General features: G+C 39.9%; 4 protein-coding genes across 5 annotated transcripts; all 4 read left to right on the forward strand.

Moving 5' to 3' along the window:
* The first annotated feature begins 3,045 nt into the window (after nt 1–3,045).
* LOC116310552 (sialic acid synthase-like) lies at nt 3,046–8,489 on the forward strand. 2 transcript variants are annotated; one of them, XM_039612991.1, is made up of 7 exons: nt 3,046–4,014; nt 4,100–4,219; nt 4,342–4,557; nt 5,076–5,175; nt 6,491–6,645; nt 7,266–7,532; nt 7,710–8,489. In XM_039612991.1, exons 2-7 carry the CDS (start codon nt 4,121–4,123, stop codon nt 7,893–7,895), a joined length of 1,023 nt encoding a protein of 340 aa, XP_039468925.1. In that variant the 5' UTR covers nt 3,046–4,014; nt 4,100–4,120; the 3' UTR covers nt 7,896–8,489. The 2 variants fall into 2 exon arrangements, with proteins under 2 accessions (XP_039468925.1, XP_031583252.1); XM_031727392.2 differs by lacking the exon at nt 3,046–4,014 and having other exon boundaries at nt 4,022–4,219.
* A 9,693-nt stretch (nt 8,490–18,182) lies between these two features.
* Nucleotides 18,183–33,870, forward strand: LOC116310572 (sialic acid synthase-like). Its single transcript, XM_031727417.2, has 3 exons — nt 18,183–18,403; nt 30,363–30,575; nt 33,127–33,870. The coding sequence occupies exons 1-3, from the start codon at nt 18,335–18,337 to the stop codon at nt 33,310–33,312; spliced, it is 468 nt and encodes a 155-aa protein (XP_031583277.2). The 5' UTR covers nt 18,183–18,334; the 3' UTR covers nt 33,313–33,870.
* A 4,471-nt stretch (nt 33,871–38,341) lies between these two features.
* On the forward strand, nt 38,342–46,391 carry LOC116310553 (sialic acid synthase-like). The gene is made up of 6 exons (XM_031727393.2): nt 38,342–38,727; nt 38,808–39,023; nt 39,679–39,778; nt 40,199–40,353; nt 43,145–43,411; nt 45,565–46,391. The coding sequence occupies exons 1-6, from the start codon at nt 38,596–38,598 to the stop codon at nt 45,748–45,750; spliced, it is 1,056 nt and encodes a 351-aa protein (XP_031583253.2). The 5' UTR covers nt 38,342–38,595; the 3' UTR covers nt 45,751–46,391.
* Nucleotides 46,392–56,102: 9,711 nt separating this feature from the next.
* LOC116310587 (sialic acid synthase-like) lies at nt 56,103–60,695 on the forward strand. Its single transcript, XM_031727434.2, has 6 exons — nt 56,103–56,358; nt 56,993–57,208; nt 57,287–57,386; nt 58,267–58,421; nt 59,261–59,527; nt 59,652–60,695. The coding sequence occupies exons 1-6, from the start codon at nt 56,227–56,229 to the stop codon at nt 59,859–59,861; spliced, it is 1,080 nt and encodes a 359-aa protein (XP_031583294.1). The 5' UTR covers nt 56,103–56,226; the 3' UTR covers nt 59,862–60,695.
* The last annotated feature ends 6,805 nt before the right edge of the window (nt 60,696–67,500 follow it).

Below are 67,500 nucleotides of genomic sequence, written 5' to 3' on the forward strand. Positions count from 1 at the left end.
TACTAGAGCAGGGGAGCATGTGGGTCCCAGGGCCCGCTGGAGGTCAAGGTCCAAGGTGGATACGCGGTGCTATGTAACCGCAAGAGAAGAAGCTACTGGGGTACTAGAGCAGGGGAGCATGTGGGTCCCAAGGTGGATACGGGGCCCGCTGGAGGTCAAGGTCCAAGGTCCAAGGTGGATACGCGGTGCTATGTAACCGCAAGAGAAGAAGCTACTGGGGTACTAGAGCAGGGGAGCATGTGGGTCCCCGGGGCCTGCTGGAGGGCAAGGTCCATACTGGATATGCGGCGGAGGGTAACTGCAAGAGAAGAAGCTAGTGGGGGACTAGAGCAGGGGAGCCAGTGGGTCCCCGGGGCCCGCTGGAGGTCAAGGACCATGCTGGATATGAGTAGCAGCAGGGCCAGTGCAGCAGCAGCAGCACATCTTTTTCGACCGTAAAGGAGACAGGAGGCCGACTCACTGCCTCGGCCAAATGGAGAGAGAATATCAGCAGGGCCAGTGCAACAGCAGCACATCTTTTTCGACCGTAAAGGAGACAGGAGGCCGACTCACTGCCTCGGCCAAATGGAGAGAGAGTAGCAGCAAGGCCAGTGCACAAAATGGATCTTTTCCAGCCGCAAGGGAGACAGGAGCAAGGTGTGATGTGGGTCCCCGGGGCCCGCTGGAAGTGGGGGAGATCAGCAATTAGCAGGCGAGGAGGGTGCGTACAGCGGACGTGGCAAAGTGTTTCTGGTCCGTGTACCAGGGGCATGTGGAAAAGCTGTAATACCATATGCACGGGGAGTACTTAGCAAAGTGCTGCTGAGCAGTGTACCAGGGGCATGGATAAATGTTGTCGTACCATAGGCACGAGGAGTGTATGTGTGTGTGTGTGTGTGGCAAAGTGTTTCTGCCCAGTGTACCAGGGGCATGTGGAAACGTTGTCGTACCATATGCACGAGGGGAGCATGTTTCAGGGAGATATCGGGGCAGTGTACCAGGGGCATGTAGAAAAGTTGTCGTACCATATGCACGAGGAGCGTGTGTGGCAAAGTGTTTCTGCACAGTGTACCAGGGGCACGTTTGAATTCACTTTATGGAGTACCAGGGGCATGAGGATTTTGCCAGTGGTGTTTTGCTTTGTTAGTGGGAGGGGGCTTAAGTGTGGGTCCCCGGGGCCCGCTGGAGGTCAAGGTCCAAGGTGGATACGCAGTGCTATGTAACCGCAAGAGAAGAAGCTACTGGGGTACTAGAGCAGGGGAGCATGTGGGTCCCCGGGGCCCGCTGGAGGTCAAGGTCCAAGGTGGATACGCGGTGCTATGTAACCGCAAGAGAAGAAGCTACTGGGGTACTAGAGCAGGGGAGCATGTGGGTCCCGGGGCCCGCTGGAGGTCAAGGTCCAAGGTGGATACGCGGTGCTATGTAACCGCAAGAGAAGAAGCTACTGGGGTACTAGAGCAGGGGAGCATGTGGGTCCCAGGGGCCCGCTGGAGGTCAAGGTCCAAGGTGGATACGCGGTGCTATGTAACCGCAAGAGAAGAAAGCTACTGGGGTACTAGAGCAGGGGAGCATGTGGGTCCCCTCGGCCCGCTGGAGGTCAAGGTCCAAGGTGGATACGCGGTGCTATGTAACCGCAAGAGAAGAAGCTACTGGGGTACTAGAGCAGGGGAGCATGTGGGTCCCAGGGGCCCGCTGGAGGTCAAGGTCCAAGGTGGATACGCGGTGCTATGTAACCGCAAGAGAAGAAGCTACTGGGGTACTAGAGCAGGGGAGCATGTGGGTCCCAGGGGCCCGCTGGAGGTCAAGGTCCAAGGTGGATACGCGGTGCTATGTAACCGCAAGAGAAGAAGCTACTGGGGTACTAGAGCAGGGGAGCATGTGGGTCCCCGGGGCCCGCTGGAGGTCAAGGTCCAAGGTGGATACGCGGTGCTATGTAACCGCAAGAGAAGAAGCTACTGGGGTACTAGAGCAGGGGAGCATGTGGGTCCCCGGGGCCCGCTGGAGGGCAAGGTCCATGCTGGATACGCAGTGGAGGGTAACTGCAAGAGAAGAAGCTAGTGGTGGACTAGAGCAGGGGAGCATGTGGGTCCCCCGGGGCCTGCGGGAGTGCAAGGTCCAAGGTGGATATGCAGTGGAGGGTAACTGCAGAAAAAGAAGCTACTGGGGGACTACAGCAGGGGAGCATGTGGGTCCCCGGGGCCTGCTGGAGGTCAAGGTCCATGCTGGATATGAGTAGCAGCAGCCAGCCAGCACAGCAGCAGCACATCTTTTTCGACCGTAAAGGAGACAGGAGGCCGACTCACTGCCTCGGCCAAATGGAGAGAGAATATCAGCAGGGCCAGTGCAGCAGCAGCAGCAGCAGCAGCAGCACATCTTTTTCGACCGTAAAGGAGACAGGAGGCCGACTCACTGCCTCGGCCAAATGGAGAGAGAATATCAGCAGGGCCAGTGCAGCAGCAGCAGCAGCACATCTTTTTCGACCGTAAAGGAGACAGGAGGCCGACTCACTGCCTCGGCCAAATGGAGAGAGAGTATCAGCAGGGCCAGTGCAGCAGCAGCAGCAGCAGCAGCAGCAGCAGCAGCACATCTTTTTCGACCGTAAAGGAGACAGGAGGCCGACTCACTGCCTCGGCCAAATGGAGAGAGAGTAGCAGCAGGGCCAGTGCACAAAAATGGATCTTTTCCAGCCGCAAGGGAGACAGGAGCAAGGTGTGATGTGGGTCCCCGGGGCCCGCTGGAGGTCAGGGAGATCAGCAATTAGCTAGAGGTGGTGAGAGTAGCAGCAGGGCCGGTGCAGCAGCAGCAGCACATCTTTTTCAACCGTGAAGGAGAGAGGAGGCCGACCCACCCCCTCGGCTAAATGGAGACAGGACATCAGCAGGGCCAGTGCAGCAGCAGCACATCTTTTTCAGCCGTAAGGGAGACAGGAGGCCGTCTCACCACCTCGGCCAGGGCCGTTTTTTCTCCCCTCACCGGTTGAGCAGTCTAAGGGTAAGGCCTAGCAAAGGTGCCCTCCGTCATTTATGGGAGACGGGTGTCTGGCGAGGCGCAAGTCAGCAGACACCCCGGGGAGCGCTGGGACGGCGCTGGGACGGCCCGGGAGAGCGAGAGGCTGCCACAGCAGCCTCCTCTTCCAGCCTACCTGCCTGCCAGCCTTCCCCTCCCACCCCGATCGACTGGCAAACGTGGCCTGCCATCGGAGGGCCACCGCCGGGCCCGGCACCTTCGCCGGCGCCTTCGGGCGGTCCGTTCCTCCGGCCCGCAGGCTCGCCTCTAGCGCCGGTCGGGGGGGGTCTAGCGCGACGGTCGGAAGGGGGTGGTGGTTCCCGGACCCCGCCCCCATCCTCCCCGCGCTTCCCCCCAACCAGGCGCGATCGCTCGGTAGCGAGACCGAGACGCCCGGTCCGTCCCGGTGGTCATACCACGGCGGGCCTCGTCACAGAGGTGGTAGGCAAACCCAGAGTTTGCCCACCCCGCAAAGGCGACGGGGCCCTGTCCGGCAAGCACGGTTTCTCGAACCCTCACCCCGGTCCACATCTGCGTCCGGAAAGCCTCGCCCTGGTCCACAGGGCTCAGTAGCCCCGAGCGAGCGAGCGCGCGCTCACACAGCGCCGCCGCCTGCCTGAGGGGCTACCTGGTTGATCCTGCCAGTAGCATATGCTTGTCTCAAAGATTAAGCCATGCAGGTCTAAGTACACGCGGCCGGTACAGTGAAACTGCGAATGGCTCATTAAAATGTAAAAAATAGTTTGCACATAATTCACCAATCTTCCACAAAATCACAAAATCTATTGTAAATAAAATATTAATCCATGTCTGTGCAGTGTTATACTTTTAGAGCTGGCAAGGTTTACAGCATTGAAGTGGTGGGACTGGTTGCACTCGTTGTTCTATTGAATAAAACAAAAAACCAGTACGTGTATAATTGAAACCTGAGTAACATTGCAAATCTAGGTGTTGCAGAGGCGGGTCTTCCCAGGGTTATAAAGAGCAACGCATCCAACAGCATCTTCCTCTTACTTTCAACCTAGAAGGGTTCGTCATTTGAGATTCACCTGTGAATTTGACTCCACTCAGAATTTTAGCCTGTTAACTTTCTGTCGCCACTATGCCTCTTCAGTTCGAACTGTGTCCTGGCAGAATGATTGGGGGCTCCCATCCATGTTTCATTATTGCTGAAATTGGACAAAACCACCAGGGAGACATTGAGATTGCCAAGAAAATGATCAAGATGGCAAAGGTAAATTCAGGCGGTGGTAGTCTGCCTATGAATGATGATGAAAAAATATTTGAGCTGTAAAATCACTATTTTGTCTTGCCTAGTCTTGCCTTGCTATCTCTTCTCATCTCTTCTCTCATCAGGACTGTGGTGCTGACTGTGCCAAATTCCAGAAAAGTGAATTAGAGTACAAATTCAGCAAGCGAGCCTTGGAGCGCCCCTACAATTCAAAGCACTCCTGGGGGAAAACGTACGGTGACCACAAGCGTCACTTGGAGTTCAGTCATGATCAATACAGAGAACTAAAAAAGTATGCAGAGGACATTGGTATCTTTCTCACTGCCTCTGGTATGGATGAGGTATGAGCTGCAAATAATCATGATTGTCTGGAAATTTCACTTTAAATGCCATTACTTTTAATACGTTACTGTATTTCTTAACCTGAAAAACAAAACCTGGAATAAAACTTACAAAAATGTAGTTGAACCTACAAACAGCATTTTTATCCCTCTAAAATCCTGGTGTAGTGGTGTCTTATATGATGATAATGATTTCACCGTGCATAGACCATCAGAGATTAATCAAAGTTTTGATGAAAATGAAGTGAATTAAATTTAATGACCTTCGAAGTTACCAAATAATGTAATTAATCTGTTCCTTAAATAATAAATAATTATTTTCCTTAAATAATCACATACTGTAACATATTGTGCCATTACTCATATCAGGTTGTGTTTCAAACACAATTTTTTTAGGACTAATAGAGGGTTTAGATGCTTTTTTACATAATTGTAGCTGAATAACTAATACATAGAGCAGTAAATATGTCAGAGATCACTGATGATACTCTGTGCTATAATTACCTTGATATTCATAGATGGCTGTGGAGTTTCTTCATGAGCTGGATGTGCCCTTCTTCAAAGTTGCGTCCTGTGATGCAAACAACTTCCCATATCTGGAAAAAACAGCCAGAAAAGGTACAGGTCTTTGTTGTATTACACCTCAAAAGCACTCTTGCCTCAATTTTAAGGAAACATGAAACTGAGGGTGTGCCGTGAATTAAGCACTGTGTAACAAGGCGGGTGTGGTCCTTAGTAAAAAAAAAAAAAGAAGAAGAAAAGAAATATATGAAATTGCATTGGACAGGTATAACAGTGGGCAGGATTTAAAGTGTAACAACATAATATGGTGATCATTTTCAAACAATAGCCATAGCCTCCTTCACAGGTTCTCTAGGTTTGAAGCTATTTGTGGCTATTTTTTAGTTTTTTAAGTACTGATTCAGCTCATCAATGTAAAAATGTAATTGGAATTTTATACTGTACATGGACACACAGTGATACAGACATAGAAAGGACATATTTCTGTGGATGGAGCTGATGTCATGCACAACAATATGACATGGTGAAGAAAGAAAACACTGCCTGGCCATAGATGCAATTTTGAATGTGTGTGTGTCTAGTTCCTCGTTCTATTCTTTATATTGGCTCCCAATTCATTTTAAAATTCTTATTTTAGCATACAGAGCACTAAATGGCCAGGCCCCAGATTATTTATCCAAGCTTGTTACAAAATACACCGCTGCTCGTTGTCTCCGCTCACAGACTGAGTTTCTTAGTTGTTCCCCGTACACGACTGAATACCAAAGGGGACAGAGCCTTTCAGTCTGTGGCACCAAAGCTGTGGAACAGTCTACCACCACAACTATGTTTGGTTGACTCTGTGAAATCCTTTTTTTTTTTTTTAACATTTTTGTTTACTTTTAACCTTTTATATTGTGTATATTGTCTATTTTGTTACTTAATGTTCTGCCTATTTTGAATCTTTGTGTACAGCGCTTTGTGACTATCTGTCTATGAAAAGCGCTTAATAAATAAACTTTACTTACTTACACACAGTCTCAACTGTCAGGGATCACAAGCACTGAAAATGGAAGTTTGTTTGCTGTTTGCACTGTAGATTATTTCAACATGCAGCTTTATAAATCCAATGGGGGTATAAAAATGTTATAATACATTTTAAATATGAATTAATAATGTGTAATTATATTTAATCAAATAATTAATTATGAATTATTTTTCTATAATATATGTTAGAAAAATATATAATCTAATGAATAATCTAAATACATCATTAGTTTAACCCTCTTCAGATTTTTCACATTGCATCATGAAACACTCAACAACACAAACAACAATCAAAGCAGAAACTGACTCTTTGATGGCACGTGATCCCTGACATCCCATTTTTGCAGTCTGTTGGGTTACATATATACAAATCTATCAATGTCAGGGCGACCAATGGTGGTATCCACTGGGATGCAGTCCATGGAAACCATACGCCGTGTCTACAAGACAGTAAAGGAGCACAACCAGAAATTTACTCTCCTGCAGTGCACCAGTGCCTACCCTCTGGATCCTAAAGATGTCAACCTCAGTGTGATCAGGGTAAGATGAATGAACATCATAATCATCACCTCTGGGTCAATAATAAATATCCCCCTATTCCCCCCTTTTTCCATTTTTTTAATGCAATAATTCATTCTGCACTGTGTGTTCTGCTGTTTTGTCGAGTTTAGTTTACATATTAAAAAGGTACACACCCTGTGAACTTGACTCTTTAGTTGCATCTTCACTGCCATTTTAGTGTTGATTTTCCACTTCAAATTGTATAATTACTGGGATGTATCAGACATGACTCCCTTGTAGAACATCACACAGATCCAATTAGTAACCAGTCTTAACACTTACAGGTACATATGTGTTTAACTTTATTTTTTGGTTAGAATGGTAGACAGTGAAAAACATGCTTTCTGGATCATGGATTGAAAATATTTTTGCATTGTTTCTCATATGCTTTCAAACTTTCATACTTTCAAATCCAGCCCCTAAATGTTATATGATTACACAGTGTCATATTACACAATCACAAAGTAGGTGCTGATTTCGGAGAGAAGACACCTGTCAATGAAAACTAGTGATTGTGTTGAGCATTACCACACATTTGACTTTAATATGCTCAGACTTAGTTTGTGTAATACTATAGTTTTTTTTCTTTTTTTTTAAAGAAATACCAGGAGGAATTTCCAGATGTTCCAATTGGATATTCTGGACATGAGAAAGGGATTTACATCACTGTGGCTGCCGTGGCGATGGGAGCAAAAGTTGTGGAACGCCATGTGACCCTGAATAAGACCTGGAAGGGAAATGACCATGAGGCATCCCTGGAGCCCTCCGAGCTGGCAGAGCTGGTCCGAGCAATACGACTGGTGGAAACAGCAATGGGATCACCAGACAAGCAAATGTTACCATGCGAGAAGACCTGCCATGATAAGGTCAGTTTGATTCATTTGACTTGAGTTTTGAAATTCTATCAGATGTCATTGTTAACTGTGTTTACCTCCACCCTATTCAGTTCATGGAACATCCATAATTCTGTAAATTTGCAAAAGGTACATGAGATGGATTAAAATATATCTTTTATGTATTTATAATCTTTTTTTTTACTCCAGTTGGGCAAGTCAGTCATTGCTAAGGTGACAATCACTAAAGGAACAGTGCTGAGCCTGGACATGTTTGCAGTGAAGGTTGGTGAGCCAAAGGGTATCCCTCCAGAGAACATGCAGAACCTGGTGGGCAAGAAGATCAAAGTGGATGTCGAAGAAGATGACAGCATCTTGGCAGACATGATAGAATAAAGGATCTTCCCAATTATTGGGACAGAGAGGCAGGCAAATAGAGAAGGATAGAAAATATATATGAAGTGAGTAAGATAGGCAGGTAGCTAGAAAATGGACAGACAATGAGATAATGTGTGAACAGTGAAAGGGATATGGTAAATTAAATGTGGGATAAGAGAAATATGAATATTGTTGAACTTGAAATGTATGTCTGGATGAAGTTATATGGCCTTTATGTAATTTGAATAAATGTAATAATATAAATGTAAACACTTTAGAATATAGATGCATATTGATATTAGATCATGATGCCAACTCTATATGCCTTCATAGGCTATTTTCTGAATGCCACAGGCCATATTTTTCATACTTCGCTAGTTTGATGTCATCTCTCCCTGCCTATTTTTTCCAGGATGCAATCATAACAATAAAAGCTATGGGTAGTTACACAGGATGCTCATATGCATGCATTGCATGTGTCAGGAATATTATTGTGAAATGATCTGGGGGTTTTCATATATAGCTTCTCTTAATTTTCCAGGTGTCACATGTGGGGCTATAGCTGTAATCAAATGTTTCTGTAATATTAATACTTCAAATAAACAAGGCTTTAAGAAACTCTGTATTCTTGACTTTTCATTAACAGTTTACAAATAACACTGAAACATTCCTTTACCTGAAAATATAGAATAAGACTAAATTAAAATAAGTGTTGTTGTAGTGTGATAAATTAGTTAGCGAGACATATCTTTCTCTGTGTCCTCATGTTTCCAATTTGTCTGCATTTTTACCAAACTAGGGGTCATCAAACTTAGACACTAAAAGATTGGTCTGATGAGGCTTGATTTCTGCTACAAAATTTGGATGGTAGGATCAGATTTTGGAATAAATGACATGAAAGCATAGAGCTATCCCTCCTCAATGGATCAGACTGCTACTGATGATAAAATTGTCTAGGTGGAATTTTCTTTGCACACCTTGAGACCGTTGTGAGCATTATTTAACCACCACAGCCTAGCTGGGTATTGTAGCTGATTAAGTCCATCCCTTTATGACCACAGTGTACTCATTTTCTGATGGGATGGATAACATACCATATTACATGTACCAAGGCACAAAATTCCAAAGATCTCAGTCTGGTTTACTGAACATGTGTCCGGGTTCCTGGGTGGACCCAGCGTACCCCAAACTTTACAAACGGCAGCAAGCAGTGCTCCCAATTCTGGAGAAAGAGCTGAGGATGAAACTGTGCCTCAAGCCTGAATATGAAGATGTCTTCAAGGGTATTTGTCTGGCTCTGGGTGGTTCTCATAGGTGCTGCAGTCCTCTAGTTGCTGCTTTGCCTGCACGTGAGCCTTTGCGGCAGCGAGTGGGCCAGTGTTCAACTGCTCACTCTCTTGCCTCTCTGCTCCTCGCTTGTCCGCCTGCCACCTCACTCACCAGCACTCCCATCTCGTCGTGGCTCAAGGGCTCCACATCCCATCTCAGCTCGACAGAGGCTCCTTTCTTCAGCATTCCTCTTGTCACCGCCAAGAGGAGGCAAGGCTTCCGTCACTGCCACTCTTCTCACGCAGGGCAATACCCAGTTGAGTGAGACAGACTTTTTTCTTCCCTGTCATCAGCCAAAGAATGCTGTTCACAGCCCAGCAAAACCAGGAGTCTGTTTATTATGAACCTCTGCTGGACTGTCAGAAAAGTGGTCATTACCAACCTGCCTCCATAAAAGCTGTTTTGGCCTCTGAGGCTTTACACCTCAAAATCTGATAATTTCTCTCATCCTGTATCTCAGCCTGTTCCTGACGCAGGGTGGCTTGGACACTGCGTGCCCCTGCACCCATTCCAGTTCCTTGGGGGAGGGTGGCTAGGGCCCAGCAGGTCCCTGTCTTGATTCCTTGAGTAGCTCAGGCTCAGCAGGTCCCCGCACCCATGCCAGTTCCTCTGGTCGGGGCAGCTGGTGTCTCGTTGTTACCAGTTTCTGTGGCTGCTTCCTGGGCGAGGGCCGCTAAGATCCAGTCCACTCCTGCATCCGTACCTGTTCTTTGGGTGGGGGTTGCTGGTGTCCAGCTAGCGCCTGCACCTGTCACTGCACCTAGGGTGAGGGTGGCGAGGACCTAACCTGTCCCTGCACCTGTTCCTCCGGTGGGGACAGCCACAAAAGGAGACTAGACATTTACTAACAGGAAAACTAAAGTGGGCAAAACTAAAACTAAGAACATGGAATTTTTATAGTTGCTTCATCATCAATTACAGTCAGGTAGCTGCACTTCTCCTTTCACCCAAAGTGCCCTTTGTTTGGTCCCCAGAAGCCACAGCAGCCTTCACCAAATTAAAGGAACTCTTCATTTCAGCACCAGTTCTCGTGCACCCAGATACCAAACTCCAGTTCATTGTTGAGATGGATGTGTCTGATGTTCTCTTACAGCAGTCGGGCCCCCACTGTAAGCTCCAACCCTGTGCCTTCTTCTCCTGGCAGCTGACCCACGGAATGTAATTATGACGTGGGTCATCCCAAGCTGCTTGTGGTGAAGCTGGCACTGGAGGAGTGTCATCACTGGCTGTAGGGAGCCGAGTAGCCTGTTATCTTGACAGATCACAAGAACTTCACTTATCTTACAACCACTAAGAGGTTAAATGCCTGTCAGTCTAATGGGTCCATGTTTCAATTTTAATATTTCCTTTTCAGGTTTAAGGAATGTCAAGCATACACTCCCACACCAGTACCCCGATGGCACAAGCCGGCCGGATTCTGAACAGATTTTGCCCATTAATGTACCATGAGATCGCTGATCTGGGATTTGGAGGAAACAATCCAGTGTGTCATGGCTACTGGACGGACTCACGCACAGACAGAGTTCTTTGCAAACATATACACAGGGTGATCTCTGATGAAGCCGAGAGCACAAACTCAGTTTCTTTGATTCGGTATGAACAGGAACTAAGCTTGTGGACAACCAAACCTTCTGATCGACGGTGTAGTCAGTCGGCCAGATGTTTGTTGCGTTCCCTTGTGTGCAGCAACGCCGGTGGCCCTCCAAACCCAGCAACACCTGCTGAGGTGAAACTCCACTGAAGGGACAAAGTGCTCACCTTCCAGAGCCGGGAAGAGAGAAGGTTGATACCCCAGGGAGACCTCAAACCGAGATTGCCCTGTAGATGAAGACATCAGGCTATTGTGGGCATATTCCACCCAGGGCAGTTGTTCCCTCCAGATGGCTTGGTTGGAAGCAACAATGCAGTGCAGAGCAGTCTCCAGCTCCTGGTTGGTGCGCTCAGTTTGTCCGTTACTCTGTGAGTGGTAACCAGAGGAGAAACTGACCTTGGCTCCTAGCGCCAAGCAGAACTCCTTCCACACACGAGAGGTGAATTGCGGCCCACGATCTGAAACCACGTCCTCCAGGGTTGCCGTGGAGGCGAAACACATGATTCGTGAGCAGCCGAACCGTCTCCAGGGCCGTCGGGAGCTTGGGGAGTGCAACAAAGTGGGCAGCTTTAGAAAAGAGGGCAACAATCGTCATTATAGTGGTGTTACCTGCTGACGGTGGGAGGCCGGTAACAAAATTTACAGCTATATGGGACCACGGCCGAGGTGGTGTAGGTAAAGGTTGCAGCAAGTCGGTCGGAGGTTGATGTCCCAGCTTGCTCCAGGCGCAGGTTGAACAGGCGGAGATGTACCCCCGAACGTCCCGTGATAAAGTGGGCCACCAGAAATACCATTGGAGGAAGGCGATCATCCTGTGTATTCCTGGGTGACATGTGAAGTGGGCGGTGTGAGCCCAATGCAGTACCTGAGACTGAGTGGCTGATGGAACAAAGAACCACCCCGCAGGTCCTCCTCCAGGGTCCGGTTCGGCCCACTGAGCCTCTCGGATGGCCGACTCAATCTCCCATGTTATTGCTCCAACGGCACAAGTTGCTGGTAGAATAGGCTCAGGGTCTCGCCTCTCCTCATGCACCAAGAACTGACGTGATAGGGCATCCAGCTTCACGTTCCAAGATCCCGGCCTGTACGTGATTGAGAAGCTAAAACGGGTGAAGAAAAGAGCCCACCTGGCCTGTCGAGCGTTGAGACGTTTTGCTGTTTGTAGGTAAGCCAGGTTTTTGTGGTCTGTCCATACAATGAATGGCTGAGCTGTGCCCTCCAACCAGTGCCTCCATTCCTTCAAGGCCAGTTTTATAGCCAAGAGCTCCCGGTCTCCCACATCATTGTTGTGTTCTGCGGGGGAAAGGCGGCGAGAGAAAAAGGCACAGGGCCGTAGTTTACCCTCTTGCTGTTGTGAGAGAATGGCGCCGACCCCCGAGTCGGAGGCATCCACCTCCACGATGAATTGGAGTCGCAAGTCGGGCTGAGGCATGATGGGTGCAGTGGTGAATCGTTCTTTGAGCTTTGTGAAGGCCATTTGAGCAGCCTGATCCCACTGAAAAGAGACCTTAGGAGAGGTTAAGCGGGTCAAAGGCAAGGCAATTTTACTGAAATCCCTAATGAACGTACAGGGGTGAATCAGCCACCAGGGGTTTTCTCTCTAGCAGTGTAAGCCGAGCCACTGCCTGGGTTAGAGAAGCATTCTGGCCCAACAGGTGTGAGAACATTGCCTTGTGACGGACCAGCAGCTCCTCCTGCGATGCGAGGGCTTGCTGGATTGGGTCTGGGTCTTGGTCTGCTGAGTCCATATTCTGGCTGGAACGTTCTGTCATGGCTACTGGACCGACTCACATGCAGACAGCGTTCTTTGCAAAGAGTGAGAGCCCGTAATGAGGTCTTCCCAGGCGAAGAGGAGGAGAAAGACAAAAACAAAACCTGTAGCTAGCGTGAGCCAGCCAGAGAGACACGGGGACCATGACACAGTGAGGTCTACAGGACGAACGTGACCTTGGCTCAGGTTCCCCTAACTGGTGCTATGTTGCCACAGCTGTCTGCTTTGCTGCCATTCACCGGGCTCACACCGCCCACTTTGCCTGCCACCTCAGGGTGGGAAGAACCATCTCTTTCCTCAGGCGTTACTTGGTGGCTTTGATTAGCTTATGAGGAATCTGCTTTAAGGTGCGCGTTTGAGAGTTATACCAGGGAGTCAAGTACTTCTGATTTGAGACTGTCTTTTTCAGAGGAGCTACAGTACCCAGAGTCATACGCAGTAAGGATGTAAGATTATTAATGAGTTTTTCAGCCTCTGTCAGAGTAGTTTTGTCATGGTCCTGGGCCATGTTGGCCCAGTATTCTTAGTTTTCGTGTGTTTTGTATTTTGTTCTTTATTTATGCATTGGTTCCTAGGTTGTTCAGTTAAGATGTTCCTTATTTGGTTACCCGCTGTGTGCCCCTCTGTGTATCTGTGAACCCCCGTTTCCCCTCCTTGTGTTTTATTCCATGTTTTCCCCTGCTCGTTATGTCTGTGCTCTCTCTCCTCCTGTCTGAACCTCTGTGTACTTCCTGTTTTACTTTGACAGTCTCTCGTCAGTATGCCATGTTGTGTTCACTCCTGCCCTGTGTCGTTACGATTATCTGTGTCAGCTGTGTTCCCCATGTGCTCCCACTCCCCTCGTTTACCCTCTGTGTATTTATGTCTGCGTCTCCCTCAGTTCAGTGTTGCGTTCTCCCTCATGCTGTGTGTGATTCTCCCTGTGTTTCCTGGTGATCTTTATATTTAGTTTTCCCAATTTAGTTTTGTATTACTCGTGACCTGTTTTTCCAGCAATAAAGCTGTGCCTTTTGAGTTTATTCCCCGTGTCCCCGTGAGTTTGCGTTTGGGTCCTCTCCTCCTGCACACAGCCGAAACATGACAAGTTTAGTTAGAATTTCTGCATTGTGTTGGCACATAATAGTGAAGAAGACAGCAGTGGCAAAATTATGTCCTTAAATTTAGTTATAGCACTTTCAGAAAGACATCTGTTGGCATTTACATCTACTGATATCTGCTGTGTAATCTATTGTAAATTTAAATGTTTAAACGATAAATTAAATGATCAGACTGACCGGATACACTGATTGACAGAAATCCATATTCTATGTTTCTCACAGCCGTTGACGAAAATGAAATTTTTGAAATTGTCAAAAAATGTAAAAATCAGAAATCTTTGGATTGTAATGATATTGACATGATAGTGGTTAAAAGAGTCATTGAGGCTATTATAAAACCGTTTACATACATCTGTAATTTATCACTTCAAACTGGTCGATTTCTAGACAGAATGAAAATAGCAAAAGTTATACCTCTATACAAATCTGGCAACAAACACCATTTCACAAACTACAGGCCTCTCTCTTTACTACCTCAATTCTCAAAAATTCTTGAAAAACTATTTAAAAACCGACTGGAAAAATTTATAGATAAACATAAACTACTCACCGAGAGTCAGTACGGATTCAGATCAAGCAGATCAACATCATTGGCACTATTAGATTCAATAGAATACATCACAAATTCCATAGACAAAAAGCAATATGTGGCTGGGTTATTCATAGACTTGAAAAAGGCATTTGACACTATAGATCATGATATATTAATAAGAAAACTGGAACGTTATGGTGTCAGAGGGGTAGCTTTAGATTGGGTCCGGAGTTATTTAGGTGACAGGAAGCAGTTTGTGAAATTAAATGGTGGTTGCTCCTTATGTATGGACATTGCTTGTGGTCAGTGGCGGTCCTAGCCTGTTTGGCGCCCTGGGCGAACACCCCCTCCCCCCCCCCCCCACACACACACACACACACACACACACACACACTCACATATGAAGAGAGAGAGAGTATGCATAGTATGCAAACTTCTACTAAACAGACATCATAATTCGTCATGATATGATGGTCAGATTGTGTGAGGGTAGATACCAATAACAGCTTGAGCTGATTTAACTCAGGTGAGAACTGGATCAAGGTAAAGGTCACACCAAATGTGAAAATAAGGAAAAACTTTACATTACACAGTCTTGATAGATGTTCAATCATCCAGGTAAGGAAATCCCAAAAAATTGACTCTGTTTATGTGGACTTAACGTTTTCAGTGGAGACTGAAGAAGTCACTTGGATAAAATTCACTTGGAAAATCAATTGCATGCAAAAAACACATTTTCAAACATCAACGTGTTAGTATTTGGAATAAATAGCATAAAGTTAGTTGTTCTCACTTCCCAAAACCTGTTCAACTACTTCTTAATGCAAATATTTTATCAGCCCATCAAACGGCAACCACTCCTGCATTTAAAAATGTCAACATGGTCATGAAAAAGAGCTAAAGTTCACACTGAGCTTCAGAATGGGGACAAAAGATGATTTAAGCATGATGCATGGTGCAAAAATGCTGATCTACTGGAATTTTTCCACTCAACCATCTCTAGGTGTTTCAGTGAATGGTTATAAAAAGAAACACACACACACACACACATATGAAGAGAGAGAGAGTATGCATAGTATGCAAACGTCTACTAAACAGACATCATAATTCGTCATGCAATGAGAACAGGAAAAATCAACAATTGACACTGACTAATTAATATTATATTATTGTATATATTGTTTGGAGTTTAGTCTGTTACTGTTACTATTTTTATCATTTCTTCTTGGAGGAACATAACCCACATAATTTCCTTAGGGATTAAGAAAGTATTCTGATTCTTAATGTTTTAGGACAGCGGTCCCCAACCTTTTTTGCGCCACGGACCGGTTTATGCCCGACAATATTTTCATGGACCGGCAATGTGGTGTCGCGGATGAATACAACAAAATAAAACTAGTGCCGGTACCGAAAAAAAGAAGATTTATTCATAACACACGTGAAAAGACCCAGGAAAATCGAGTTAACGATAAAAACGATAACAAAATAACGTTGAAAACCGATAAAAACCCTGAAAACCATACATTTTACACCTGAGCCTCAACTCTCGCGGCCCGGTACCAAACGACTCACGGACCGGTACCGGCCCGAGGCCCGGGGGTTGGGGACCGCTGTTTTAGGATACATGACCTGCCATTATCCAGTGACACATCTGCTTACCTGTATCTTTTGCTCGTTTCTCCTTGTAGGAGCCATAATTTGTCATACATTGGGTGGTGACTACAAATACTTTTTGTGTTTCTAACGTACGACATTTTAATTACTATGACATAAAACTGTCATCCCTTGCTTCTTGTCACATTCTTTTGAGCCAGTGTCAAAGAAAGAAAACACTTAAAGCCTAAGTGTAGTTTGCAAACTATACCTTTAACCTGTTAAAAATGTTTTAGTCTTTTTAAAGAAAAACCTTGTTGATTCTGTTTTTTTCTCTGAAAACAGTGCTGTGTTGTGGTAAGTCAGTGGAGGTGATCATACCACACATGAGCTATTAAAGCTTATTTCTGTTTGCCGGTGTCAGTTGGATGTTTTCATGTTTTGATTAGAATTTTCTGTCCTAAAGCAGACTTTGCTGAATTTTTAAAAAGTCTAGTTAGGCTGCATATAGCATATTGTTTAAGTCTTTATTTTACTTCTCAGTACAGACCAGTACTGACTGGTTTGTATTCCATGTCTGTGTCAGGAAATGAGGAGTGAGGACTCACTATGCAGATGCAGAGGCAGAAGGAAGTTTAACTAAAGGCACGCCCTTTATTGAGCTGTTATACAAACTGCATGAGACAAACACAAAATTACACTGAAAACTTAAAAACATTACACTGAAAAAGGACAAGACAATATATACAGTTCACAGGAGGATGATTAGGACAGGTGGAGGCACATGGAAACACAGAAGGAGCCAACAATAAATAATGAGACAAGGGAAGTAAGACTTAAGTCAATGCACAATAGACAAGAGCTCATCGCAATAAAATAGGAAACACAACTCACACTACGACTGTGACTAAGACATGCAGACTTAAAGGCAGAAGATATGCATGGAGATAAACACAAAGACCAGACAGATACTGGGGCATGGCTGGTGGAAAAAAGAGATCAAAAAAGATAAAAACCAAAGATTTGAAAACCAAGAAGAAGAACCAGAGTATAACAGAGAATACAAGTGACAGCAAAAGAAAATTATCACCCAAATGAATGCACAAAGAGAGCCCAAACAAAACATAAAGAAACAAAACAACAAAACAAGATTTCTGTGGAGAACTCAAAAGATCAAAAGACAAAGCCTTGGGTCACGTATGAATTCAGTGCTCTATTGTCAAATATAAATTCAGTGCTCTGTTCTTATGGAATAGCAAGGGAACAGGTTTCCATTGGGCATGAAGCTGCTTGTTACTCAACTGGCAGTCAATTACCTCAATTACCTCTAAGCCTAAAAAATTAAGGGATTACACAACAAAAGTACTGAGCAAACTACATATTACACCTACAGTGGCTGCTCTACCCTAGAAACCCATGCCAGGAATGTCCTGGAACACAGTTTTTGTGTTGATGTTACTGTCGGAGTTTTGGAACTCTTCAGTTATTGAGTCACCACAAACAACCACGAACTTTGTTTGGAGTTCAGCCATTACTGGAATGGAACAAGAAAAGTCACACAGGAGATAATAGCATTTTTTCCACTCCCTCTGGTATTTGTACAATTTGTACTATGCCTGGACATAGATGCAGTTTTGTATGTGGGTGTGTGTGTACTCTGTCTCACTCCACCCCACATACATGCACGTTTATACATGCACACACACGCGCGCTCGCACACACACACACACACACACAGTCTCAACTGTCAGGGATCACAAGCGCTGAAAATGGAAGTTTGTTTGTTGTTTGCATTGTAGACTATTTCAACATGCGACATGCTTTATAAATCCAGTGGGTGTATAAAAATAATGATACATTTTAAATATTAATTAATTATGTGTAATTATACGTAATCAAATAATTGTTTGTGAATTATTTACCAATAATAAAACAATTATAAATATCACTTATTTACTGCTTAAAATTGTAAATAAATGTATTAATAAGTTATACGTATAATATAAATTATATTATTACTTTAACCCTCCTCAGATTTTTTACACTCTACAATACAAACAACAATCAAAGCAGAAACTGACTCTTACTTTGATGGCTCGTGATCCCTCACATCCCATTTTTGCAGTCTGTTGGGTTACATATATACAAATCTATCAATGTCAGATCTCAAAACTTTGAGATCCCTTCCCAGACGCCTTAATGCCCACTCACATCCTGGGCCATCTGACCTCAGGAAATCACATGACAGGGTGGGGCTAGGTTTCACAATGAGCTCACTCGAAACCTTGGCTGATTGTGACCTACACCTGTTTTCACATCTTGGCTCATGTGATTAGGTAGAGGATTATTAGGGGGTCCATTGTCCCTCTCGGGGGGATACTCCCACAGGGCTTAAATCTGGGACTCTCCACCATTTGACCCTAGAACTGAAGAAGCTTCTCGGATGAGAGGTGAAAGCAACATAAAGAAGTCCAGGCGCTTTTCTTTCCAAGCTTCTTAGACCATAAGCTGTGTCTACAAGACAGTAAAGGAGCACAACCAGAAATGTACTTTCCTGCAGTGCACCAGTGCCTACCTCTGGATCATAAAGATGTCAACCTCAGTGTGATCAGGGTAAGATGAATGAACATCATAATCATCACCTCTGGGTCAATAATAAATATCCCCCTATTCCCCCCTTTTTCCATTTTTTTAATACAATAATTCATTCTGAACTGTGTGTTCTGCTTTTGTTTTGTCGAGTTTAGTTTACATATTTTAGGGTTGATTTTCCACTTCAAATTGTATAATTACTGGGATGTATCAGACATGACTCCCTTGTAGAACATCACACAGATCCAATTAGTAACCAGTCTTAACACTTACAGGTACATATGTGTTTGACTTTATTTTTTGGTTAGAATGGTAGACAGTGAAAAACATGCTTTCTGGATCATGGATTGAAAATATTTTTGCATTGTTTCTCATATGGGATTGTATCAGGTAAAGATATATTAGTTTTTAGTAATTACAGCTTTGGAGTGGTTTGAAGTGGTTACTTTTTAGTAGTTACAGCTTTGAAGTTCAGCAGATACTATTTTGTTTACACCAAAAGTCAAGGATTTGCTCTAATCAGATCAACATAAACTAGCTCAAAAATGATTTGAGTCTAAATCCATTCCCTATCTGTCCTATGTGTTATGTTATACACACAAGAAAGAGTTACCTCCCAGACTAATTAGCAATTGAGACATGATGCCGGTCTGTCTTGTTGTATAATTGACAGACTAGATTTTTAAATCTTAATATAAAATAAGAAACAGTAGGGTGGACATTAGTTAAGGCTGCACTTTTTGCAGCGATTTCGTATAGAAAACTATTCTGTGCACATATAAAACAGGTCTGCGAGTTTTGTTTGGGTTTCCATCGGTGTGGAATTACCAAAAATAGAGAGGGCATAGCCTAACATATTTCAGATTCAGACTCCAAATCCAGGGCTGACATTGGATGCATTGTCAGTTACAATGGCAACAACTTTGCCTTGAAGTCTGATGGGAATCTCTGCCCCATTTACATCATGGGTATGGCTGCCTCTAATTCTTTTGCATGCTAGGGTGACCTTGTTGCACTGTAAAGTGGAATTAATCCAGTAAAATGTTACACCCATAAAACTTTTATTATTTACCGTCCAGATGTCAGCAGTGGTGGAAACAAAGTCTACCTCTCCGAGCCTTCAAATGAGAGTTGTATTATATATGTCGTATTCTCTCTCAAGGTATCCAACAAATCACTTTCTCTGGGGCAGCTTGACACCACTTTTAGTCTGTATTTTTTCTATGATGTGTTGGAATTTTTCGCTGTTGAAAAAAGTTTTCATCCCACGCAGAGCGTACAGCGGACACAAATGTTTTTGTCACTTTTCGGTACTCCAAAGCTTTAAACGCTGCATGGTCGTACTCTCCCCCACGCTCCCTATCATCCATTGTTGATCTACACACGTGTCTGTTGCTACCACGGATGTCGCACGCTCATACTTCATTGTCATGAGACATTCTAACAAATAAAATCACGGTTTAGTAACGCAGTAGTGCAGTGTGCTTGTGGGAAATCCGCCGTGACCGGTTAAGATGAGAGAAGGAAGACAGGATAAAAGACATGCTGTGGAAGAGAGACAGAGATTAATAACAAGTATGATTCAGTGCAGAGAGGTCTGTTAACACATAGTGAGTGAGAAAGGTGACTGAAGAAGAAGTTCAATTCAATTCAATTCAATTCAATTTTATTTATATAGCGCCAAATCACAACAAAAGTCGCCTCAAGGCGCTTTATATTGTACAGTAGATAGCACAATAATAAATACAGAGAAAAACCCAACAATCATATGACCCCCTATGAGCAAGCACTTTGGCGACAGTGGGAAGGAAAAACTCCCTTTTAACAGGAAGAAACCTCCGGCAGAACCAGGCTCAGGGAGGGGCGGCCATCTGCTGTGACCGGTTGGGGTGAAAGAAGGAAAACAGGATGAAAGACATGCTGTGGAAGAGAGACAGAGATTAATAACAGATATGATTCGATGCAGAGAGGTCTATTAGCACATAGTGAGTGAGAAAGGTGACTGGAAGGGAAAAACTCAGTGCATCATGGGAATCCCCGGCAGCCTACGTCTATTGCAGCATAACTAAGGGAGGATTCAGGGTCACCTGGTCCAGCCCTAACTATATGCTTTAGCAAAAAGGAAAGTTTTAAGCCTAATCTTGAAAGTAGAGATAGTGTCTGTCTCCCGAATCCAAACTGGAAGTTGGTTCCACAGAAGAGGGGCCTGAAAACTGAAGGCTCTGCCTCCCATTCTACTTTTAAATACTCTAGGAACAACAAGTAGGCCTGCAGTGCAAGAGCGAAGTGCTCTAATAGGGTGATATGGTACTACAAGGTCATTAAGATAAGATGGGGCCTGATTATTTAAGACCTTGTATGTGAGGAGCAGGATTTTGAATTCAATTCTGGATTTAACAGGAAGCCAATGAAGGGAAGCCAAAACAGGAGAAATATGCTCTCTTTTCTAGTCCCTGTCAGTACCCTTGCTGCAGCATTTTGGATTAGCTGAAGGCTTTTCAGCGAGTTTTTAGGACTTCCTGATAATAGTGAATTACAGTAGTCCAGCCTGGAAGTAATAAATGCATGAACTAGTTTTTCAGCATCACTCTGAGACAGGATATTTCTAATTTTAGAGATGTTGCGCAAATGGAAGAAAGCAGTCTTACATATTTGTTTAATATGTGCGTTGAAGGACATGTCCTGGTCAAAAATGACTCAAGGTTTCTCACAGTGTTACTGGAGGCCAAGATAATGCCATCCAGAGTAAGAATCTGCTTAGATACCATATTTCTAAGATTTTCAGGGCCGAGTACAATAACCTCAGTTTTATCTGAATTAAGAAGCAGAAAGTTAGCGGCCATCCAGGTCTTTGTGTCTTTAAGACATTCCTGCAGTTTAACTAATTGGTCTGTGATACCTGGCTTCATGGATAGATAGAGCTGCGTGTCATCTGCATAGCAGTGAAAATTTATGCTATGTCTTCTAATGATGCTGCCTAAGGGAAGCATGTATAATGTAAACAGAATTGGTCCTAGCACTGAACCCTGTGGAACTCCATAATTGACCTTAGTGTGTGAAGAGGACTCTCCATTTACATGTACAAATTGGAGTCTATTAGATAGATATGATACAAACCACTGCAGTGCAGTACCTGTAATACCTACAGCATGTTCTAATCGCTCTAATAGGATATTATGGTCAACAGTATCAAACGCAGCACTGAGGTCTAGCAGGACAAGCACAGAGATGAGTCCACTGTCAGAGGCCATAAGAAGAACTTTATAATTAACCTTAGTGTGAGAAGAGGAATCTCCATTTACATGAACAAATTGGAGTCTATTAGATAGTCTGAGTGAATGGGTTAAATGCAGAGAGGAATTTCCCCATGGGGATCAATAAAGTATACATTGTTTCTGTGCTGTGATGAGCTCTGAAACCTGACTGAAACTCTTCAAATAAGCCATTCCTCTGCAGATGATCTGTTAGCTGTTTTACAACAACTCTTTCAAGGATTTTTGATATGAAAGGAAGGTTGGAGATTGGCCTATAATTAGCAAGACTGCTGGGTCTAGAGATGGCTTTTTAAGCAACAATTTAACTACTGCCAGCTTGAAGGTCTGTGGTACATAGCCGATTATTAGAGATAAGTTGATCATATTTAAGATTGAAGCATTAATTAATGGCAGGACTTCTTTGAGAAGTTTTGCAGGAATGGGGTCTAAAAGACACGATGATGGTTTGGAGGAATTAATTACTGAAGTTAACTCAGGAAGATCAATTGGAGAAAGAGTAGCTGTAGATAATGTTACATCTGTGAGATGGTTAGGAGTAATTCTTTCTCTAATGGTTAAAATTTTATTTGTGAAGAAGTTCATGAAGTCATTACTAGTTAACATTAAAGTAATGGTTGGCTCAACAGTGCTCTGACTTTTTGTCAGCCTGGCTACAGTGCTGAAGAGAAACCAAGGGTTGTTCTTGTTTCCTTTAATCAGTAATGAATAGTTGTCGCGATCTGGGTTGTGTATTGGTGTTTTGGTGTATTTTTCCACTCTGCTCTTGAAGCAGTATTTCTGCCTCTGGGCAAAGTCTTGGTTTCCTTTTCTCACCTGTGGTTCATTGCAAATAATGAGTCTGGCAGTACTTAAGGACCAGTTCAGATCTTCACTGTCTGCCAGATTGTCAGCTACTCTGTCCTATGTACAAATGCCTAATGCATCCAACCTGGTGTCCCTTTTTTTTGACACTGGTCTCCTTTACCAACTCACTGACTGCAAAAAAACAAAAAAACAAACAAACAAACAACATTTTCAAGTAAGCAACCTCTACTCGCTCTCCTGTGTAAATATACTTAAGTAAAAGAAACTGTTTATTGAGTTTCCTTTCTGCTTCAACTTGGCGCACTGACCGTCTGGCCTTGACAGTATGATCTGGCCAAAACATGGACCCAGCAGAGCCATTATGTACTGCCATTTCAAAACAGGGCACTGTGCATGAGCAGATGCTGCAAATTCTCTACAGACAATGGTAAGCTATTAGTGATAAACAAATCAGTCATAAACAAATCAGTGATAAACAAAAGATGCTCACAATAGTACAGGAAATTCGCTCCGGTGTGTACACCTCTCCCACACAGTGCAGGGACTGACAGACACAGGGAAGAAGTCTCATCTTGACGAGTAAAGTTTATCTTGCCTGGCTGGGCAGCTCTCTGGGTGCTCAGCACCCCCAAAGCTCTGATCCTAGAATCGCCCCTGGCTTCTCATCAGTGACTCTACTAGAGACAATAAAGGACAGCTAACATACAGCTAAAATGATTAGAGTAAGGACTAAACATAATGTTTATTGGTTAACCTTTGTTAAGTTCATTGTTGTGTTAAGAGACTTATATATACATACTATATATATATACTATATATATCTATATCCAGGGGTGCACATAAGTGGTCCGCAGGTGCGCATTCGCTGTCAAAATAAAAGACGCGCACCAGATAAGAAGTTGCAACGCGCATTTGCGTACATATAAAATGCATTGTTTTTGTCCGCTAGAGTGGGATTTTCAAGGCATATTCTGCACCACATCTCTGTGCGTTCATCATTTGTTTGAAGCCAGCTCACCTCCTGCAACCACTTTTCCGAGGATACGCAATGTTCTTTTGGGGTTCGGACTCCTTCTGACATTTCTTTGGAGGTGGAGGAACACCAAAGTAATTGCTTATAGGAGCTTGCTTCTTCATCTTTAAGAGTTCTAAACAAATGTCTGTCCTCCTCCAGAAAATCTTATGTACGAAACGCGCGTTGCAACTTCTTATCTGGTACGCGTCTTTAATTTTGACAGCGAATGCGCACCTGTGGACCACTTATGTGCATCCCTATCTATCTATCTATCTATCTATCTATCTATCTATCTATCTATCTATCTATCTATCTATCTATCTATCTATCTATCTAGTCATCATCATCATATAACCCATTTTAATTTTGTATGTTTTTATCTTTTTATCTTCCTAACATTTTCCTATTTGTATAAAGGATTAGTATACTGTTAATACTTAACATTTGGACAGTAATCGATTAATTTAGTACGTTTAAGGTAAGGGCAGAGGTCACTTCCTGTTTAGCGCTAAGTCAGAGAAGCTACTCATAGGCAGGGCGTTTATCAATATGCGTACTTGTGCGTACTTGCGTTCTCGTGTACTCGTGATACGTCATCAGTCGGAGACCAAGTACTGTTCCAATTCGAAGTACGCATCAAGCCGAGAACGCGAAAAAGTCCCGGATGTGTTCTCGATCCGCCCGTTTTATCGAGCATGCATCGGTGTGGACTTGGGACAGCTATATGTCCCAGAATGCATTTCGTCCAAAACTCAACAGCGGACTCCCGGCACATCGTTTTCACCCCCCCCCGCTCGCGGTCTTCTCACTACTCAGGTTAAAGAAACTCCAGCAGCTGTCTATAGTATTGAGTGTCCACTAAAATAGAAATAAAAGCGTTCTAACATCTCACCTGCTTGTTTTTATTAAGGTATGTACACGTATGTACATGTACACTATTTTTATTATTAGAGGTTTCACTAGTGCGGTTAAAAATGATATATAAGTAACTTAGATCACTTCTAAATGTTAATGTTTGGTTTATTTCAGTGTTTTATTTGTTCCTGAGTAAACCGGTTTGGCTGTGATTACAGTTAAGCTTCATAACATGTTACTCACAGTTAAATTAGGAGGGGACGGCAGTAAAAACTCCGGACCTGTGACATCATCACGTACGCAGGTGTTCCGACTGTACAAATCACGAGTCCGTGCTCGCGTACTTGGGCATTGATAAACGGCCTGTGTCTCAGTTCAGGGGCTGCATCCGGTGGAGGACTGCGGTCAAGTGAGCCCTCACTTGCGAAGTCACAGTCAAGCTAGCCGCCCCGCCAGCCGCACCTAAAATGTGGTTGCACTACTCTTACGCGTATTACGGTATGGATGCCGACTGGCTTAGAAACGCAGTCTTTTGTGTCCTGACACTATTTAACTTCACAATCCACTCCGTTTTGGTTCATCTCCACTTTTCCCCTTGTGATCCACAGCAAAGATTACTGTACGAATCAGAGAAAATTAACAATAACATTTGCCCAATATACAGTACTGTACTTTTAATATCTTCATCTTTGACCTCAGATTACATATAAACTGTAAGAGGTGACACAGATATTTCACTGGATTCTGACTCTAGGCCATCTCCACTCTTCACCCTGTGATCCACAGACAAATTTACTGTACGGTTTTTGAGAAAATTGATATTAAACTTTGCTCAATTTACTCTACTGTACTCTATACATTCTCATCTTTGACCTCAGATTACAGGAAAACTGTAAGAGGTGACGCAGATATCTCACTGGATTCTGACTCTGGGTGAACCCCACTCTTCACCCTGTGATCCACAGACAAATTTACTGTACGGTTTTTGAGATTGCTGTGTTAACAGAGTATGACAGAGGCTAAGAAAATATACGGCCTACAATAATATCAAATTTAAACAACAAATTAAAAAATTTCCACATTTGCTGTCATTGCCATGTGTTCAGTAGAGCATTAAGTAGTCATAAAAAAAAACATATCTTTGAAATATCATCAGTAAAAGAAATACTCTCACTATGTAAGACATGTTAGCAAATTCAGTTAATAAATATTGTATCAAATCTATACAGATGTTTAAAGGCATAATGCAAAGCATGTTTGTTTCTTATGGCTCACAAATGTGTTTGCCTTTAACATAATTTACATTTCATTTGTACAGTTTCACAGACGAAACAATAAAATAAGTTTCCTGAACTGTTCTTCACGGCCAAGATTTTGAATCCTTTTGAGGGTGATGCATTATCCATGAAGGTGGGCAATTTGTTCATTGATCTCTGACCCTCGCTGACTCTGACGCCTCTAATTCTGCTTCCAGCCTTGATGATTAATTTGTTCTTCCTTTTGGCATCCCTGTCACTGATGCTGTCACCAGTTGTCCACCAGTCTAATCTGCAATTCTGGTGAACCCAGAATTACCTGTATCTTTGTAATGTTTCCAAAATATACACTATATGTTGATGGGCATTGTACCACTTTTTTTTTCTTTACAAGAAATAATCTCTATGGTTTTAATGACAATTCATATACAGATTGTGGAGGACTTTTTATTCAACACTAAAAATAGTTCCTCATCAGCAGACTGTAGTACAATTTCAGCCTACCGTTAAAAAACCCATCCAATGCAGCGTTATCAGAGAAATTATGCAAATGATATGTTTGCATGTACTAGTAATCTATTTATCATTTACCATGATTCCTGCTCTGATGATTACTTTCTTCTCCTTCTGTAATTTTAATAGATAAAGGATGTTGAACATTAAGCTCCAAACAGGATGAATGAGGAAGACCACAGAGGAGAATCATGGATGTAGTGAAAGAATACATGCAGATGGTTTTTTCATGGTCGAGGAGCAACTTCTGATACTATCTTAAAGAAAAACATAAAATTGAAGATTAAAAATAATGACAACAATATGTCTAAATTTTTTATTAATTTCTTAGAGCAAATGCAGTCTTGTCATGGTCTGAGTTGCCCACTCATATTTAACTAATTCAAATACAATTACTCCATTTAAATGCTTATGTTCTAATAAAAGGCATTGTTTAACACTAGAATTACTCCGGTCCGGCTCTGTTCTGCGGGCTTGATGTACCGTGCACTCTCTGATGGTCTGCAGCATTCCCACGTCTAACAGGCAAAGGAAGCTTTGAGCACACTTGTAATCTTACGCTGTCGGAAGATAAAGAAATAGAAAATGGTAAATTTAGTTTATCAACCTAACTCTAAATGGGTTTATATAAATATCATATCTACTATGGCAGTGACAAACCTCAGCAGACTCTGTGGACCCAGCTTGCGCAGTGAAGCACGAACGATTTGCTACTGCACTGGGCATTCCAATGTCCTCCTCAACCCACACAGTGCCGTCTTTTGCTGTGTGGCTCTGGCTGGGCTTCCCAGTACCACGGGGCCTCTTCCGTGGAGGCATGCTGGGTTCTTGTTCCGTCTCCTTTTCAGCTTCTTCTGAGGAGGCATCAGTGGCCTGCTGGACAAATGAAACCTCTCCTCCATCAGAATCTGCTTCATCCATTTCCTGAAGTGTTCTCAGAAATGCAAACAAGAAATGATTCTCCCGCCTGGATCAGTCTGCTTTTATGCACAGCACTGTGCTGTAGTCAAGCAATGCCACTCCCTCATATCCACAGTGACAATGGAACAATGGAAGATCTGGGCTAAGAGTAAAGGAAGCTGTGAATGTGTGTCTTTTATATTTGCAGGTCAGCATGGCAGGCATTTCGGAAAGTTGTAACACAGAGGTTTGGCCTGCCTTGGGTCTGAGCAACTCTGAGTGAGCAAATGCAAATGTCCCAGGCCTACATCCATGACTCTCCTCTGTGGTCTTCCTCATTCATCCTGTTTGGAGCTTAATGTTCAACATCCTTTATCTATTAAAATTACAGAAGGAGAAGAAAGTAATCATCAGAGCAGGAATCATGGTAAATGATAAATAGATTACTAGTACATGCAAACATATCATTTGCATAATTTCTCTGATAACGCTGCATTGGATGGGTTTTTTAACGGTAGGCTAAAATTGTACTACAGTCTGCTGATGAGGAACTATTTTTAGTGTTGAATAAAAAGTCCTCCACAATCTGTATATGAATTGTCATTAAAACCATAGAGATTATTACTTGTAAAGGAAAAAAAGTGGGACAATGCCCATCAACATATAGTGTATATTTTGGAAACATTACAAAGATACAGGTAATTCTGGGTTCACCAGAATTGCAGATTAGACTGGTGGACAACTGGTGACAGCATCAGTGACAGGGATGCCAAAAGGAAGAACAAATTAATCATCAAGGCTGGAAGCAGAATTAGGAGGCGTCAGAGTCAGCGAGGGTCAGAGATCAATGAACAAATTGCCCACCTTCATGGATAATGCATCACCCTCAAAAGGATTCAAAATCTTGGCCGTGAAGAACAGTTCAGGAAACTTATTTTATTGTTTCGTCTGTGAAACTGTACAAATGAAATGTAAATTATGTTAAAGGCAAACACATTTGTGAGCCATAAGAAACAAACATGCTTTGCATTATGCCTTTAAACATCTGTATAGATTTGATACAATATTTATTAACTGAATTTGCTAACATGTCTTACATAGTGAGAGTATTTCTTTTACTGATGATATTTCAAAGATATGTTTTTTTTTATGACTACTTAATGCTCTACTGAACACATGGCAATGACAGCAAATGTGGAAATTTTTTAATTTGTTGTTTAAATTTGATATTATTGTAGGCCGTATATTTTCTTAGCCTCTGTCATACTCTGTTAACACAGCAATCTCAAAAACCGTACAGTAAACTTGTCTGTGGATCACAGGGTGAAGAGTGGGGGTCACCCAGAGTCAGAATCCAGTGGAATATCTGTGTCACCTCGTACAGTTTTCCTGTAATCTGAGGTCAAAGATGGGAATATATAGAGTACAGTAGAGTAAAATGTGCAAAGTTTACTATCAATTTTCAGGAAAACCGTACAGTAAACTTGTCTGTGGATCTCAGGGTGAAGAGTGGGGGTCACCCAGAGTCAGAATCCAGTGAAATATCTGTGTCACCTCGTACAGTTTTCCTGTAATCTGAGGTCAAAGATGGGAATATATAGAGTACAGTACAGTAAATTGTGCAAAGTTTACTATCAATTTTCAGGAAAACCGTACAGTAAACTTGTCTGTGGATCTCAGGGTGAAGAGTGGGGGTCACCCAGAGTCAGAATCCAGTGAAATATCTGTGTCACCTCGTACAGTTTTCCTGTAATCTGAGGTCAAAGATGGGAATATATAGAGTACAGTAGAGTAAAATGTGCAAAGTTTACTATCAATTTTCAGGAAAACCGTACAGTAAACTTGTCTGTGGATCACAGGGTGAAGAGTGGAGATGGCCTAGAGTCAGAATCCAGTGAGATATCTGTGTCACCTCGTACAGTTTATATGTAATCTGAGGTCAAAGATGAAGATATTAAAAGTACAGTACTGTATATTGAGTAAATGTTATTGTTAATTTTCGCTGAATCGTACAGTAATTTTGGCTGTGGATCATGGGATGAAAAGTGGAGATGAACCAAAACTGGGAGTGGATATTGAAGTAAAATAGTGTCAGGACACAAAAGACTGCGTTTCTAAGCCGGTCTTCATCCGTACCGTAATATGCGTAAGAGTAGTGCAACCACATTTTAGGTGCGGCTGGCGGGGCGGCTAGCTTGACTGTGACTTCGTAAGTGAGGGCTCACTTGACCGCGGTCTTTGGAGGCCGCATTTGAAGGCCAATAATGTCACAGCGACCCAACGAAGGCTGTCCCAATTCGAAGGCTGTTCCAAATGCAGCCGACAAATGCGTCCTTCGTGTCCGCGAATTTAAAGGATGGGTCGATTGGCCCTTCATGGCCCAACCCTATCCCAGAATACAGAGCCCAGCCAATTCCAGTTTCCAACAATGGCGGCAGCTACTTGTAATATTACTCTTATTACTCTTTTCAATACTTTATTAAATAAATTAAATGTTTATAATATTTGTATTTTTTCAAACGCAGCAATGGCAGAGGAGCGCGGCTAAAGAGTTTGAAATATTACTCTTTCTGGGTCACAAAATAAACTTTTAACAAATTTTCAGGCAAGAATGTAGGTGTGTAAACTTCAAATACTTGCTCGGTTTTTGCCTGGATTCCCAGCACATCGTTTTCAGACACGCTGCGGTCTTTCGCTACTAAAGTTAAACATGTAAGTCACTTAGATAACCTAAAAATGTTATTGTTTGGCTTTTTTCAGTGTTTCATTTATTCCTGAGTAAATCAGCTTGGCTGGGATTTAAGTTATAGTTTTCACACAGCTGAATAAATGTCAAACAGAAAACTGATTAAACAGAAATGTAGGATGGTAGAAAAGGCCAAAGTGTCATGCTTATTTTATATTTTGTGAAATATAAAATAAAATAAAATAATATAATTAAAATTATAAAATTATATTTCAACACTAAAATGTTTTAGTGCCCTTCTTCAAAGCTGCCTTGTGTGATGCAAACAACTTTCCATATCTGGAGAAAACAGCCAAAAAAGGTACCAGGCTTTTCATGAGTAACCTCAAATCACTCTTATCTGAACTGACGTGGGAAACAACAAATCTGCAGTGTGCAGTGCATTTTATAGCTGATTCCACCTTGTGGGAGTAGTTCTTGGCAAAAAAACAGAAGCTCCCTTTATCTTTGATGTAGACTGCCTGTGAAAGCTGTGGGCAGCATTTAAAAGTACAACAGTAAGATGTACAGCTAAATTACAAATACTGCAAAACTGAAATTTTATAAAAATACCACCTGAATCTTCTCTTCTTGTCTGCTCTGTCATGATGGGCTAATTTTTATTATTTTATTTCAGTACACACCCCACATCCCTGTTCATCTAGAGTATATTGGATCACATAATACAATATCAGGACAACCCATGGTGATATCCACTGGGATGCAGTCCATGGAAACCATACACTGTGTCTACAAGATAGTAAAGGAGCACAAGCAAAACTTCACCCTCCTGCAGTGCACCAGCACCAACCCTTTGGATCCTAAAGAGGCCAACCTCAGTGTGATCAAGGTAATATTAGTGAATAATTTCCTTATACTCAGTCATCATGTTCTCTGATTATGTTCTTTTATTGCAATCCATATCAGCAAACAGGGGAACATTCATGTTACAAAAAAGGTAATCCTTTCAGGCAACATTCCCCAACCCTTTGGACCCTAAAGAGATCAATCTCAGTGTGATCAAGGTGTGCGCTCAGTCATCATGATGACAGATTATGTGCTTTTATTGTAGCACGTAGCAGTAAACAAGGGAATGTTCACTCTCCCTGTTGAGGCAGAAAACCAACTGTTGCATGGGAAAGTTTTATTGATGTTAGGATAGGTGTTAGAACTTTCCCCAAACGTTTCACAGCCTTCAGTTTCACCATTCAGATTAACACTGTCCTTGGTGACAGCTACTCATGGTGGTTCTGTGGTGCCTTCTCAGATAATGAAAGACAGTTCACAAACTGTTACAATGTGAACATTGCAAGACGTTAAGCAGGGCTGCCCAATCCCAGTCCTCGAGAGCTACTGTCCTGCAGCTTTTAGATGCAGCCCTACTCCATCACAGCTGAATCAAATGGTTTGATTACCTCTTCAGCATGCCATCAAGTTTGGCAAAAGCCTGATAAACAATTTCCCATGCGTGGGACTAATAAAGGTTATCTTATCTTGTCCATTTATTTGATTCAGGTGTGTTGGAACAAGGACCCATCTAAAAGCTGCAGAACAGTAGCTCTTGAGGACTGGGATTGGGCACCCTGACCTTAGGTATCAACTGTCAGCTACAGACCAGCAATGTATAAAACAAATCTCATGTTTTTACTGTGCCCTAATTTATACATTTCCATAACTTTGACATTGTTCTGCTCTAGTACTGTGCAGTTTGGGCTCTTTGTACTTGACTCTTTAGAAACACATTAGTCTCTGGTGCTTTTTTAAAGACTTATTTTCCTCTACAATTATACCATTAGCTTGTATTATTAAAAATAAAAAAATTTCGTTTTCTGCATTCAAAAAATGCCAAAACGAGTGCTACCTTTGCCTGTTATAAAGGTCGATTGGCTCAGCATGCCTTCTTAAACCTGCCTTCTTAAAGTTACTAATGCCAAATTGTTGCCACATTCTACTGTCTATACTATCATTTGATCCACAAAATGGAATGTACTGAAGAGGCCGACAGTTGGTTGTGGGTTTGTTTTTGCATTTCTCCTTCTTCTTCTTCCATGGGACAGTGCCAGAGATGAAGACACATTAACCACATTAGTGGAGCAGGTTATTGACGTTAAAATGAAGAAAGTCAAGATACCATTTTATATGTCTTTTTTTTAAACATCAAAGTCTAGGTTAGCTCAACAGTTAGCTAAATCCATTCCTTAAATGTTATATGACATTAGAGTATCATGTTACACTATCACAAAGCTTTGTAAGGTACTGTTGTCTGGACAGAAGAAACCTGACAATGAAAGACTAGACAAAACCAGTGTTTTTGTTGAGGAGTAACTACACTCAGAGTTTATGTTTAGATGTTAAATTGTGTGATTATGTGTGACCACTGTATTGTATGACCGTTACAGTCATACAATGGTCATTCAGGATAGATTGATAGTGATAGATTTTTTTTTTTTTTACAAGAATCATAGTTACACAAACTTTTTTTTCCCATGTAGCATTGGAATCAGCTTTTTATAGTATGAGGCAGCTATAGCATTTTTTTTTTCATGAAAACTCTGATAAGAAACTGGTGGCATTGAATTTGAAATACAGAGGCAAGACATAAATGATATTCCTCACATAGAATGTATTGCCCAGTATTTTTGGAAGAAGAGTGAGACTGGAAGTCAGGGTTTCATCATCTTTGATGGTCTGCTGCCTTTATTAAAGTGTACTTGAAAATTACAGGTCCCTTTTATGCAACCACATTTTCTTTTTAACTTAATGAACTTCTCTTAATACAAATTCTTTGAGTTCATTTTTTTTTCAAGTCATTTCTTTGTTTTTCTGTTATGCTGCAAATGTATTTATCTTTTTCCTTTAAGTGTATATGTGCCAGAAATGAGACTTATTATAAAGTTGGGTCCATCCATCAATTTTTAAAGTACCTTTTGAATTTTCTGTCACAATGTTCTTGTGTCTCTTCCAGCCATCACAGGGCAAGAGGCAGGTTACAGCCTGGAAATGTTCCCAGTGCGTCACAATTAACAGACATAAAGACAGACAACAACGCACCGTAACATCCGCAGTCATTCAAAATCAATAATTAAAGTATGTTGTTGCACTTTGGAAGAAAACTCACTGCGGGAACTTGCAAACACAGAAAAAGGACACAGTGATGTTCAGACCAAATATCTTCATACTATAATAGTGCTAACCCTTTCAGTGCCATTTATATACGTATGGTATATAAATTTTATTTTGTCAAAAAAAACAAAAGCAAAAACTAAACGTTTCCATAGATAGGATTTAGCAACATGGCAATACCTTATTTGTGAGATGGATCAAGTTGTGAATGACAAATGTTTATTATTTACATGTTATGAATCTACCTGTGATTTCTATATTCTTTGTTTTCTGCACAGCTGGGCAAGTCAGTGATAGCTAAGGTGGCCATTTCCAAAGGTACGGTGCTCTGCCTTCACATGTTTGCAGTGAAGGTTGGTGAGCCAAAGGGCATCCCTCCAGAGAACATGCAGAACCTGGTGGGCAAGAAGATCAAAGTGGACATGGATAAAGATGACAGCATTTTGGCAGACGTGATAGAATAAAAACATTTCCAAAACTGTTGAAAAGAGGCAGGCAGATAGAGAGGGTTAGAAAACGTAGAAAGAAATTGGACAGGTGATGTGAACAGACAGAAACAGCAAATAATGGGCTTAAATGAAGATGAAGTTTGTATCTGATAAAATTAACGGAAAGAGAGGAAGTGTCTTCCCGGTATAATTTGCACAAATTAAGCGAAATAAATATAAATATAAACATGTCTGTATCACTGTATCATTTATGTCGGCTATCACTTCCGACATAAATGAAGACAGGAAAGTAAACAGCGGTGACTTTTGAAGGGTTACTGAAGTTGGACTAGCTGGTATATAATGATGTGCTATGTGATTGCTAGCGACACAGCTATGTTAGGATAATAGTGAAGCTGGAGGATGAATGCTAACCTTTTTCCACTAGATAAAAGCTAATGTGAGGGCTCCCGAAGGTTAGGCACAAATCCAATCGTGTGGCAGGATGCTGTAAACGGACCGAACTTTAGTCACGAGAACAACTGAGATAACCCATCCACAATACGAGGTTAGTCATTAATATACTGCTGCATGGGCTGGGCTGTATTTACATCGTAAGGTTTTAAAACCTGAGCTTTAAAATGATTAACGGTAATAAAAACCGAGAGAGGCCGACAGTGATCACTGACTGCTTTTAGGGACTTGTTGAAATTAAATAGAACAAGATACAAAGCATTAAAACATGTTAAATACACAACAATAATACACCTGTTACATATGCAACATCAGGAAGAAGGAACATGAAAAACTTGAGAAATACCAAGGGCTCAGAGAAGAGCTGGAGAAGACGTGGAGGGTGAAGGTAGCCAGTGGCTCCAGCAGATCCCAGGAACAACATCAGAGATCTCTGTCCAGAAGAACGCAGTCCTAGCAACAGCTAAGATACTGCGCAGGACATTCAAGCTCCCAGGCCTCTGGTAGAGGACCCGAGCTTGAAGGACAGACCGCCCATAGGAGCCAGAGGGGATTTTTTTCAGCTGGAGCCACTCGCAGACGCTACAGGAGTGTGAGAGGAAGGACAACCAGATTAAAAAATAGCTTCTATTCACAGGCCATCAGGCTACTGAATCACTGACTTAGTGTCGAACTGTAATTATCCATAACTGTAAATTTGCAATTTTGTACATATCTTTACATAAACACCTTAATATTGCATACTCTTTATATATTATCACTGTGGCAGTGTTGCAACTACTTGCACTTTAAATTCTGGTTACACCCACACATAAGCTACATAAGCTACAAGTGCTACAAAGCACTGGTTTTACTTATTTATTACTTTACTTTTAGTTCTGTGAAGGGAACCTGCAAAGTAAGATTTTCATTACTCTGCGTAACCATTTGTGTTTTGCTGTGTACATGATAATAAACTTCTTGAATCTTGAATCCTGAGATAGGCTTATCTCTGAAACACTTTTTTGTGTGCCTGTAACTCTTGAAATTAGTTCCAGGAAGGGAAGGTTATTCCTGGAAAGCGCTGCCCGCAACATGTGCATATGAATCCCTGTTTAAAAAAAAAAAAAAAAAAAAAAAAAAAGCGCAGCTGTTGGCGATTCATTGCACTTTTCTATTTTTGCTCTATGCTTTTATTATACATTCTTCCTTTTTCTCTCCTGTTCCTTTTTCTTTATTTTTCCTTTCCCGTCCTGCCTTTCAGTTTGGACATTGCCATACTGCACATGTACTATAATAACAGAAGTGCCACGAATGGAAATACGTTGGTGATGTGTCCTGCGGCGGTGGCGCAGCAATCGTGGCCGAGAGCCGAGCTGCCAGATTCTCAATCCTCTGCATCTGACGCTCGATACAGTCCTGGAGTTCTTCATGCTGGCAGCGTGACACCGCCTCCTGCTCCCTCTGTGTAGCCGCCAGCTCGGTCACCATTCTGGCTAGCTCCTTCCCTGTCCTGGGTCTGCCGTGCCCCCCCCGTCCTGGGTTTCGACACCACCGTAACAATACCACGGCAGACCCGACTACATGGCAACGCTTTTCACACACTTTATTCTTACAGTTGCTGTTTTACAATCGGCTGCAAGCGGCACATCATCACCGACAACAATTACAGCAGGACCCAGTTCAGACTTTAAGCCGGCGAGGCATGATTGCAGATGCCGCTCAAGTGCGTCCGCCTCCCCTGCAGCAGCATCGCAGACCATGCCCCGCCACCGATTCATATGCATATGTTGCATCAGCCCTTTACAGGAATAGCCTTCCTGTCCTATGTGTTTGTACCTATAATTCTTGAAACTAATTTCAAGAGTTACAGGTACAGATAAAAAAAATCTTGGCGAGATAAGCTTATCTCATTGTTTGGTTTAATGACAAATATAAAGCCACATCAATTTGCTACTGTTGCATGCGGCATGGTCTCAATTGTGGCAGGTTTTAGACTGGTGTTAAAGAATAACATTTCAACCTTGTCACCGTTATTTACAGCATAACCTGATATTTTATGTAATTTTAATTTTAAACAATTTTTTAACCATGTTAAAAATCCTTTTTGTAGTCTTTCTGTGTTAGTTGAGCATGACAAATAGTAATTGCTGACTTAAAGTTAGAAAAACTGCCTTATAAAGTGAGACAGATTAGTGAGTTCCAGCGTGTTTATTTACTTGGAGGGGAGCAATAGCATACACAGTGAACGTCTATGTGAGTGCTTGTCAGGGCAATCTTCCTGAGCCTTTTTTTAATAAATCTTTTCCGATGTTATCCTGGGAACAGATATGTGTGTGACACTCTTACAGAGAAACAATTCAGCTATATAGTGTGCTAGTACATGATCTGGGAGAAAAACAGAGAGATACATTCTCTCAGCTTACTAATAGGTGTTGCATAGCCTTACTTAAAATGTCCAACCTATTACTGATTTCCAGAAATACAGGGTGAATACACAGTGCTAGGCATGTTGGTCACGGACATTATATGCATAATATTATAAATATTTTTAATTTACTTCAAGCAAATCATTCTAGGGGTTTAATCTATGAAACATTTTTTGTTTGAAATATTTTTCTGTGGATTCATAAAATATAAATTCTTTCAGATTTTGATATCTAAATCCCCTAACATGTCAGACAGTGAGACAGCCCATGTAAAGTAAGACAATGGAGAGTATTAAAATTGTGTTTAAGTGATAATAATAGTAAATTTAAAATATACTAAACTGTTCACTTTATTTTTCTTTTTATATTATGTTTTCTATATAATATTTCATTTATAAATACATTTATATAATTTCCATAAATGTAAAACAACAGCAGTTTTAAAGCTGTTGATATAATTAAAATAAGCAAGCATTTTGTTAAGAAATTGATGTTGCCATATAAGACTTTTAATATGAAGTAAAAAGATAACAATAGCGAAAAGTATATTTTATTATCCAGAGTGGTCTTTATTACTGGTTGAGTTTTGGACCTCTCTCTTAAATATAGATCTACATAGCTTAATTCCGATTATAGACAGTTACATTGCATGTTAAGGGGTACAACCATTATAAAACTGGGAAAATATTTGCATATCATAAACTCTTTTCTTCGTTTAAGGTATATGTTTACTACACTCAAAAGCTAATACAGCTGTCCACTTAACAGCCTGTTTCAGGTGAATACACTGTGAAAAAAAAAAAAAAAAAAAAAAGTAGTTCCGTCTCAGCACATGCCATCTGCTCAACGGTCTCAAATTCGCATAAAAAAAATAATGGTATCAATTTTTAACATGCATAACGAGTGCTGTGAAATTTTAGCTTCATATATCTAATACTTTAAAATATATATTTTTATGATAAATGGTCAGTTGACCCACTGGCCTTTCTTTCACACACTGAACATTGCTTCTGGTAATCTGTAGGTTCCAAAAAGTGTTGGAAACATTGCACATTTTTGTAATCACTAAATACTGGCATCACACAATTGCTGAACATTCATGATGCAACCCCCCCCAGAGTATCTCTACTGGATGGAGATCTTGTGACTATGGAGAACATTTGAACACAATGAACTCATTCTCTTGACACTACCAACTGTATTTCATTTGTATATCAATAAAATTTAAATGAAGCTGTCTCTCCTGTCATTCTTAACTAGATGATGTTGTTACAACATTTTCATAACCTGAAATTTTTTGATATTATGGAAAATATGTATGTCTCCAACTAACTACAGTACAAAAAAGAGAAGTGTTAAGAGAACCGTGTTGCCTAGATATGACATAATCAAAACCATTTATTCATACAGCACTGCAACATTTATTGGCAAACTTATTCAGTTTCATATTTCCTAATAAACCATGAAATGTATCTGTCAAACATTATCAGTATTTTGTTCAATTACTAAATTTCTTTTCTTATTTGTAAGTCTTGAATTTTATGTGATAGGACACCTAAGGTGGTGATAAGTCTGTCTGATGAAAGTGTTTAACTGAAGAGGACTTATAGAGGACATTTTATGTTAACATTCACAGCTTATGAAAACATCAACACAATTAATTTTTGTTTTTCTGTTTAAAGCGCATATTGCAGGCAGCAATGAACACATGTCGGTAGATATTGTGGCTTAAAAAACTCTGATAATGATGGAAAATCAATTGTGGAAAATTCATTTTTGAATATTTTTTTAAAGATTTTGTTCAGATAAAATGAAAATATTTGGATTCAATTTGACTTTAAAGCATTGTTTGAGATTTAAGACTTATCTAAAAAAGAAATTGCTTAAAATTAAATGACTAAAACAACTCTGGGCTAAACAGTGAAAGAGAAAGCAGCGGTTAAAAGCATGTGACCTTCCATCTGATAACCTCGTTAGCTACAACAAAGCCAACAGCCATTAGAAACATTGCTCATATTTATGTAAAATTACACAGATTTTTTAAAATCGATTTTTCCATGAGCAAATATAAAGAGCAAATTGTCAGCAGCATTAAAAGAATTACAATAGATCTGATTGGTGTCCAGCTTAAAAAATCCCAGATAAATACAGAAATGATACAAAATATAATTTATTGTAAAGTGTTCAAACTGTTATGATGTTATAATGTTAAGATATGGTTTAGATTAAGGCAGGGATAAGTAAATATTAATTATTGCCTATGTGTCCTAAGAAAAAATGTTTCTGGAGGCGGTACCTCGGGGCTATAAAGTACAACATACAGCAGTAACCACTTCCTGTCCTCTCGCAACTCGGACGCTTTGGTCGTTTGCAATCTCTGAATTTACAAGATTCCACTCTGAATTTGAATCATTTGTTCAATTTGTGTGTTAGCAGCATGCCTCTTCAGTTTGCACTATGTCCCGGCAGAATGATCGGTGGCTCCCATCCGTGTTTCATCATTGCTGAAATTGGACAAAACCACCAGGGAGACATTGAGATTGCTAAAAAAATGATCAAGATGGCAAAGGTAAATTAAATGAATTTTTTTCTTAAAGAGCTTTTAACGAATATTATTTAAAACATACTTCTTTTCTCTTCTCTTCTTAGGACTGTGGTGCCGATTGTGCTAAATTCCAGAAAAGTGAATTAGAGTACAAATTCAGCAAGCGAGCCTTGGAGCGCCCTTACAATTCAAAGCACTCCTGGGGGAAAACATACGGTGATCACAAGCGTCACTTGGAGTTCAGTCATGATCAATACAGGGAACTAAAAAAGTATGCAGATGAAGTTGGCATCTATCTCACCGCCTCTGGCATGGATGAGGTATAAGGAAAAAATTAATCCCGGGAACTATGTGTGTGCAATGACTTTCACTTCAATCCACAGGGACAGTGTGGTACTCAACAATGTGCTGAGTATTGATGCATATTTCTCACACTTGCAATCGAAGAAAAAAAAAAAAACTACCCACTGTTACAAACTAGAAAGAAAAACCTATATACTTAAGCCATTCCAGTCTGGAGATCAAGTGGTTCTATTGTGTTGTGGGGGAAATTTAAAATTTTGTAAAACCCCACCACGGGGTTAAGTGGACACAAAATCAAGGTTTAATACAAATCAATACAAAGTTGATGTCAATAATTACCTTTATCCTCTGTCCTTGTCGTCATGGTCTCTTCCAAGATAACAATACTCCACTCCACACAGCACAAGGAATCACTCAATAATTTGAGAAAATGATGTGAATCGAATGCTATGACCTATACAGACACCGTAACCTATCTGAACACCTATGAGAGATATGGGCCAAAGGCAATATCTTTTGCAGGATAATGTTCCATCCTTCCTGTAGCTCTCAGGAGATTTGCACACTCAGTGCTGAGACACAATAAAGCCATTATGCCTGATATATACATTTTAGCATTCTTTGGTTATATGTTTGAATTTTTCAGTGTATATATGTATCTGATATCCATAGATGGCTGTGGAGTTCCTTCATGAGCTGGATGTGCCCTTCTTCAAAGTTGCCTCGTGTGACGCGAACAACTTTCCATATCTGGAGAAAACCGCCAAAAAAGGTACAAGGCATTTTGCGAGTAACCTCAAATCACTCTTACCTAAACTGTCGTGGGAAACAACAAGTCTGCAGTGTGCAGTGCATTTTATAGCTGATCCCACCTTGTGGGAGTAGTCCCTTGTAAAAAAAAAAAAAAGAAAAAAAAAAGAGCTCTCTGATAGAGACTTCATTTGAGCGCTGAAATAGTGGGCAGCATTAAAAGTACAACAACATGACAACATAAAAAAATTACAAATACTGCTACACTGATATGTTATTTCTAAATATCACCTGAATTTTCTCTTTTATTCTGAATCTGTAAGTTTTGTTTGTCTGCCCTGTTATGATGAGCTAATTTTCATTATTAAATTTAACTACACACCTTACATTCTTCCCCCTCTGAACAGTATATTGGATTACATAATACATATGTCATTGTCAGGGCGACCCATGGTGATATCCACTGGGATGCAGTCCATGGAAACCATACGCCGTGTCTACAAGACAGTAAAGGAGCACAAGCAGAACTTCACCCTCCTGCAATGCACCAGCGCCTACCCTTTGGATCCTAAAGAGGTCAACCTCAGTGTGATCAAGGTAATAGAATAATTTCCTCATACTCAGTCATCATGTTCTATGCAAGGTTATTATCGTTAACGAAAACTAACGAAATGAGGAAAACAAGAAGTGAAAAAACATTTTCGTTAACGGAAATAAAAATAAAAACGAGACTTTGCGAAAAAAGGAAAACTAACTAAAACTGTAATGAGTGTTAACAAAACTAACTAAAATTAACTGAATTTATAGCAAAAATGTGTTTAGTTTTCGTTGATGTGTGCGTGCCAGACAATAGTCAAGGGTGAAAATGAAGTTTAGTTTCCAGGTTTTTTTCTTGCTGTGACTCATTATGTCAGCAGGTGGCAAGTACGTTAGTCCAGTCGTCTGTGTTGCTGCTCATGTCAGGAAAAGTCGGGAGAAAGCGCCAGAGTCCAATTTGGGATTACTTTGAATATGAGTGTTTTGGATAAAGCAAGTGTCTTGTAGTGGAAAGAGACAAATTATGAGGGACATTTCTAAAGGGAAAAAAATCCCACAAACCTTAAAGTGCACTTGAAAAGCTCACACAAGAAGGCTAACCTAGCTTACCTTGAGAAGCTAAGGGAGCACACTCAACCCTCATCCCCAGAAACAGAAGCTAACCCCAGGCAAAGCAGCGTGATGCATCCCGAGACAACAGGACTGGGATATCTACATAACTGTGTGAGTCAATTGCCTTCAAAAAGTTTATCAATTCACTTGAACCAAAATTACGAACAGCCGCTGCTGCAAGAGTTAATAGTCTCATTGGGGCCAAGATATACCTTTTATAGTTGCCTGGTATCAGTGGTTGTTCATCTGCCCTTATTTATTTATTTATTTATTTAAAGAACCCATAGGTGGGAATGTGAGTTGTCTGTCTCTGCGTGTTAGCCCTGCGACAGACAGGCGACCTGTCCAGGGTATGGTAGCTGGAATAGCAACATACCCAAGGATAAGCAGAAGAGCATAACTGACATGATGAAACTGGGATTTTGTTACACGTAATTATTGCAAACACAACTAAAACTATAACTGAAACTAATCAAAACTAAACTGAAACTAAGGATTTTCAAAAAAAATAAAAACTAAACTAAACTAGCAAACAATTGGTAAAAACTAATTAAAACTGATATAAAATTGAAAATCTTCAGTCAAAACTAAATAAAAATAAAAACTAATGAAAATTGCAAAACTATTAAAACCCTGCTATTAAAACCCTGGTTCTATGATTATTAGTGAAGTGTCGGTCGCAAACGAAACGGCTCTTAGAGCTGGATCTTTGAAGTGAACGATGCGAGCCGGCTCCTTGCTTCTTCTTTTTTTCTTTCGATCACCCTCTCTCTCTCCCTCTCTCTCTCTCGCACTTTTTTTTCTGCTTCACTCAGCATGTGAGCCTTGTGCTTGCGCTGAGCAGAGCGGGGAGGGGTGGTAGTTACACTCGCAGTAGCACAGGAACAGAGCAGGAGGGAAAGAGAGAGAAAGAGAGCCAGGGGCAACAACAAGAGACAACATCGTCACATTAGAAAGGTATAGTAATCATTTTTCAAATCAGTTTTCTGTGCAATATGTGTAATTATAACTCTTTTTTTTTTTAGTAATGACCTCAATACTGATCACAACAAATATGGGAAATGTCTCCAACATCCACAAACATTTGACCCAAAGCATACAATTAATTTGCGTGAATGTAATGTCTTTGATATGTTGCTTAGTACTGGTTGTCACTCTCATATCGGAGTCACTGAGAACCCAGCGAGAAGCAATAAGTGATATCGATAATGGAATTGTTAAATTCTTATCAACAGTTTATAAAATAAATCCAGTGTTTTCTTTACTCTGCCCTATCTTTTAGATTTCCATAAACTTCGATGTTGTTCTGCTCTGGTACTGAGCAGTTTAGGCTCTTTGCACTTGACTCTTTGCAAAAAGTTTAATCTCTAGTGCCTTTTTAAAGATTTATTTTTTTTCTGCAATTATACCATTAATTGGTTCTATCATTAACGATACAGATTTTGCAGTTTAGTGCAATTAAGGAAAAGGCTGCCCAAATGTATGCTAGCTTAGCCTGTTATAAGGGTCGACTGTATTAGCATGCCTTCTGAAACATACCTTCTTAAAGTTACTAATGCCAAACAGATGCCACATTATATATCCTACTGTCTATACTATCATTTAAATGGCTATGCAGATCATTAAATGCTCTTACAAAAAGCAAATGTACCTTGGTTTGCTGAAAGAGGAAATCCTTGAAAACAGCAGATCAAGGGTCTATGGAGCCTTGGCAGTTTCCAGCTGGACCAGTTAGTGACCAGTGTTGTGTCCATTCAAGTAATCACATCACTGTTGTTGCTGAGAAGGTTTTAAACTGTCTAAACAATAAAGAAAATTCTCTCTGGAATATGGTGAAGAGTCCCAAAGGAAACTAAAAGTCATATGAAATGGAATGTACTGGAGAGGCAGGGTGTGGGATTGTTTTTCCATCTCTTCATACATGGCACATTGCCAGAGATGAAGACTCATTAACCACCTTAATAGAGCAGGTCATTGTAGTTGATATGAAGAAAGTCAAGATTTTTTTAAACATCTAAAGTCCACATCTTTTTGTCAACAAGCTAACACAACATTTAGCTCAACAGTTACTTAACTTCAAATCCATTCTTTAAATGTTATATGATATTACAGTGTCATCTTACACTATCACCAAGTTTTGTAGGTACTCCTTTCTAGAGAGAAGGAACCTGCCAATGAAAGACTTGAGAAACCAGTGTTTGTGTACCCCCTGTGCTTAGATGTCTATTTTTTCTGGAAGACATTCCAGGAGGAATTTCCAGATGTTCCAATTGGATATTCTGGACACGAGCAAGGCATCTACATCACTGTGGCTGCTGTGGGAATGGGAGCAAAAGTTGTGGAACGCCATGTGACCCTAGATAAGACCTGGAAGGGAAATGACCATGAGGCATCCCTGGAGCCTTCCGAGCTGGCAGAGCTGGTCCGAGCAATCCGACTGGTGGAGACGGCAATGGGATCACCAGTCAAGCAAATGTTGCCATGTGAGAAGACCTGCCATGATAAGGTTAGTTTAATTCATTTAGGAGGAAATTTAGCAAAAAGGTAAAAGTTGAGACTGGAAGTCTGCATTTCAAGCTTGATCTTTTATTATTTCTCACAAGTTACTCACAAGTGCCACTTCATTAATTTAATTCAATTCAGTTTTATTTATATATCACCAAATCACAACAACAGTTGCCTCAAGGCACATTATATTATAAGGTAAACAACCCTACAATAATCAGTGTTGGGAAGGTTACTTTTAAAATGTATTCCACTACAGATTACAGAATACATGCCCCAAAATGTATTTTGTAACGTATTCCGTTACGTTACTCAATGACAGTAACGTATTCTGAATACTTTGGATTACTTATTATATTATCGTGCTTTTTACAACTACATGAATGTACTATTGCTGTGTGAATTATGACTTTTACTGAAGGTTACTCGCCATACCAATACCGACTAGATTTTTAAATCTTAATATAAAATAAGTAACAGTAGGGTGACATTAGGTAAGGCTGCACTTTTTGCAGCGCTCTCCTATCGAAAACTATTCCGCGCATATATAAAACGGGTTCGCGTCTCCAAACCGTAGTAAAGGGACCTCTGGCTAATACGTCAGGTTCGTGTTGGGCTCGTAGCTGAAAACTAGCTTTACTTTGTTGTCTGGGTCAACTTTGTTAGCGAGAGACAGAGAGAGGCGTTGAAAGGCTGCTCCAACTGAACTTATTGTTTGGAAGGAAAACACGAACACAGTGTACAGTCGAGTCTTAATAGCTTACTTACAACTGGGCTCGTCAGGCACTCTTTTTGGCTGCAGTGGTTATTATTATATTTACATGCTTCCAGCTCCCGTTTCTGGTCGGTGACAACTCGCACTTTTCCTTTTTCTCCCTCCCTCGCTCACAGACACATAACGGGTATGGCAGTCCATTCTCCCTGTAGCACGGACTACACTGCCCATGAAGCTACATTATTTATTATATTGTGTATATTGTGCATTTTGCTATTTATCATACTGTTTATTTTAATCTTACTGTACAGCGCTTTGTGACTACCTGTCTATGAAAAGCGCTTAATAAATTAACTTTACTTACTTACTTACATTCTTTAGGGCTATGCATGTAACACTCTGTCTATTGCCTTCATATTAAATCATTTTTGTGAATAATTTTTTAAAATATTTCTTCATGTCATTATGCGAGCCGCAAGTAGGGGTGACATGGGCAGCGAGATTGAGACACAGGCATTAGAGCCTCTTAATGCGTGTTTTGTTTGAGGCGTGGAAACCAAAAATAGAAAGGGCATAGCCGAACATATGAAACAGGAAAGTACCGCCGTGTAATCCCTTTATTTCAGCAAAGTAACTGTATTCTGAATACCACCTTTTTAAACGGTAACTGTAACGGAATACAGTTCCTCATATTTTGTATTTTAAATACGTAATGGCGGTACATGTATTCCGTTACTTCCCAACACTGATAATAATACAGAGAAAACTCCAATAATCACATGACCCCCCTAGCTGAATTAAAGTGCACTAAGTGCACTACTGGGGTCCCTTTTGTACAACTACACACATTTCACATGTCTTTTTACAAGACATTTCTCTGTTATTCTGTTCCAAATATATTTATCTTTTTCCTTTAAGTGCATATGTGCCAGAAATTAGACATTTTGTTGCTGTTGCATAAAAGAAGGTTTATAGTAAGTCTCACTTCATGTAGGGTCTATCCATCACGTTTAAAGTACCTTTTGAATATTCTGCCAAAGGGGGCTTTACCATCACTGGGCATGAGACAGGTTACAGCCTGGACAAACAGAGAGACAACAATACACTGTCACATCCACGATCAATTTAAAATCAATCATTAACCTAAGAAGTATGTCCTTGCACTTTGGAAGAAAACTCACTGTGGGAACTTGCAAACACACTCATGTTCAAACCAAATAGCTTCATACTACAATAGTGCTAACAATTTCAGTGCCACGTTGTGTAATAGCAGGTTATAATTACCATAAAATACAACCATATACTTATGCAACATTTGGCAACGTGGCAATACCTTATTTGTGAGATGGATCAAGTTGTTCCCATAGAAATGATAAATGTTTAGTATTTATATGTTGTTAATCTAACTGTGATTTCTGTATTCTTTGTTTTCTGCACAGCTGGGCAAGTCAGTGATAGCTAAGGTGGCCATTTCCAAAGGTACAGTGCTCCGCCTGGACATGTTTGCAGTGAAGGTTGGTGAGCCAAAGGGCATCCCTCCAGAGAACATGCAGAACCTGGTGGGCAAGAAGATCAAAGTGGATGTGAAGGAAGATGACAGCATCTTGGCTGACATGATAGAATGAATAACCCTCAAAACTGATGGAAGAGAGGCAGGCACAGGTGATGTGAACAGACAGAGAAACAGCAAATAAGGGAAGAAAATATGGGCTTAAATGAAGATAAAGTGGGTATCTGATCAAATTAATGGGAAGAGAGGAATTGTCATTACTCTGCATAATTTGCACAAATAAAGCAAAATAAATGTAAACATGTCTGTACTTCAGAATTAGAATGCAGCTTAAGGTGCTCTATCTGTATGCTTTAATCCACTGTTTGTATGCAAAGGCCTTTTAGGAAAAATATCTGCATATTCTCATGTTAGGAATAAATGTTTACGTTTACAGCATCAGATGCAAACATATCTGATGTGCAAACATTTTCCGCCAAGATAAGGAAACAACTGTATATGAGATTTGTCAAAACTGACACATGCACTTTATAAGATTATACAAACACTTTCACTATTTTGTGAGAGATTTTTTCCTGCTTTATTTTCACAGCGCGAATTATTGAGAAAAATGGTGATATATGGTTATATAGGTTCCACACCAATCAAACACACCTTTACCACCTGTCATTTTTGCAGGCTTTACATTTGGAGAAATGATTACGGTCCTGAATTTCTTTAATAATTATCTTTTAAATAAAAAAAGTTCTAAAAACATCTAGTTTGCATTAAATTTATTCTGGAGTGATTCATCCCTTCCCATCCGAACATTTAAATATAACAAAATGTGTGAATACAGAGGCTTCACACCAATTAGACACAGTTTAGTATACCCAAGCTGGTAACTTAGATAAGTACGCAGTATTGAGTATAATTAGGTGTTAGGTACACATTAGTATGTAATTTACAAACACAGATATAAACAGTTTGTAAGTTTAAATATAATAATGAGAATATATTTATACTTTATACTTTAGAAACAGTGGAATCAACATTTAAACAGTTGTCTCTATTACTTGTTCATGCTATCATGAAAATTTATATGCAAAATATTTAAATGTACATTTATAACTAAGACAATGTTTTTCAGGTTTTATAAACATTTATTGCAATCCATGGGTAATTCAGGCACTTAATAGTTGTTAGTTAAATACTCTGGGTGACCTCATCAAAAGTGAAGCTCATTTATCCCTTAAGCATTTGTTAATGAAATTAGAAGGCCAGCAGTACCACAAAAGTGTCGGCTATTTTTGAAATGAAAAAATAGAAAAGAAAAAAAATGGAAACAGGCAAAGCACAAAGTGATAAACAGCATACAAATCTTTATTGCAAGAGTCAACCTTAACCCGCTTCAGCTTTACAGACTGAAATGTATGTAGGATGAGAGTGTGAAGGATTGGGAGGGGTTTAAGAGAGAAGCATTGAGCAACTTAAGGAACAGGCTACTCTCAGCTTGAATATACTGAACCTCCTGCAGTTAAAATTCAACGTTAATTAGGCTATCTTAAAACAACTGTGAATATTTCACAGAGAATATTGCCTTGCACTTTAAAAACTTTACTGTGGGTTTAGGTGCCAAGTTATTTTTTAACTAGATGCTCAAGGAAGATTACTGCTTTACTTCTGCACCATAAATGCATCACAGAAATAAGAGCGAAAAAAGATGTGGGAAGGCTGTGGGATGTTATTGTTTTGACTGTAAACTATAACATAATACAGCATAACATAACATTTTAATGACTATAAAAGGAAAAAACACTTTGTAGATTGAAACAAGAACATGCATGCAGGGACCAACTGCACTTGAACAGTGTCTAGTGGATTTAGCTGAAATCTTAATGAAGCTAGCCGGTCTTGTAACACCCTTGTCTGTTATGGCATCTATGGAGTTGGGAATCAGACCCTAGCTATATTTGGGAAAGCTTTAAAATTCTATTTATATTTGGTTAAATTGAGTTGGCTAAATCCTCAACTGATTACAGTCTGTAGACAAAGAAAAATCAACTGGAGCTCACAAAACAAATTAACATAGTATGTGACTTTTTTCTAAATAACTCTTTTGGTCATACTTCCCCTAATCTCAGGGTTCCTCTTGCTTAACTTCTAATTCTAACGTGTGTTGGTCAAATCTGTTGGTAATAATTACCAACAATATTACTGCAATAAAGTTTTTATTGTAGTACTCCAGATATGCTGTTGTCGTCTCTGGGCCAAAGCTCATTTTCCACAGCAGCGCAGAAGCTGAGAGGCAGCTCATCCCACAGCATAGCTTAAAAGTTAATCTTTAACATGGAGGAATTTGGGGCAATTTGGACATTAAATAGGTGTTGTTTTAAATAGTAAACTCAAACACCACTTTAATGTTGTAAATCATTGGGTTGTAACAGTGTTTCCTGAAAACCCTCTCTGATCATTTTCTGATAACATTGACATTTACAATAATTGATTACACAGCAGTGGGGAGTAGACTTTATCACAGTAGATGTCTTTCTGAAAGCGCTGTAACTAAGTTTAAGAATATAATCCACCCACTGTTATCATCTTCAATGCCCTGTACCAACACAGAGCAGAGCAGCTACTACTCCAACAGAGGTCGATTATCTTGATAATAATTTTACCTCCTCACTACGTACGACTCTAGATACTGTAGCTCCTGTGAAAAATAAGGCCTCAAATCAGAAGTACCTGACTCCGTGGTATAATTCTCAAACACTTAGCCTAAAGCAGATAACTCGTAAACTGGAGAGGAAATGGCGTGTCACAAATTTAGAGGATCATCATTTAGCCTGGAGAAATAGTTTGCTGCTTTATAAGAAAGCCCTCCGCAAAGTCAGAACATCTTGCTATTTGTCACTGATTGAAGAAAATAAGAACAACCCTGTTCACAACTCTGTTCAGCACTGTAGCCAGGCTGACAAAAAGCCAGAGCAACTTCTTCACAAATAAAATGTTACTCATTAGAGAAAAAATTACCCATAATCACCTCACAGATGTAATATTATCTACAGCTACCTTTAGTACAATTGATATTAATTTAGACTCTTTTTCTCCAATTGATCTTTCTGAGTTAACTTCAATAATTAATTCCTCCAAACCATCAACGTGTCTTTTAGACCCCATTCCTACAAAACTGCTCAAAGAAGTCCTGCCATTAATTAATTCTTCAATCTTAAATATGATCAACCTATCTCTAATAATCGGCTATGTACCACAGGCCTTCAAGCTGGCTGTAGTTAAATCTTTACTCAAAAAGCCATCTCTAGACCCAGCTGTCGTAGCTAATTATAGGCCAATCTCCAACCTTCCTTTCATATCAAAAATCCTTGAAAGAGTAGTTGTCAAACAGCTAACAGATCATCTGCAGAGGAATGGCTTATTTGAAGAGTTTCAGTCAGGTTTCAGAGCTCATCACAGCACAGAAACAGCTTTAGTGAAGGTTACAAATGATCTTCTTATGGCCTCTGACAGTGGACTCATCTCTGTGCTTGTCCTGCTAGACCTTAGTGCTGCGTTCGATACTGTTGACCATAATATCCTATTAGAGCGATTAGAACATGCTGTAGGTATTACAGGCACTACGCCACAGTGGTTTGTATCATATCTATCTAATAGACTCCAGTTTGTTCATGTAAATGGAGAGTCCTCTTCACACACTAAGGTCAATTATGGTGTTCCACAGGGTTCGGTGCTAGGACCAATTCTGTTTACATTATACATACTTCCCTTAGGCAGTATCATTAGAAGACATAGTATACATTTTCACTGCTATGCTGATGACCTGGATGGCCGCTAACTTTCTGCTCCTTAATTCGGATAAAACTGAGGTTATTGTACTTTACCTGAAAATCTTAGAAATATGGTATCTAACCAGATTCTTACTCTGGATGGCATTACCTTGGCCTCCAGCAACACTGTGAGAGACTTGGAGTCATTTTTGACCAGGATATATCCTCCAATGCACATATTAAACCAGTGGTTCTTAACCTGGGTTCGATCGAACCCTAGGGGTTCGGTGAGTCAGTCTCAGGGGTTCGGCAGAGCCTCCACCGTGACATGCACGGCTCATTTTGTGCACCAGTAAAAAACATATCTATGTCTTGAATTTGAAAAAAATCACATTTTATTTTTCACTAAAGAGGGGTTCAGTGAATGCGCATATGAAACTGGTGGGGTTCGGTACTTCCAACAAGGTTAAGAACCATTGTATTAAACAAATATGTAGGACTGCCTTCTTCCACTTGTGCAACATCTCTAAAATTGGAAAAATCCTGTCTCAGAGTGACGCTGAAAAACTAGTTCATGCATTTATTTCTTCCAGGCTGGACTACTGTAATTCTTTATTATCAGGATGTCCTAAAACCTCCCTGAAAAGCCTTCAGTTAATCCAAAATGCTGCAGCAAGAGTACTGACAGGGACTAGAAAGAGAGAGCAGATTTCTCCTGCTTTGGCTTCCCTTCATTGGCTTCCTTCCAGAATTGAATTCAAAATCTTCCTCCTCACATACAAGGTCTTAAATAATCAGGCCCCATCTAATCTTAATGACCTTGTAGTACCATATCACCCCATTAGCACTTCGCTCTCGCACTGCAGGCCTACTTGTTGTTCCTAGAGTATTTAAAAGTAGAGTGTGAGGGAGACCCTTCAGTTTTCAGGTCCCTCTTCTAAAGAACCAGCTTCCAGTTTGGATTCAGGAGAGAGACACTCTACTTTTAAGATTAGGCTTAAAACATTCCTTTTTGCTAAAGCATATAATTAGGGCTGGACCAGGTGACTCTGAATCCTCCCTTAGCTATGCTGCTATAGGCATAGGCTGCTGGGGGATTCCCATGATGCATTGAGTTTTTCCTTTCCAGTCACCTTTCTCACTCACTATGTGTTAATAGACCTCTCTGAATTGAATCGTACTTGTTATTAATCTCTGTCTCACTTCCACAGCATCTCTTTATCCTGTCTTCCTTCTCTCACCCCAACCGGTCGCAGCAGATGGCCGCCCCTCCCTGAGCCTGGTTCTGCCGGAGGTTTCTTCCTGTTAAAAGGGAGTTTTTCCTTCCCACTGTCGCCAAAGTACTTGCTCATAGGGGGTAATTTGATTCTTGGGTTTTTCTCTGTATGTATTATTGTAGGGTCTACCAAATCAAATCACATCAAATCACTTTTATTGTCACGTCACATGTGCAGGTACACTGGTACAGTACATGCGAGTGAAATTCTTGTGTGCGAGCTTCACAAGCAACAGAGTTGTGCAAAAATACAATAACGTAAAACAAGCAAAATATAAGAATGGCTAAATCTGAGTGTAATAAATAAATGTACAATATAAGAGTGTATGCATTACTGGATGTGTATACTAAATATGTTTTTGTTTTTTGTTTTTTTACGTGTGTGTGTGTGTGTGTGTGTGTGTGTATACATATTTTACAAATTAAATAGATTAAACAATAAATAAAATATATAAAATATACAGAGGTTGGTAGTTGAGACATGTGCAAAACAAGTGGCATTTATATACAGTGTAATATAAAGCGCTTTATATTGTAAAGCGCCTCAAGTCACTTTACAGTTCAACTTTATATAGTGCCAAATCATAATACCAGTTGCTTCAAAGTGGTTCTCAGAAAAAAATGTTTCACAGTCATCATCCTCTAAATCTAATATTTCTAGCCAGCAAGTTAGGTTAGCATTAACTGTGGCTATTTACTATCAAATATGTTCAAATACAACTTTGATGTAAAAAATCCAACTGTTAAATTATTTCAGATAGAATCAATAAATAATACCTTTATCCTGTGTCATTTGGTTTTCCAATTTTCTTTCTTTTCATCCTTCAGCAACACTTCTAAATTTTCTTTTAGGGGGCATTAATGCAACGTTAGGATAACCTAAAATTCATATTGAGATCTAGCATTGATATTAGTGCTCATGTTAGTGATGGTGGTGCTGTTCTGATCTTTCCCAGCCATTACTGGCTGGTTGGAAACTAACCACAATGCACTATATGCACCTGCCGAATGCTGTGATGCAAGAGATAAGGTGGAATTAAGGCATACAATGTGCTGAGGTGACTGCTAAAGGAAGCAACTGAAAGTAGAAAAAAGCTCTCTCTTATGTAGCATACAGCAGTTTGCTTTAGAAACAGGAAGTGAATTGTATTCAGAAACAGGAACACAACACTAAAAACCATCTTCTCTCTTCCCAAAACTGAATCCTTCCACCAAAGCAATACACACAGCTGTTATGTTTCACACAGCTGCGATAAATTCAAAACACTACCACCAACGTATTCATGTACGTTTTGGCTTCACTAAGTCATATTACATATACAACTGCATACAAGCACCTTGAAATAAAATAGAAATAAGTGTCATGGTTTCACAATTGTGTGCATAGTTCAATTTCTGTCCATTTTCTAAAAGGCGGTGAATGTTTTTTGTAAATGTTTTGTGTAAACATTGTAAAAACAATGTAAAATGAAAGAAAGAAAAAAGAGGGGGAAAAACTGTCCGTTTAATTTTAGGTCTTCCCCGTTTAAGGCCACCTTCCCTTCCCTGTGAGCAATGATTCTCAAACTGTGGGCGCCCTCTACTGGTGGCCATCCAGCCATTTAAGATTGGCTTTGGACAACCAGAAGAAAGTTATTGTGAAATTACTTTGAATGAATATAATATTTTTTAGCGAAAATATACAATAGTTTATTGATGCTATTGTCCCTATCTTTTTTTAAAATAACATCTAACCTCAGATCATTTTTCATTAATAACTGTTGATTTAAAGAACACAATAATAATAATAATAAACTATATTTATAAAGCACACTTAAAAACCAAGGGTATACCAAGGTGCTTAACAAGTAAAGATATAGAATAAAAGAAAGGTAAAAAGAAATAGGACCAAAGCAAGTACTAGGTATGCAAACAGATCACTGTCACTGACACATAAGAGAAGCAGCAGATACATATCAAACAAAGAATTCAAATAAGCATAAAAGTATGTACATAATGTAAAATCATAAGTCAAATGTTAACTAGAAGGAAATGCAAAATTGAATAAGTGGGTCTTTAGTCGTGATTTAAACAATGCAATAGAATCAGAGGTGCGGATAGCGAGAGGGAGGTTATTCCACAGTACCGGGGCAGCCAGAGCAAATGCACGGTCACCCCGAGACTTCAGCCGAGATCTAGGTTGCGCCAGAAGTAGTTGAGCAGCAGATCTAAGTGTTCTAGCAGGAGTATGTTGCCTAAGAAGTTCACTAAGATAACTCGGCACTAATTTATTAAGCAGCAATATTTTAAATTGAATACAGTACTTAATGGGCAGCCAGTGCAAGCCAGCTAGAACAGGAATAATAGAGGAGAATTTCCTGGTACCAGTCAGGAGGCGGGCCACCGCATTTTGGACTGTTTGCAGTCTAAGGAGAAGAGTATAGAGGGAAGACCAAGGTACAAGGAATTGCAATAATCCAACCTGGAAGTCACAAAAGCGTGAATAAGCTTCTCCAGGTCCTCATGTGGAACATAATGCCTAGCCTTAGGCGCAGTTGGTGGAAGCTAGATCTCACTACAGCAGACACTTGCTTATCAAGTTTAAGCGAGTGTACCCAGCAATACACCCAAGTTACTGACATAATCACAGGAAGAGCTAGCAAAGGGACCCAAAGCAGCACGAAGTTGGACACGAGGGATTTTACTGTCGAACACCACGATCTCAGTTTTCTTATCATTTAAGACAAGGGAATTACTCAGGAACCATTCTTTGACCTCACGCATGCATTCTCGAAAGTAATCCAGAGACATGGCAAGATCATCAGTAAGTTCAAAATAGATCTATATGTCATTGGCGTAACAGTGAAAGGCGATATTGTATTTTTCAAAGATTGAGCCTAAAGGGAGCAAACACAATGAGAAAAGAATAGGACCTAAAACTGATCCTTGAGGCACACCGCAACCGGCCGGTGCATAGGAAGAGGAGAAGGTGCGCAAGTTAACCGACAAGGACCTGTCAGCGAGGTATGATTTAAACCAATCAAGGGCAGTGCCTCTAATACCCACAGTGTGCTCAAGTCTTAATAATTAGATGTTATGGTCCACCATATCAAAAGCTGAAGAGAGGTCCAATAAAACTAGGACCATAGAGTGTCCAGTATCAGTAATTACGAGAATATCATTAAGAACTCTAACCAACGCCATTTCGGTGCTATGCAATGGCTTAAAAGCAGACTGAAATTTCTCAGCAATATTGTTTACGTCCAAGTACGCCTGGAGCTGCGAGAGAACTAGTCTCTCCAGAATAAGAGCTTAGAGATCGGTCTTTAGTTCAAAAGGTCATAACAGTCAAGATTCCTATTTTTAAGAATAGGCTGGACTACAGCATGCTTAAAAGCCAAAGGGACAGAGCCTGAGAGCAAGGAGAAATTCATTAGAGATAAGATACTAGGTGCAATTACATCAAAACAAACCATAACTATGTGGGAGTACAATAATAAATCAACTTAAAAGGTGGAGTTTTTTTCAGTTACCTTGAAAAAACAACAACAACTCTTACTGGCTTCTCTTCAGAAATAGAAGCATTGATTAACTGGTATATCAGAATACTGTACTTACATTCAAAGCTCCACTGACCTATTCACACAGTTCTGAAAGTATGTATAAACCAACTGACTCCAGATTTCAAAACTCTAAACACAGTTCTATTGGTCTCACCAATATTAACTTTATAAATCTTTAAAACTCAAACTCCATCATTTAGATGTGTTCAGTCCATCTAGAAACACTGGCGTTCAAAATGCATCATAGTGATTACACTTATTAATCTTACTCATGTTGCGCCTGAGCACACTCAATTGGAAGGACAATTCAGCCATGTGTCAGGATAAAAACAAGGCCTCAATTGACTTATACAGGTGTTACGAGACAAGATGGAGAAGCAAGAACACAAAGGGAGAGTGAGAGGAAGAGGCCTGTGAGGCAACAGAAGATGATTTTCAAATTGTTATTCTCTTTTAAACGGAGCGCTTTGTGTAGCAAAAACAAATAAATATTTCTTGTGTTATCTTTGTGTATCTGTGCACTGATTTTCTTTGTAGTGTTTCCTACCACATCTACATTACATGAAACTACTCAGGTTTGCTACATACACTGAAAAGTTGCTCATGCATGTTCTTCCAGAACCATTTTCTTAATTCTGTAGTATAAACAGGTTAAACAGGAATTTTCAGTTTTTTTGCACTGAGTCATCTCAAGTGGGTGGATTTATTTATTTAATAAATTCTTCAGACATTGTTTGCTTTGTGTTAAGACTGTCATCTCTTTATTTTACTTTCTGTTTTAAGACCACAGGCTGCTCATGTGAGACCATGACATTCATGTCTTTGAATAGGCTAAATCAGTTACTGCTGCTGGGCAGGGCTGAACTGAGATATATATAAAAAATCAGCCCAGTCATTTGTGGTCCAGGCGACTCACCATGATCCCTACATATCATTTCATTTTGTTCGACTATTGATATTGGCATAGGTTTTAATCAGGTTGGTACAGTTGTTGTTGGGTTATTTCTCAGTTGCACTGAAGTGTGTGATAAAAATGAAAATCTACTATTAGCAATGGCTTATGGTCAAAGCAGCCATTGATTTTACCCGAATCCCTGAATCTCTCCCTTCCTAATTATGTCTCTCCATCTATTTTCTTACCACGTGAATTTCACCTTCCTTGTCTCTTCCTCAGCATCACAGCCTTCTGTGATTGTAAAGGTTGATTATTAGTTGCTGCTGGTACTACTGTTACAGTCACAGCCAGACCGATGCTAACATGTCGATTAATATGACACATTTAGCTGCATCTGATATTAGTTTTTTTCAGTGTTTTCTCTCAGCTTTCCATCTCCACCTTCTCGCTACTTCTTCCACACCAAACATTTTCTTCAAGGTGCAGCGAAGGTAGGGGAGGGGCCGGTAGCGTTAGGACATTTGATTGGGTAATTCAGTTTCACTAATGAAAATGAACGAATGGGCTGCTGCCAGTGCTTGTATGGCCGGTGCGCAGCGCAGCTGGCCCTTCAGGCCGGCCCATCGGTAAATGCCCAGTATGTCTCATTATCAGATTACCAGTACAGCCCTGTCACAGGGCTAAATTAAAAAAAAAAAAAAATATAGATAGATAGATAGATAGATAGATACATAGATACATACATACATACATACATACATACATACATATACTTTGCTTGTTGCTTTGAGCTTTGGTTGGAAAATTTCTAATTTCTATTCAACCACTTGTTTCATAGAAATGTTTATATTCATAAATGTAAATGTACATATCCATAAGTATGATTTTACATAGCTATAAATTTGTCAATGTAAATAAGAACAGAACAGAATGGATGCTTTTATTTTGAAAGAAATTCCGGCCACCACTGCTACGTTGATCTACAGAGGCGGAAGTCGTGGCACATCCTGATTGTGCATGACGTTAACCGTTCCGGTTGTAGACCCGGGTGGACACTTTTTAGTTGTCTTTATTAGTTTCTCTGGTTGCACTTGCTTTCTTTTCTATCAACAAAATGCCGTTAGAGTTTGAGCTGTGTCCCGGTCGTATGATCGGAGGGAACCATCCATGTTTCATCATAGCTGAGATTGGACAGAACCACCAGGGAGACATTGAGATCGCAAAGAAAATGATCAAAATGGCAAAGGTAATGTAAAAAAAGCACACACGTATCGGTCTTTTATGTATATTTACGCACAGACACTCAAACACACCCACGCACTCGCACTAGTAAACGACATACTGTCTGTTTCCTGAACTTCATTCATAAGATAGCAATATGACACGTTTTTCTGCATCACCCAAGCAAATCATAAACTTTTCGTTTCAGACATTAAATCCTGAAATCAAAGTTGGATGCTTCATTTAATCCGTTTATGCCATTTAAACCGTGTTTTGGCATAAGTTGCAGAATACTAAATCACAAGATTTATGAATGGAGTTTGGCTTCTCTTTCTGTGCCTGTCCTATAGCGCCCTCTTGTGTCTGCTGCTGTATTTGATTCAAAGCAGACGTGAATTGTATTCAATTGTAGTAAAATTAGTCGTAAATTCGTTAGCTGTGTTCATGTGCCCATTAAACCTGTTATGAACGGGTTTTATCATGTCCACATCTTTTTAGTACAACACTTAAAATTTTTTTCCAGAACACTATTAAGTTACCGGTATTTATTAGGTGTGTCTTGTAGGATCATAAAAGGATGTGTGAGAGCAACTCAAGAAACTAGTACCATTCAAAAAAAAAAAAAAAAAAAAATCACAATCTTCTCCCCACCCCCTCAGGACTGTGGTGCAGACTGTGCCAAATTTCAGAAGAGTGAATTAGAGTTTAAGTTCAACAAGAAGGCCTTGGCCCGCCCATACACCTCCAAACACTCCTGGGGGAAAACCTACGGTGAGCACAAGGGCCATCTGGAGTTCAGCCACGATCAGTACAGGGAACTGCAGAAATATGCAGAAGAGGTGGGGATCTACTTCACTGCATCAGGAATGGATGAGGTGAGAGAGAGTTTTGTTCATAGTATTATGGTGCTTTATTCAGTGGAGACGTTTAACCATATGCTTTTCTGTCTTCAGATGGCAGTGGAGTTTCTTCATGAGCTTAATGTGCCTTTCTTCAAAGTGGGTTCTGGAGACACCAACAACTTCCCCTATCTAGTGAAAACTGCCAAAAAAGGTGAGAGTGAAATGTCATGTGTGGAGAAATGGCTCAAGTATGAAACTGAATCATCGGGATCAGTGTTCAAAAGTTATAATTAAATCAGTCAAATACTGAGTTGTAGTGAGATTTATATTACTGTACTTTGATGACAGGGATTAGTCTGTTATGCTGGTTTCGAGTACCACATTTTAAATCTTTTTAATTGAGTACCTTTTCATAATACATATTTTTTAAAATCCTTATTTAAATTACACCGAGTCTTAGTGAACACTTAATTCATCCTCTCTGTTTAAGGCCACTGTCCCTTTAAGTCAGATTTCTCCTGATTGGCTCCCCCTTACAAATAAAAGACTTGCTGCTCTTATACAGGAGTAGAATTTGGGGGGAAAAAAACTGTGAAATTGTTCAGCTAAAGTTGTTTAAAACCTTAATGCTCAGAGATTACCTGTGCATATACATACCTCATTATTTAAAGCTTTGGTTTTGTTTAATTTGACCATCTGTCATTTTAATTAGATAACTATATGACAGAAATCAAGAAAAAGCACAGCAGGTACACTTAAAAAAGGAAAAAAAGAGAAAATGATAGACAACCCAATATATGCACCATGTAATATATAAAATGTATCTTAACGGAAGCATACATTTACAATTTTATAAAATGTGACACAGAATTACAATTTAATATTTAAAATGTAATTTAAACTTTAAATATAGTTGGACCTCGAAGAGTCACTGTCTGTTTTCATTTTAAATATGGATGACATGAACTCTACCCGGTACAAGACGAAGCAGTGTACAACAACTCCAGAAGAATACTGAGGCGTGTCGTAGCACTTAGCTTACTGCCAGTAACATGAGGTTTCTTATAGTGTTGCTGTCTTTCATTTGCCAGGACGCCCCATGGTGGTGTCCAGCGGGATGCAGTCCATGGAGACGATGCGTCGGGTCTACAAGACGGTCAAGGAGCACAACAAAAACTTTGCCATCCTGCAGTGTACCAGCGCCTATCCTCTGGAAGCTGAAGATGTCAACCTCAGAGTGATTACGGTGAATGCAGTAGAATGTTCCTCTCTTCTAATCCAAACTGCATGGGGGATTATTTGGAAGGGTGTGTTCCTTTGGGTATCAGCAAAATAATCCAGAGAGTCCAGAATGATCCAGTTTTACAGGTTATGAAGCTTATTTTTTATCCCTCAGCCTGAAAGGCTTGGGGTATCGTTGTCACCCTGCCAGGTGGACGGTTGGGCAGCGTGGGCAGAGGTCAACTTTACTGAAAATCTTGTAAACACAAAAAAGACAATGCTGCATGTTTTGATGTTTTAAAAAAAAAACATAGCTAATATACCAGTAATATGTCTTTTCATTTTATGACCACCAAGCCAAAATCTCATCAAGAAAATATTTCACCTTCATACTAACTTATATGTTAACATATTATTGGGTTGAATTATGGAAAATGACATCTAACCACAATAATACCACAGAAAGTGACAGCATTCTCAGTGGCTTATATTTATTATGATTTTTGCATTTCTTATTCCTGGTTCTTAGTTAGCCATTTACTTTTGAATTGATATGGTGAATAAAATCACTAAGGCTCATATGCACCTGATTAGGATCTACTGAGACCTTAAATTTATGTCTTCTATAACTTGTTCTTTGTTCCAGGAGGCTTAGGGGTAGCACTGATCACCGCCATTAATTTTACCATTAAATTCCCTTTGTCTTTAAGAGCTGGACTTAAAATGACTGGTGATCTGCAGAACAGCATTTTTATATCATGTCAATAGCAGCTGCCTGTAGCATCTTGGAAAAAAAAACACATGAACATGAGTACACAGTAACTTTTAAGAATAACATGTATGTCACCCACTTGTTGGCTGCAGGAATACCAGAAGGAATTTCCAGATATTCCCATTGGGTATTCAGGGCACGAGTCTGGAGTCAGTATAACAGTGGCGGCTGTGGCTCTGGGAGCAAAGGTTGTTGAGCGCCACATAACCTTGGACAAGACATGGAAAGGAAGTGACCACGAAGCATCACTTGAGCCCGCTGAACTGACTGAGCTGGTTCGCTCCATCCGACTGGTGGAGAGGGCACTGGGAAGCGGAATCAAGCGGATGTTACCCTGTGAGAAGCCGTGCCACGACAAGGTGAGAACGCCATTCTCTACAAAAAAAAATCATTTAAAATACTCAGCTTTACTGTTTAGCAAGCTTTTCAAGCAAATGTCCAATTTTTTCCTTTAATAATGTTGCTTTGTTTGCTGTTCCTTAGCTGGGTAAGTCAGTGGTAGCCAAGGTAAAGATCCCCAAAGGAACAGTTTTGACTGAGGAAATGTTGACGGTGAAGGTGGCAGAGCCCATGGGCGTCGTAGCTGAGGACATTTTCCAGTTGGTCGGAAAGACCGTCAAAGATGACGTGGAAGAGGACGAGAGCGTCATGCCTGAGGTCGTCGACTGTTATGCCAAGAAGGCAAAGTACTGAAAATGGAAGGGAGGACTGAAGTCGCTACAGAAAGTGTAGTTGATTCATTTAGGGTTAGTTCTGAAGGTGCTTAATCTGAAACATGGATGAGAGTAAGGGTTATTTTCCTTGGTGTTGCTGAAAGGCATGGGTGATCAGTAATTTGTTACATAACTGGACAGTTCATCAGATGGTTTTAATGTTATCACGGCCCCTGCTTTAGTTCTCTACAGCCAAAGAGTTTTTACATTTTCTACAAGTGGTGTCACATAATGTACTTTCTGGCAAACACTTCTGGTTTAAGTCTATCACTTTGAGAGATGGCACAAGAGTTGTTACCACTAACCTTGCGTTCTTTGTGCTACCTTTTTTGCCTATATTTGAGTGATTATATAAATGTTGAATATGCACTGCTGTGGTCCCGTCATCTCATCCCATAGCAGTGAGGTCAAGGAGCCTATTTGCTCTTTGTGTACGACTGCACTGACCAGCTGAGGTTGTCAACTTTTGCCAGAAAGAAGTTGTATTTATATAGTTTCTTCAGAAAGAGGAAAATTAGACTAATGGGGAGAGAGAAGCAAAATTAAATCAGATACATTACATTACATTGCATTTGCCTTTTTGCCCACTCTTACAATTGACTGATTGATTCATTTATTTTACTTATTTTTTTTTGGTGGGGGGTCATGAATTGAAAATTCCTTATTTAAGTTCTGGCACTTATAACACACTGCACTTCTGCTTTTCAGATTAAAAATGTTTGTTTACACCTGTAAACATCAACATTTTGATATCTGTTGACGTCTGTAATGTAATGGAAGAATGAAAATTTTTCAAATTAAAATTTTGCCTCAACGCTGATGTTGTTTTGTTTTTTGTTCTTTACATAGATGAGCTAATTCTCATGGATGAGAATGTTCATGTCATGGATCATTTACTACTCATAGTTGTCATATATGAAGATATAATAATTTCCACATCTTGGGTAGTACACATTATTTAGAAATGGAAAAATAACAACCTGGGTTTTTAAATACTGAGGTGAATAATTATACTATTTTCAAAGTAAATGCTTAATGAATTCTTAACATGCAAACATAATACAAATATACTACTAAAAAAAATTAATACTTTGTAAACAGAGCGACAAGTGGCATGTTGATCTGGTCAGATAAGTAGTAAAAGGGGTTATTAATTAGTTTCAGTTGATTTAGTGCAATAATGAGACAACACCCAAAACAGCTGTGATTTGGGGCCACTGAACTTTTTTTTTTACCCTCCTCATCTTTTCTGACTGTGTTTTTTGTGTGTGTGTGTGTTTTTTTTGTTTTTTTAAACTTTGCGTTTGGCTTGGGTCAGTGTCACTGTGATACCATGAGGCAATACCTGGATCGTACATATGTTGCACAGGTTGTTCAGCTTCTCCAGGATGCCGCATCAATGCGTTCCATTGCCAGAAGGTTTGCTGTGTCTCCCAGCACAGTCTCAAGGAGATACCAGGGGAGACAGTTACTCTAGGGGAGGTGGACAGGACTGTAGAGGTCCTTAACCTGAAAGCAGGACTACTCTCTAGTACCTTAATCATTAATCATAAATCAGTGCTTCATGATCTGTGAATCACTGTGAAACATGTTTTTATGCTAATGGAGTATTTTCTGTAAAGGAAAGGTTTTACATTGGGACTGTAAAAAAATAATTTCATTCTCCACTAGATGGAGATGTTTGCTCTGGATCCTCCCGTAACTCCATTCACAGCATGACTGCCATTTCAGCAAATGTGAAACATGGATATATCAGATAAGAAACTTTTGTCCTATCAAGACCCCTGAGCCAGAACTGAACCAACTTGCTGCTGATTTCCCTGACAATATCATCAAATATATAAGGTTCTGGTTTTGTGGTGTGCGTTGGAAATTAAACTGAAGCTAATGAAAACTAATCACTACTCTGGTCTGCCCTTCTAACATCCTTCCTAGCTACTAATATCACAATCTTCATGTGTAACAGAACCTTACCAGTTTGCTTTTGAGATGAAATACCCTTTTGACAAAATAAGATTCATCTGTAACTGCTGTCGACAGAAATACGAGGAGAAACATTTGCTCCACAATCTTAAAATAAAGTGTCAGCTGCAGAGGAAGCAGGTGCAGTCCTGTGGTAAATGTTGGTTTCGTTCCAGTGAGAGGAACATTTACCCATTCTGTATGCTAAGTGATTATGCCAAATAACATGCAGTATATATTTGGGTTTTTTTCAAGTAAGTCTCTAATACACTCTTATATTATACTTGTTATTTAAATATATTTCATACTATTTCTGTTGTCAAGGTTTAATATTTTTATGCCTATGTGCAGCTTTGCTTTAGTTGAACTTTTTCCACATCACAGTTAAATCATTTAGATACATTTGACACATTAAATAAATTTGACTGAATATTTACTTCTCTGATTGAACACTGTAGCTTAACAGCCGCAAAGAAATGTGAGATATTTCTAGCTTTGCGTTTCTCCTAAAACCGCAATATTTATGGTTTAAATTCATTTAGTTGTTATAGGGAACTAAGCTCAGCAGTAGCAGCTCAGCTCAAGGCTTAGTGTTATAAGCTATATGCATTATAGGGTTTACGTTACAGTGAGAAGCCTTATTCATGAAAAGTACAAAGACTGTATCTGACCTGCTCAGAGGCCAGTATAAAAAGCATGTGTTCTGTTCTTCTTTGTGGGACACAAAGAAGAACAGAACAGGGACAGTCCTGCAAACTTTACTGTAGATCCTAACGATTGAAATGTTTGACAAATGAACTGGGCATCATTATCTGCTCAAAACATGCATTCATCAATTTGCTATACATTAGTGTCTCTATCTGCAATCTGAAAATGTAAACTCTACAGTGAATGATCTGGTTACACTGTTACGTGGAGGGAGACGTTTTGCTGTCATGGGTCTACTTGTCCCGTCAGACGAAAGAATTACTGCAAATAAATACAAATTTATTTTAATTGGTCACTGTAACCCTTTAATTAAACAATTTTTTCCTGAGTGAATCATCAGTAGGCTGCATCATAAATATTTGGTGAATTATTATTATTGTTGTTGTTTTAGTTTACATTTTTTATATACATATATATATAAATATAAAATATGTAATATAAAATATATTTGTATTTCCTGGTCATTTTCAAATTTTGTGTTCAAACCTTTCACTTTTTCAACAATTATTCTTATGTCAAATTATTTCAATATTAGTATTAACAGCTAAAGCTGGTAAATTTGCCACCAACAGTTGAGAGAGACTAACAACGAACTAGAAATGATCCCGAGCACTTACAAATTCAATATACTTTTTAAAATGAGTGTTATATCTAGAAGTCTTTATGACTGTAAATTGCTTTTGTGCCTGGCAGGTGTGGTGACTGAAGGGCTGAGCGTATGAAAAGGTCACTTTTTGGAGAGTAGGTCAACTCAGCTATTCATAGACTCATTATATAGATCTCACCAATTACCTGGGCCGTCCCTGTTCACAGAGGAAATGTCCCTCCCTTTCCAACTTAGCTGCTATTTCAGACAGGAGCTTTTAGCCAATAAGCTGCTGCTGATCCCAGCTTCAAAGAAGAACATCCATTTTGCTTTCTTTTCATTGACCTACCAAGGAAACCCACTTCAGTTCTTAACCTAATGTAAAAAAATATATATGCAGTTAATTGTGCAGCTTCTATTTCATGCAAAAGTTCTATTTGTGTTTGCTGAGGTTTGATCAAATTCAGTCACCCAGATGTGGCTAGACCTTTGCACTGAATCTACATCTATTTAAGGGTTATTCCCTAGCTTGTGTTATTGCTCATTGTGATTGTAATTATTTATATTTCAAATTATACACTCGATGTACCTCACCTACCCCAAAGGTTAGGTTAGCTTGGCTGATTATGCAACATGTTTAGCTTTGTCAGGACTTTACATAGCTCTTAATCTCTCAGCTATAGATACACAGTCACTACAGAGGTCAAACTTGTCTGCACAAAACCAAGTGTCTCTTCAGGACATGGCAATACTATGCTTTCCCATGTGGCAATATATAACCAGAGAGAATGCAAAGCATGTTTTTATAGTTTGTAAGTTTTTTTTCCTTCCTTCCTTCCTTCCTTCCTTCCTTCCTTCCTTCCTTCCTTCCTTCCTTCCTTCCTTTATGTGACATGGTCCTAGAGAGTATGCAAACGACCTGGAAAAACATTAGAAATAAAATCTTTGTAATCCTTTCAAGAAAATGTAACAAAAGGCTCAGTCATGCTATTAAAAGGTAATAAAGCTTTTAAACACTCTTGGTTTGGTGAGAAAACTAAGCAATGAAGAGGCAGATTTTGCTTACAAAGGAAAATAAGTAGTCCACTCCATTAAGTATACTCACATTTAATTGGATAAGACCAAATGGAGGTGAGAAAGGTCTCATTGGATTTAATCCCAGCAGGGTTTGTGGTTTGTAAGGAAACTGAAACAGCATTATTCGGATTATTCTTATTCTACACATTATTCTGATTACAGAATTCAAAATTAGTATGGCTTTAGAAGAGTTTTCTGAGTGAGAATTTTTATAATGTGGCTAAATTTGTATTTTTTCTAATCTTCCTGTTGTTACAATACATTTGCCTATTCCATGCTTATTCTCCCTCATACATCTGTCTTAGAGACACGCTATGTAACAGAAATGGCAGCATCATTTGAACTCGCCCTCAGGTAGCTGCTCCAGCTTACAGTTCTCACGTGTTAACCCTGACCTGACATTAAGAGTGTAGGACTGTTTCCTAAGAGTGAGTGCAGCACTCAAAGCCCATTACGTGCATGGTGATATCACTTCCATAACAACTTGTTATTTATGACATTAGCATAACTGATCAACCCCAACACCAAAACTACTTACCTAATATCAGATGATTCTTGTGCTGCCAAAACAGCTCTAATGTAAATTCTTTGAGAGGGGGAGGGGTTAAAGGGCAGTTTTGTTTGACTGCTAAATCTTAGCAGTGGATTGCAGAATGGGACATCTTTGGATCCCACTACATCAGATGGATCTTCCAAATGCTTGATTGGATTGGGCTCTAGGGAGTGTAGAGGTCAGGTCATCAATTTGGGCTCTTTGTTATGTTCTTCAAGCAGTTCCTGAACAGCTTTTGCAGCCTTGTACTGTCCAGCTGTGGGAGGCCACTGCTGTGGCAAAGTGCCCTGCCACATGGGGTCTGTGAAGTCTGCAATGTTGAACAAGTTGTGGCTGATCAACATATAGTCTATACTACTACTACTGCTACTACTACTACTACTAATAATAATAATAATGATTGCTGTGAATAAAGATGCAAAAAATTGTCAATTGCCAATTGTCCAAGAATCCAAGAATTCTCCACTAAAAGGAAAATATATGTTTTTTATACATTAGAGCCTTTTTATTTATTTATTAATTTATTTTGAAAACCAGTGTAATATGTGCACAAGATATATGCTGAAGTTTGTTACAAAAACATAAAATCTAAAGTTTGGGGGAAGAAGCACCCAAAGGCATCTTGTTTCATGAATCATTCTGATCTATTTAAACTTGGTATTTATACATAAGATTAAATGTTTTTCTTATATTGTTTTTGGTTTTGCTAACTACAAAATAAATGTTAAATTTTTTAGGTTTCTTCTCTATTAATTGAGGGTTTTTTTCTCTTTTGGTGTGGGAGTAGGGGAGATTAGGTAAGAAAAAGCAGAACTGCATCATATTTCAAATTTGAAATGTGAAATTTATGGTTTGTCCATATTTGTAAGAAATCACAGTGACTTATTTTGTACTTTCAAAGTATATAAACATACCTCAGAATCTACTCTCTTACACGTAAATAAGTTTCATGCAGCTTAATAAGGCATCTAACCCTCTAAGAAAAAAATGTACTTAAATTAATAAAACTAAATGGCAAAATGAGATCCTATAAATTTCTTTTTTTTTTAAAATAGTTTGGCCTCTTGTTATTGGTTATAAACCTCTAACGCATACAAATATCATGCAGCATCTATTCTGAACTATGCTGCAGAGTATTGCATAACAGAGTAAGTACGATCATTTTCAAGGGCTTTATACACAAGTGTGTGATCTGATCATTTCAACCTCACCAAGCTGTAAGCTTATTGTTCTCAATCCAATATCCATTCGCTTGTTTGTAGAGCTAGGAATGAATTATGCAGGTCATGTGGAGAGGTGGGGGGATAGGAAGGGTGGCCAGAGGAAGCTAGAAGATTGATAGATATAGTGATCCTCATTTTTGGCGACAGAGAGGACAAGGAAGGAGGAGAAAGTAAAAGGAGGTAGCCAGTGTCAATGGGGGAGGAACACTGAAAAGGAGGGAGGAGCTCCTTCTGGACATGCTGTCCTGAAGCTTTCTGTGCTTAGAGAAGAAAATCTCACTGAGGATTTACCGTTGAGACCTCCACTGAACACCTGGGATCATTTTGTTTTAAGAGTCAGTTTACAGGAATATTCACCCAGAGATTCAGGATCTGACAAGCTGTTGACTGCTGTACTTTTCTCCACTGAACTGGAGATATCCAAGAGTGGTATGAGAACCTAAAAGATGAATATGTGTGTTTGGTGTGTAGCTGCAGTTTGTCTTCACTCTAATAACCTAAAAGATTTTGAATTAACACACAAAGTATTAATCTGACAGCAAATTGTTGCTGTTTTAAAACATTTAAATGATAAAAATTAGGCTGCACAAAATTGTAAGACTTCAGAGATTATTGTTGCTTTTTTAGAATAAAATAAGTGTTTAATAACTCTAATGTGCAAAATAATCGCATCAGGTCTCATTTTTCGTTCTGTTCATGTTGTTGGTGTTTACTTTTTGACTTTGTAGAGGTACCTGTGTGCAGGACGTGAAGCTAATCTAAATATATACTGTGGGGGATTAAAAAGCTCACTAATGCGATTTCACTAATGTTCTAGCTACAGTTAAAGAAAAGCTTTCATTGCATCTTCTCAGGACCAATTACAAACTACAACTACCAACTACAAGTGAAAAAAAATGTTGTTATATGTGATTTTAACTGCTATTTAAAATTAGGTTCCACCAAAATAAAATAATATATTTGAAGGTTTTATGTGTTTGAATAAAACATGATTTACTCAAGATTTGAAAATAGCTATTTCTGAAGCTGCTTTTTAACAAAGGGTTTTAGTTTGTGACACTGTTACAAAAACAATACTTGCAGGATGCTTGAAAGGAAACAAGAATGCCTTAAAGGCTAAAAAATCAGAAGGGAACAACTCATCAAACACTTGAGTAAAGTTGCACTGAAAAATCTAAAATCATTTATCTGCAAAGTAAGTATAAAGTAGCAGTAAGCATTAATTATGAAAACCAGATAATTTCAGTGTTGTAGGCTTAAACCATCAAAGTTTCTCTCTGAGAAATAGCAAAGAAGTAGGTGAATGGGCATACTCGAGCCAAGGAGGCTACAGTAAAGCTGATAGCAGGAGTGAAAATGTTTTTTAAAAAGAGCAAAGAAATAAAAGGAAAAAAAGGATACTCATTAAGATTGCTGATTATTATTGTCATTTGAGGGAAAAGGCTCATGTGATTTCCATTTGATAGATAAATAGTAAATTATTATGCATATCTTTTTATGTCTATATTTC

Source organism: Oreochromis aureus, linkage group 6, assembly GCF_013358895.1.
Source record: "Oreochromis aureus strain Israel breed Guangdong linkage group 6, ZZ_aureus, whole genome shotgun sequence".
Classification (NCBI taxonomy): Eukaryota; Metazoa; Chordata; class Actinopteri; order Cichliformes; family Cichlidae; genus Oreochromis; species Oreochromis aureus.

Coding starts and splice junctions, on each gene's coding strand:
- LOC116310552 (XM_031727392.2), top strand. CDS start 4,088: ATGCCTCTTCAGTTCGAACTGTGTCCTGGCAGAATGATTGGGGGCTCC. Junction 4,558..5,075: donor CTGCCTCTGGTATGGATGAG/GTATGAGCTGCA, acceptor TGATATTCATAG/ATGGCTGTGGAGTTTCTTCA. Junction 6,646..7,265: donor TCAACCTCAGTGTGATCAGG/GTAAGATGAATG, acceptor TTTTTTTTAAAG/AAATACCAGGAGGAATTTCC.
- LOC116310572 (XM_031727417.2), top strand. CDS start 18,335: ATGTACTTTCCTGCAGTGCACCAGTGCCTACCTCTGGATCATAAAGAT. Junction 18,404..30,362: donor TCAACCTCAGTGTGATCAGG/GTAAGATGAATG, acceptor ATTTTATTTCAG/TACACACCCCACATCCCTGT. Junction 30,576..33,126: donor CCAACCTCAGTGTGATCAAG/GTAATATTAGTG, acceptor TTTTCTGCACAG/CTGGGCAAGTCAGTGATAGC.
- LOC116310553 (XM_031727393.2), top strand. CDS start 38,596: ATGCCTCTTCAGTTTGCACTATGTCCCGGCAGAATGATCGGTGGCTCC. Junction 39,779..40,198: donor GGAGAAAACCGCCAAAAAAG/GTACAAGGCATT, acceptor TGTCATTGTCAG/GGCGACCCATGGTGATATCC. Junction 43,412..45,564: donor AGAAGACCTGCCATGATAAG/GTTAGTTTAATT, acceptor TTTTCTGCACAG/CTGGGCAAGTCAGTGATAGC.
- LOC116310587 (XM_031727434.2), top strand. CDS start 56,227: ATGCCGTTAGAGTTTGAGCTGTGTCCCGGTCGTATGATCGGAGGGAAC. Junction 57,209..57,286: donor CTGCATCAGGAATGGATGAG/GTGAGAGAGAGT, acceptor TTCTGTCTTCAG/ATGGCAGTGGAGTTTCTTCA. Junction 58,422..59,260: donor TCAACCTCAGAGTGATTACG/GTGAATGCAGTA, acceptor TGTTGGCTGCAG/GAATACCAGAAGGAATTTCC.